At 40.6% G+C, this 70,299-nt stretch overlaps 3 protein-coding genes across 6 annotated transcripts; 2 read left to right on the forward strand and 1 right to left on the reverse strand.

Annotated features, from left to right (window-relative positions):
- Positions 1-508: 508 nt before the first annotated feature.
- Positions 509-7,264, reverse strand: DHCR7 (7-dehydrocholesterol reductase). Its single transcript, XM_059475260.1, has 8 exons — positions 7,108-7,264; positions 6,038-6,141; positions 4,961-5,183; positions 4,333-4,423; positions 3,468-3,681; positions 2,813-3,017; positions 2,440-2,571; positions 509-1,989 (listed from the first exon to the last, which is right to left on the reverse strand). Exons 2-8 carry the CDS (start codon positions 6,133-6,135, stop codon positions 1,525-1,527), a joined length of 1,428 nt encoding a protein of 475 aa, XP_059331243.1. The 5' UTR covers positions 6,136-6,141; positions 7,108-7,264; the 3' UTR covers positions 509-1,524.
- A 1,536-nt stretch (positions 7,265-8,800) lies between these two features.
- On the forward strand, positions 8,801-24,860 carry NADSYN1 (NAD synthetase 1). 4 transcript variants are annotated; one of them, XM_059474126.1, is made up of 22 exons: positions 8,801-8,891; positions 9,032-9,092; positions 9,563-9,679; positions 10,535-10,588; positions 10,945-11,034; positions 11,902-11,953; positions 12,658-12,746; positions 13,573-13,690; positions 14,192-14,323; positions 14,838-14,912; positions 15,048-15,172; positions 15,365-15,413; positions 15,992-16,094; positions 16,766-16,934; positions 17,296-17,431; positions 18,471-18,577; positions 19,340-19,471; positions 19,626-19,695; positions 20,763-20,891; positions 21,370-21,546; positions 23,666-23,741; positions 24,192-24,860. In XM_059474126.1, the coding sequence occupies exons 1-21, from the start codon at positions 8,807-8,809 to the stop codon at positions 23,717-23,719; spliced, it is 2,124 nt and encodes a 707-aa protein (XP_059330109.1). In that variant the 5' UTR covers positions 8,801-8,806; the 3' UTR covers positions 23,720-23,741; positions 24,192-24,860. The 4 variants fall into 4 exon arrangements, with proteins under 4 accessions (XP_059330109.1, XP_059330107.1, XP_059330106.1 ...); XM_059474124.1 differs by having other exon boundaries at positions 24,586-24,860; XM_059474123.1 differs by having other exon boundaries at positions 23,666-24,860.
- Positions 24,861-27,667: 2,807 nt separating this feature from the next.
- On the forward strand, positions 27,668-53,090 carry TPCN2 (two pore segment channel 2). Its single transcript, XM_059475109.1, has 25 exons — positions 27,668-27,819; positions 29,833-29,897; positions 31,490-31,566; positions 32,203-32,380; positions 33,001-33,117; positions 34,446-34,552; positions 35,027-35,099; positions 36,774-36,873; positions 37,180-37,245; positions 37,588-37,652; positions 38,763-38,860; positions 39,191-39,272; positions 39,679-39,765; positions 40,570-40,689; positions 41,007-41,066; positions 41,154-41,282; positions 41,937-41,986; positions 44,164-44,263; positions 44,541-44,612; positions 46,895-46,968; positions 47,330-47,420; positions 47,543-47,625; positions 48,134-48,215; positions 49,727-49,812; positions 50,501-53,090. The coding sequence occupies exons 1-25, from the start codon at positions 27,714-27,716 to the stop codon at positions 50,577-50,579; spliced, it is 2,247 nt and encodes a 748-aa protein (XP_059331092.1). The 5' UTR covers positions 27,668-27,713; the 3' UTR covers positions 50,580-53,090.
- Positions 53,091-70,299: the final 17,209 nt, after the last annotated feature.

Raw genomic sequence — 70,299 nt, forward strand, 5'->3', positions numbered from 1 at the left:
CACTCAAACTGCCACTATTGCATTTGTGCTGCTCCCAGATGAAAGCAGGAATGATGAGTCTGACTCCATGTTCTCAGGCAGTTAATTTGTTATTTTAAGACACTATATTATATTAATGGATACTACACTAAACTATACTAAATAATGTGGAAAGGATATTTACAGAAGGCTAAAAAGGTAATAATGAAAAGTCGTGACTCTCTCCAATCTCAACACAGCTTTGCACTGATTGGCCACTGAGTGAAAACACTCACACCAGAAACCAATGAAACAATCACCTATGGGTAAACAATCTCAAACACATTCCACATGATCTAAAGACAGGAGAAACAAATGAGATAATTATTGTTTTCCTATTTCTCTGAGGGTTCTCATCTTCCTTGGAGAAAATCCTGGGCGAAGGGATTTTTCAGAGAATGTGAATGCCACACATCCCCATAAAGCTCCTTGCTCCCTCCTTCACAGTGGCATGGGGGAGGGAATCAGGAAAGGGAAAGAACTCACAGGCTGAGATAAACATGGTTTAATAGGTTAAGGAAAAACTGCGCACAAAAAAAGCAAAATAGGGGATTTATTCCACGCTTGCCCCCTGCAGGTAGATGTTCAGCCATCTTCAAGAAAGCACGGCTCCATGACGTGTAATGGTGACTTGAAATGACAAATACCATCACTCCTGACATCCCCCACTCCTTCTTCCTCCAGCTTTATGTGCTGAGCACGATACCATATGGCCTGGCATATTCCTTGGGTCAGCTGTCCTGCCTGCGTCCCCTCCCAGCTCCTTGTACTCACCCAGACCACTCCCTGGTGGGTGGGGGTGAGATGCAAAAAAAGCCTTGATGCTGTGTAAACACTGCTCAGGATAACACCCCTGTGTTATCAACATTGTCTCAGCTCAAATCCAAAACTATGCCCATAGCAGCTACTAGGAAAAAAAAGTAACTCTACTCCAGCCCAAGGACGCTCAGCTCAGTAGTTTCACTGGTTTCAGTAGCAAAATAAAATTCAGTTGGTCATGTTCTATATTGTCAGGTGCTGAAAATTGCACTAATTTAGCACAGTTTTCACTTTTGTTTTAGATTATAACAGTTATTTCAGAACAGCTGCTTCAGTATTTCCACTGTTCATGTGTTGACAAGCAATCAACAATCAAACCGCCTTTGCAGCTGTTCTCAATTGTAGGTTCTGATGGCCACAAGCAGCTGCATCAGAAAACCTCTTTCCTAAAGAGGTGACAGAACTCTTTTCTTCTCTCCTGAATCACTGCAAACTGCTTCCAGAACCCTGCTACCACCAAGGGTAAGGCTACCTCCCAGCTTTGGGATTTCTCAGGAGTCTCAATACACAGCATTTTTTCTTAAACTCCAAGTTAATTTGGGAATGGGGTGATTCAGAGGGGTATTCCAATTACAAGAGTCTTCTAAAAAAATGGTGCAGTTCAGTGCCTCACTTCAGTTACTTTAAACATGGTATGCCTGCACGTTTCTTCTTTTTTCTTTCCCCTGCATCCTGCATATTTTAGCCTTAAAACACCCCGGGTAGGAGCCGGTAGCGCACTACAGCGGTGTAGCACTTCCAGTCCTTCCCATACTTGCTGCTACAGCGGTGCTCGTCCCTGATGCAGCGGTGGGTGAGCAGGATGGTCATGTAAATGATGTAGAAGTAAGGCAGCAGGTGCTCAAAGCCACAAGCCAGGCAATAGGCTAGCGAGCCCATCAGGTCTCCTGTGTAGTTGAAATGACGTGCCCAGCCCCAGAATCCCGAGGTCATCAGCTTGCTGTAGTACTTGGTGCCATCCACAGACATGTAGGAGCACTCAATGTACTCTGGCTTCTTCCCCCAGATCCTGCAGTTGCCATTGGTGCGACGGAACAGGTCCTTCTGGTGGTTGGTCATTCTGAAGATGTAATAACCCAGCAAGCCCAACATCAAGACCCCCATGGCATAATCTGTGCGTAGCTGGACGGGATGGTAAACCAAGTACAGACCCTGGGGAGCACAAAAAACAATCAGCTATTTACTTCCAAGGGAGGCTCAGCATGCCAGATCAATTCCTTGAAACAAGAAGAGAGAAGTTGCAAGGATGCAAACTGGACAGAAGGAAAAATCCAAGGAACAAAACACAAACAAACCACCACTAACCATAAGACCCTCAACAAGGAGTAAAAAGAAAGGAGACTGAAACGATTTAGAAAAGTATGCAGACACAATTGTCAATGACAGAAACGAGCAAAAAAGAAGGGAAGGAGAGGACAAGATGTCAAAGCCATGCCGGGACAGGAAGCCTTCCTACGGGAGAATTGTTACAAAGAATGTTGCAATAATTTCTCAACAGTGGGACTACACAGAAACATTTCAGGTACAATTAAACTTCTAGAAAGAATGTTTCTGGAAAGTTTCACTCCTGTTAGCCCAAATACACAGTGTACACATTTTTACCTGCAAAGTATAGAGGTAAGGCAACCAAACACAGTCTCCCCAGCCCAAATACCATCCAAAATGGTCATGGCAGATATCAATGGTTTTCAAGTACCAGGCTTCATTCCAAAAGAAGTCCAGAACATAAATACCCTGCAAATAATAATTTCACATTAATAACAGAGCACTGTCACCAGTTACCCTGTTTAACAGCATCAGCTTAATGTCTGTTCTGCCTTGCGATATGATCTCAAACTTGAAGTCCCATTGCTGAATGAGCTTGTTTCAGGCCAGGAAAAATGCCTCAGTTTCATTTCCGTGGAAGGAGTTTTTTTCTTACTTTCATACTAGCTTATTTCCCAACTTGTTTCTTAATTTCCTCCTCAGAATTTACCTGGAGGACATTGACAAGGATCATGGAGTTTGTCACTTCACCGTGCAGCTCCTGTTGTTTGGCAGCAAAGGAGAGGTTGATAAGAGTCCAGGCCACAATCCCAGGGCGCCCATTGAAGAACAGCTTGAAATCAAACCACTTCCCTATTCGAGGGTTAAATTCAATCCCCATCATGTAGTCATAAAAGAAGTTGCCAGTGATTTTGCTGTAAAAAAAAATTAAGTTATATACAAATACAGCTAACTGCTACTCTGCCTACACAACTCAGATCAAGAATGTAGTGATAATAAAAATCATAAAACCATGTAATGTTGTGCAAGGTAACACAAACTGGCCCGATCAAAGTATTACATTAATAGACCTAAATTGTAGAATTGCAGAGGTGCCTGAGTTTACTCTTGGTAACACTTCTGAACAGTCTAAGTATAACTATTTTTAGGATGGGTGTATATGTTACATTGAGGCTGCCAGATCCATGGTGTGGAGCAAGAAACATAGGGGATGGTGCTAGTGAAGGAATGAATCACTGCCATACACTGGCCTAGTTCTCTGTGCCAGTGAAATATACTCTGTCATACAATTTATATATCTTATTTCTATTTAACAATTTTAATCTCTGATACCTAGTATTCTCTCACTACTAAAATCCACATACCAGTCTTTTGCATTAGTAGGGAAAAAGTAGCCTTTGATTATTGCAAAGGTGGACACTACATATCCCAAGATATTGGCACACCACAGGAGAGGAATCCAGTTGTCAAAAATGATGGTAGGTGAGAAGAAGTGGAAGCAATAAGCATTTGCAAACCAAAGCACATGGCTAATGATCCAGGCCTGAAGTCCATTTATTTCATATTTATTCACAACACCTAAAATATGAAGAAAAAATGGAGTGTTAGTGACCCTACATTAATGCAGGTTTTAATTAATATGCACAGAATACACAGAAGCTCAATCAAGTGCTCATTAAATAACCTCTCTCTCCTCATTGCCCAGTTAAATACCTTGAAAGGTATTTAATTTTCTGAAAGTTCCATTAGACTCTGCTGCACCCATCAGGCTTTGTTCTACTGAGTTTTTCTCCTCACAAAACTGAATTTAGACTTTCCCCACAACTGACTAGAATAACAAGCCACCAGTAACAGTTCACATCACACATTTTGTCCAAGTCCCTTGGGTTAAGGGAGCTTGAGCAGGTAAAACTATCTTGTCAAATACCAGCAATAGTCCACTGACAATATTAAGTACCAAAACTATCAACCAGTACTTTTCCATTGCTGGTGTGGTGCCTACCAGATCAAGAGTTTTACTAATTATAAGAGATAGAAATGCTATAACTTATTCTAAAAGATGACCTAGATTGCTTTCTAGTTTTGTTTGAACTGAACATGTGAGGAAGGTGAGAGCATTTATGTCTATGTTTCCTCTGGTTACACATGGGTTATTAAAGATTCTAAGAACAGAAATACTTTAATTTCAGAAGATTACATGGTGTGCATGTATTCCAAGGAAGACCTTACCAGCAGGGGTGACAGCACCTTCTTGTACACCTCCCACATATCCAGGCAGAAATTTATGGCAGAAATCAGGAATGGACACATACAAAAACACCTAAAAGAGAGAGAATGCCTTCACACTAAGTACAGACAAGACAAAATCCCTCAAAACACTATCCCTCACATATTAATACCAAATATAACATTTCTCCTAAGTTTCTAGTAAGTATTGGGTAAGACAAAATGGCAATATTTAGGTGTTGTGCTTTTAGGCTAGTAATACATCTAAGCTACTCTACAGCTCTAAAGATGTATTTCATGTAAGGCTGTCATCTTTTTTTGGTGGGGAGGGAGGACAGTTGGTAACTACATTCAGATCCTTGTCCTTTGATTTATTTCTTGTGTATTAATTTAAAACAAATGGATATTGTTGTTATATATTGTGCTTTTTCTTAAAAACCTCATTAAGGAATATGTCACGCAAGGAATATTTTTGTATATTCCCATTATACTTATTTTCCAAGTACATAACACCTTGGAAATTGTGAAACACCAAAGAGTAAATGCCAGTGCAACCGTTGTGTAAAAGGATTCATCCAACACCTGTGGGAGAAAGCAGACACTGCATCCAGATCATAGCTCGGTAATGTACCTGGAAAGTGACCCAAAGGGAATAAATGGCAGCAGCCCTGTAGGTCAGCATGGGAGTCCTGTTCCAAATGTCAGACAGATGCTTATTCCCAGTCAGCAAGTCCACGAGTGGATCTGTCAGAGAGCACTGGTACTGGTCACAGGACATGATGAAGTAATACACAATCAGTGGTGCAAACATCAGCAGGAAAAGGATGCTTGCCAAGGAAAACCAGTCCACCTCCCTGTAATCCAAAACAGAGCATTTTGTCTCCCCAGGTTTCAGACAGATGAATTACAGACAATTTTTTCAGTGCACCTTCTAGACTTAACTGGATGAAAACTGGAAATGTGTGCTCAAGGCACAGACATGTCTGGGGGTCAAACAGCCATAAAAAGCTCAGCAAGGAACATACTTTGCCACAAACTGCTCTAAAACTATGCTAGTTGACCAGAGCAAGAGATTAGACAAAAACTCCCCCCCCAAAACCAGACTTTTACTACAGACTTCATGTTTTTTGATGGCAATCATGGCTTTAACTGGTGGAGTATTCAGTTGGAAGTGATAATGGAATCCCAAGAACATTATGCAAAGCTTGGAAACTTGGAAAAGACAGACCTTGGACAGCCATACGTTGGATTTCCTGTGCCGCTGCTGCTGCTCCCAGCTGCAGTACAATGCCCTACTAATACCTGCCCAACTCTTTGACAGCTGGGACATGAGTCAAAAAACTTGCTGCAGCAGGACTTGTCAGCAGGGAAAGCCACAGATGCCAGAATGCCTGTTTTCCAAACCTCAGGAAATATTTATTTCCTTGAAAGAACCAGAAATTTGACCAATTTTTATGACTTGCTTTTCTTTTTTGCAAGGAGTGTGTTTTAACCCAAACCGTCTGGAAAACTCTCTGCCTTAAAAAACCTGAAGAACTTTTCTTCAGCACCTGTTGCTACAGCAAATTACCCATGAGCTTTCTGGAGCAGAGCAACACAAAAAGCTGTTACTAACAGAGGGAAGTTTAAAAGGAATACAGCATCTCTAAGAGTAAGAATGAAGCAATTGGAAATACAAGGACTACTTGGGGTCATTGGCCTCTCTCACCATGCTCTCCCCCATTGGCCTTGAGATGTTTGAGTATCATTTTGCATGTTTTGGTGTTTTCTTTCTTCAGCAAGTTTTTTCTCCTGATGGGCTGCCATGATGTCCTGTAGGAATGAAAATATGAATCCCATTACTCCAGCTGGTTCTCAATAATTCTTATACCTCTACAAGAGAATCACAAATAAATGTTACTAAAATCTATTACATAGACTGCAGACCACACAAAATTTAGGGGTGGAGGACAGGAAGCAAAAATCTTTCACCAATTAATTCCCTATGAACTTACATTCAGAAAAACCTAATCAAAACACTGATACCCAAGTAATCCATTAAACTTCTCACTAACTGGAAATTTCTTTTAAGATGTACAGATAATAAATCACTTACTACTTACATGTAGACGTAAAAGGAGAAAAAAATGTTGCACCACATTGTCCTAAACCTTTGTAACTTAACTGCCTTTTTAAATTTGAGAAATTGTTACTGTTGTAACATTATTGGTAAGGGACCCCGTCAATTAGATACAGAGTCCTTGCTCCATATATGTCATTTACACCATAGAAAACAAGACATAATCCCATCTAAGTAAAAAAATCAGTGGGAATGGAGAATTATTTACTCGGCACCACTCAGCTATCTCTGTGGAACATGCACTGTAGCTTTCTTTCATTCTGATCCAACACTTGTTATGCTAAAGATCATCATCCTATAACTGGCACTATGGACTGACCTCCCAGCTCTACGTGTCTCATCACGGCGAACCCGATCCACTATCTGACGGATAATTATTCCATTAATCCATTACCCAATTAGTCCATTATCTATGGACTGAGCCCGGCCCTACCCTGTGCATCCACCTTCCCCTGGGCAACCCGTTCCCACGACTGACCACAAAAAACTCTCTCGCATCAAACCCCAATCTCCACTACGTCGCCTTTAGGCCATTTCCTTCAGTCCTCCTCCCGCAGGTTCTTTTCAGAAGCGATGTGAGGCTCGCCGCTTCCCTTTGCCCACACGGCTGCTCCCTTCCAGGCCGGATCCCAGACATGGTAAGGAAGGAACGCACTCACCTGCCGGGGCCGGAGCCGCTCTCTCACCGAGGATCACTGGCAGGAGATCACTGATCAGGGATCACTGACCGGGCACCACTTTCACTCCGCTCCCCACGGCCACCCCGGCTCCGCCTCCGTCCCACCTGCGGCCCCTTCGGGCGCAATCGGCCCCTCCGGGCCCCGCCCCCGCCCCACGGCCTCAGCCAATCCCCGGCGCGGCCCGCCCATTCAGCGGCTCCCCATTGGTGGCGCGCGCTCGTCCCATGGGCCGAGGAGCGCGAGGGTCGCGGGCCCCGCCCCCTGCCCAGGGACCTGCGCTCCGCCGGGAGCGAGCGCGGATAAACCCCAGCGCACCGAATAAACTCCAGCGCGCCGATAAACCCCGGCGCACCGGCTAAACCCCGGCGCGCCGATAAAGGGAAAATGGTGTCCAGGGAAATAGGTTACATCTGCACTTGGGTCACAGCATGGATCCCCTAAGCCAGACTGAGCCGCCTTGAGGCGTTACTAAGTTCTCCACATTGCGCTGACCGCTCTGTGCGATTTCCAGAAAAAGACCTGGGGGTGGTGGCCGAGAGCTGCTGAACACGAGCCCAGGTGGCCAAGAAAGACAATGGCATCCTGTCATTGTCAGCAGTAGCGTGGCCAGCAGGACCAGGGCAGTGACCATCCCTGTGTTCTGGGCACCGCTGAGGCCCCACCTTGAATTGTGGGGTCAGTTTTGGGCACCGTAATTCAAGACTTTGAGCTGCTGGAGTGTGTCCAGAGAAGGGAATGGACCTGGGGGAGGAAGGGGGGATGCAGTCTCAGCCTGGAGAAAAGGAGGCTCAAGGAAGGGACCTTTCATTCTACAACTCCCTGAAGAGAAGCTGTAGCCTGTACCCACTTCTCCCAATTGACAAGCAACAAGTGAAGAGGAAATGGCCTCAAGTTGTGCCAAGGCCTGTTTAGATCAGAGATTAAAAAGTTTCTTCATGGAAAGTGTTGGCAGGCATTGGAACAGACTGCCCAGGGTGGTGGTGGAGTCACCATTGCTGGAGGTAAAAGCCGTGTGTATGTGGTGCTTGGGGACATGCTTTAGTCCTAAGCTTTAGTGGTGTGCTCGGCAGTGCTGGATTAGTGGTTGGACTCAGTGATCTTACAGGTCTTTTCCAACCTAAATAATTCTGATTCTAGTACAGAAAGAAGGCCGCCCACGTGTAAGGCGGCTCACAGCAGCAAAATATGTCATGAGGGACATAAGAGAGGAGATTGGCTTTTGAAGGCACCCTGACAGCTGCTGGGATCATGCTGAAATGAGAACAACACCCTGTTTCAGTTACCTTCAGCACCCGAACTCTGAACTCGGTTTGAGGGACACTTCTTAAAAGAAGCTGCAGGCTAAAGAAACGGGCTACGGCTGCATTCCCGTTATCCGGGGCTCTGTGGAGATAAAACTGCGGAAAGTGCGGAACGGCGTGCAGCAGCGCACGGCGTCGGAGGCGCCACAGCGCGGGTGGGCAGCGGCTCTGCATAGAGCCCGTGCTTGGAGCACTGACGGTGCAGGGGCTGCTGCGGGTGCCGGAGCAGGAATCGGGAGAAGGGACTGTGAGAAGGGACCGGGAGGAGTGGCCGGGAGGAGGGACCGCAGCAGGCCCGGGAGGAGGGACCGGAGCCGGGACCGGCAGCCCCAGCCCGGCACCGCCCCGGAAGCAGCGCGGAAGGCGGCGGGGCCGTCATGGGCCGGGCGGTGACCGTGGCCACCTGCGCCCTGAACCAGTGGGCTCTAGACTTTGAGGGCAACCTGGAGAGGATTTTCAGAAGTGAGTGTCCAGATGGCTGGCTGGCTGGTTGCCCCCGGCCATTAGGAGCCTCTTCCCTCCCTCATTCCCTCCCTCCCACCGCGGGCGGCGCAGCGCAGCCCTTGTCTGTTTCACGCACTGCACTCCCAACACTTTTCCAGGTATCGACATCGCCAAGAGCAAAGGAGCCCGGTACCGGCTTGGGCCAGAGCTCGAAATCTGGTAAGGGCGCTTTGCTGGCTCTGCTTTGGTGCGATTCCAGTGAACTGTGCAAGAACAGTCGGGAAGAGCATTGGCCCCGAGGCGCTGCAGTGCCCAGAGCCGTGCTTGGAGCGTGCGGCCGTCAAAGGGGCAAAGAAAATCACTGTAGTGGTGAGCACAGGACTGGGTCTCTTGTCTTGGAAACCTGACTGGAAGCGACAATTTTTAACCTATTTCAGTGAGTTTCCCTGCAGGGGAGCTGTAGTGCTTTGATTTCTGCCTGCTGTCCTGGAGGGAATATCATGGGGTGATATAGAACGCTGCAGAGTTTTAAATGCTGTAAATAGGGATGGTGTTGACAGCACTGCTTGTTCATTTTCTATATGAATTACGTATGTGGGTGAAATGCTCCCTGTCTGAAGTAGTGTTCGTTCTTTGGTTCTGGTGCTCATCTTGCTGAATTTTTGGTTTCTCCTTTTTTCTATACACAGTGGGTATGGCTGCTCAGATCACTTTTATGAGTCTGACACACTCTTGCATTCGTTTCAAGTTCTGGAAAAGCTCTTGGAGTCTCCAGCTACTCAAGATATTATCTGTGATGTGGGAATGTAAGTTTATTTTGTTGTTGTAAACCTGTGATAAAGGTATAAGTCCTTAGGGAATGCTGCTTGTGCCATGCTCTGGATAGTGAGGGCTCTGCACCAAACTCTCAAACATATCTTAGGAACTGCACTGCTTTTCCTCTTTTAATTACCATGACCAGGACTGCAACATGCAGACACTTTCTAAAAGATAATCTTTCCAAAGATTGCTGGTGGCTCATCCCTTCAAGAGAGAAATAGGATAATTGCAGTTATATATTACAGTTATATATTGGATAATTACAGTAATATATTGGAAATCTTAATGTCTCATACTTATTGTCACAGGTCAGACTTTGTGTGAGGTGTGACTCAAAGGGTTTTATAAATTGACTGTCTTGTGGGAATGTGGGGGCTGTTTTCACTGACAGACAACGTAAGTATATGTGAAACTCACTGAAGCCATTGTAAGCCTTGTGCTGACACACAAGGAAGGGTGATAAATTATATCTGTAAAATTAATGTGTTAGTATTGATATAATTGTGTAAAGCTGGTTTGATTTTGAACTGGGTTGGCAGTGTCACGGGAGGTCACATTTGATTAAATAACCTGGCCCAGCCATGGGGAATCTTCTGGTGTGCTGCTCATGTTCCTAAGGCTCAGGTAGTAGTTGATATATCTGAGATTGACACCACAGTCAGTAACTCAGATTTTTTCTACTGTAATTAAAAAATTAGAAGCTAAAACGTCACATATTGTTTTGCTTGATTCCCTCCAGTGAGGTCTTCTGAATAGTTTTTGCAGTAAAGTAGATTCTGTAGCTTTTTATAATTTCATTTAATGAGTGTAGTCATTGCTGATTTTGGTTCTTATTTTCACAGGCCTGTTATGCACAGAAATGTTCGCTATAATTGTCGAGTGATCTTTTTAAATAAGTGAGTAGTTCTTGATATGTTTTGTGAGGTAACACATTATATTTTCACGCACCAGTTTGGCCTTCAAGCAAGATTCTTCAGTGCTACTTAGAGGGATGGATTTATCTTCATATTTGCTAAATTCTGAGAGACAACTAAGGTTTCTCATGATCTATTTTTTCTTTTCTGATTTGTGGAAACTGAATTCCCACTGCTTTCTGGAAAAGTTCAGAAAAACCCCTTGAGTCTGCAAGAAACTTTAAAAATGTTACATTATAAAAGAAGAAAAGAAGTTGTTCTTAATCAGTGTTCATATATAGGCTTGTTTGGCTGTACATCCTGTGTTAACCCAGTTTTTCTGTTTTGTTTTATTTAAGGAAGATTCTTCTGATCAGACCAAAAATATCACTGGCAAATTCAGGAAACTACAGGGAACTTAGATGGTTCACCCCATGGAGCAAAGCAAGGTATTCTGGCAACTCTAGGAATTGTGTTAAAAAACACAGCTTGCTGTTTGCAGCCACAGCAACAGGGTTGAAATATCTACAGCAAATACTCACTGGCTGCTACGGGGAGAGCAGCAGGACAGAGTCAGCCAAGCCACATGGTTGCAGCTTGGTTAGGAAGCTTATTGAGCAGTCAAACTCTGAGTTGCTGAGCTGGAGGGAAAAAAAGTGGGGCTGCTTGATCCTGCAGCCAGTGTAGAGTGTCATTTTCCTGGTGTGTGCTTTCTAAGAACAGCCAGCTCAGGACTCTCAGGACTGGAGGGGCTCTGTTTGTCTCCTGAGTGCTGCATCCCAGTCCTGAGCTGGCAAACACTGAAATGGATGAGCTCTGTCAGAACTTCTGCAGTGAATGAAAGCTGCCTACCTTATGATGCTGCAGAACACACCTGGCACTCATCTCTGATGCTGTGCACTCCTCTTGTTGTCAGGGAATGTTTCCAGCTCCAGGGTCTCAGCAAAGCACTTCTGATCCTCCTCTGAGCCCCAGCTGGTTCTGCACTGCTTGTGTAGTAACCCTGCAAAAAGAGAAACTTGCACCTGGCGTTTGCCTTGTTTGGTGTGTTCTTTGTTAGCTCTGCTTTCTAGCCAGGATGGGGCATTCCTTACATTGCCTTTCTGAAGCACAGATGTTGCTATCTTAAAATGTTAGCATTTCTGATTAATTCCACAGAAAATATGAAGTTTTTTTTTTTTTTTCATTTTTTAAACACACACAGCCCTGTGCAACTTCAATAGTTTCTTTAACCAATGTTAGAAGGTGAGATGAGAACCAGGTTTTATGCTGTGATTTATGTAATGATGTATTCACAATCTCTTAACTTGATTTAGACATGTGGAGGAATATTTTCTGCCCAGGATAATTCAGGAAGTGACTGGACAGGTAAGCTGTAGTTTTTTTTTTTTTAATTTTGCATCTTCCAGATTCAGCAATTAACAACTATAGTCTCCAAAATTCTGCTGCCAGTCATGATTTAGATTCATATATTTCAGTGGTGGTTCTAAGTTGCATTAAATGACAGCATAATTTAACATTATTTATGTTAGTGTGTGGCAGCAAAGCAAGTAAATTTTAAATCTGCCTCAGTTATTTGTACATACAGAACCTTGATTGCCATATTTTGCACAATTTTGGTACTGTTTATCTGTGCTTGAGACTAGAATTGAGTATGTATTTTTAGGTTAAAAAATTAAATTAAAAATCATTTAAACCTTATTTGCTCAGAAGGATCTAAAATTTATGCTAGTTCCCACTAAAGCATGAGTGTGATTTCTAGCAACAGACAGTCTCTGTTTTGTAGATTGTTTAATACCTGTCCTGAAGCAAAGCACTGCATCTGTATACTACTGAAATAAAAACATGAAATCTCAATCAGTCCAGAAATTTGCATTTCAGAATTTTTTAAATTTTTTTTTAATCCGACTTGGTATAAAATGAAAGAAGGTATAATGTGATTGATATTGTGTCACTAATTTCACATAAGTAAGCACTCAAATTTATGTTTTCTTAAGGTTTGTAGTTCAAGTTTTTGAATTGAACAGCTTATTCTACTGCATGTGTGTAAGAATGTTCTTGTTTTTCCTCAGGAAAGTGTTCCTTTTGGGGATGCAGTGCTAGCAACCAAAGATACCTGCCTAGGAACAGAAATATGTGAAGAACTCTGGGCACCAAACAGGTAAAGGAGAAGAGGAAATAAAAATAATCTAAAACATACCCTGGAGCTGCCTGAATCAAATGTTTGTAGAGATCTGCCTATTATCCTTCTGTGTAATTTATCTTTCAGAAACAGCCAGTAAGATAAAATATAATTAGGAGCAATACATACATCATGGGAAAGACCTCATTAGGCTAGGTGCAGGATGGCAAAGAAATGTTGGTTGTTAAACTAAATCAGCTTGAAACAAGAAGGTAGGGAAGAAATACCAAAAACAAGCAGAATGAAAAGAGTGACCTAAGGAGATAAATGACAGGTAACTCTTGTGCTCACATTCCTGATACTTTTCCAAATCTCCCAGTTACATTGATTTCCTTGTAACTGCAGATGTGGTGTGTTGAAGGTGTGATTTTTGTTTTTTAGTATTTCTTTCTTATGACATTGGAAAAAGAAAAAAAAGCAGTAAAAATCTTCTCCTTGTAGTTCTGTTTTTGGATTTACTAAAAGACAAGGAAAATGGGACAAGCAGTGTATATCCATGTTACCCTTTCAGACCAAGATTATTCTCTCTTTCTTTGAGATCTGGCCTTCTATAGAGTAGAAGGCATTTTGTTTAGAACAGAGTGAGCAAAAGCCCTCCTGACCTCTGCAGCCACTGCTGGTCTTTGACACAGGAGCTGGGCAATGCAAGAAAACAGGTATTTTTGAAAGCCCTATCATTGTTTGAGCTAAGACATGCAGAAAACTGACAGTGACATAAATGTTTCTGTTTGTCAGTGATTTTTAATGACATTTGCAGTTTTCACAACACAGTAGTGATTTATTTTTGTGCCTTTTGCTTTGACAGCCCTCACATTGAGATGGGACTTGATGGAGTGGAAATTTTCACCAACTCTTCTGGGAGTCACCACGTGCTGCGGAAGGCTCATGCCCGGGTGGATTTGGTGAATTCTGCCACAGCCAAGGTGTGTGCTTTTCTATTGGAAAGTTCTGTGTGTTTGAAAAATTATGAGAAGACACTTATTATTTGGTCTGTAATCCTATCTAACAGTGGTAGGCACAAAAATAAAGCAATGAGTGTACATTACACTGTGAAAAAGCTGCTTTGTCATTGTAGTTTAGTGTGCTTTGCTTATATTTAACAGTATCAGCTCTCTCCTCTGATATCCAAACACAGCTTCTGTCATCGCCTTCCTGCTTTTTCCAACCTCAGTTTGAACTCAGAATTTTAATTTAGAAGTGCAACTCTCTCTGTTTGGGTTGAGGGAATGACTCTTGCTACTAAGAGACTCCTGTCAAGAGAGAATCCCAGCCATAAATCATTCACAATGTAAAGGGAGAGGAAATTTGTAAGGAGAGCAGGAGCAGAGAAACAACATTTTGATTTTAAGCATCCTGTCAGGTGCTACATTCTGAACAGCTTTTTTTTTTTTTTTCTCTTCCCTGCATGTTTGTTTCTCTGGCAGAATGGTGGAATATATATTTTAGCAAACCAGAAAGGCTGTGATGGTGATCGTCTGTATTATGATGGCTGTGCAATGATTTCCATGAATGGAGAAACAGTTGCACAAGGATCCCAGTTCTCTCTGGATGATGTGGTAATGTATTCACCCCATAGCTGCTGGGACATTTATGCTCAACACTTCCAAACATTCCAGATGTAGGTCCATATCTCTAGACTAAGAAGGGTGTATTTTAATTATGCTATTCAACTACATCTGATTACCTACAGTAGCTCTCCTGCTTTTGTGATGAAGGAAGAACTCTCACAGTGGAAGAACTTCATGAAAACATTTTTGTATGCAATCACCATGAGGAGGAGAAATTCTGTTAATTGAGATTGCAGCCTTTGCCCTTTCTTCCTTTAAATAAGGCAATGTTCTAATTATGACCCAGTCTTGTGGGCACAAGGTTTCACTTTGATTTCAGAAAGTAGATTTGTCATCTAGCTTTCCTCACATTATGTGCAAGCTCCATCTCTTTCCCCAGTAACGTTTCTTGCCTTTTCCTTTGCCACAGCTGATGCTGTGGCATTTCTTGATGACACTTCTTTTGCCCAACACTGTTTATCTGTTTGTGTAGTGTGATCTAATGTTAAAAGCCTTTCCACAGGAGGTGCTGGTTGCCACTCTGGACCTGGAGGATGTTCGAAGTTACAGAGCAGAGATTTCCTCTCGTAACTTGGCGGTAAGAATAAGTTTGAATGGGTATTGGATGTAAGAAGTATTTGCATGTCTTGATTTTCACAGTATCTTAGAGAGCTGTTTTTTTTAAACTATGTTAAAATTGGTGTCTTCTGAATTCTTCTGTACTATTGCTTAGGCAAGTAAAGTGAATCCTTATCCCAGAGTAAAAGTGAACTTTGCTCTGTCGTGTCCTGATGATTTAGCTGTTCCTACTTGTATGCCAATCCAGTGGAGGCACCACAGTCCTGAGGAGGAGATCAGGTAATCAAATGCTGAATCTGTTGCTTGAAAATTATTTTGGTTTAAAAAAAAAACAAAACTCAAAGAAAGAGATAAGATGTTGTTCAGACATAAGTAAAGGAAATCTCTCATTGGAAGACCACAGTAAATATGTTGACTTGCTTAGGTGTTATTCCCTAACCTTCTTAGAATAATCATGTTCTGTAATTTCAGCCTTGGACCTGCATGTTGGCTCTGGGACTATTTAAGGCGCAGCAAACAGGTAAGAACAACTGGGTTTGTTTTTCCCTTGCAATGCACAACTTCTTTTGTGCCACAGGCACAATCCAAATTGTTTTCCTGTGCTGCTGGTAACCCAAACTGATGTTAGTCCAAGGTGCAAATTTTGAGTTTTTCACTGGTAGCTCAGTCAGACTTAAAAATTGTATTCCAAGTGTGATTTCAGTATGCTCTGTGCACCTTTCCCTTAGGAATTGTGCTTTCCTGAGTGCAGCAGAGTGACATGAAGTTGTCATTCAGTGTAATAGTAAAGTATATATGAAAAATATTATCCTTTTTTATTAGCATTTCTGTCTTACTAGAGGGTAAAGTAAAACTGGAATTTTTTCTAGGCAAAGGGTTTTACACTGACTGCTTATTTGATTACCCAGTTGATGAGAGTTTAGAGGATTTCCTCTGGGTGGTTTGTTCTGTTTTTCCTCAATAACACATAAGCCTTGAACAATATGAAGTCTTGAAAATGCTTGTCATTCTTCTACAGGAGTGTGTTTCTGAGTGGTACAGTACATATTTTTTTCCTTATTTTGTTATGTGGAACCTCTTCCTTGCTCTGTTTTGAAGGCAGGATTTCTCCTACCTCTGAGTGGTGGAATTGACAGCTCTGCTACAGCTTGCATAGTTTATTCCATGTGCCACCAGGTTTGCCTGGCAGTCAAGAATGGCAGTAAGTAAATCTGTGTGTCTGGCCAGCTGTGTTTATTAATGGTTATGGATAAGTTAATATTAGCTGGGTGCTGTAGCTGCTAGAGCTTATTAATTGCAGACCCTTTTTTTGTCGTTCTAATGGCGTCCTTTGTATCTCTTCAGAAATTCCAGTAAAAATGTGTGTCCAAATTCAGATTGTCTGAATTGGCATAATAGTTTCTGGTTTGGGTTTAAGAACTGGATGTGGAACTCAGACTAGTTTCTGTCTAAACTATTGTTCAAATGTTGGCTGATGTAGTCTTCAGTTTATTCTGAGAATTTTCCCCTTCTGTTAAAAGCAGCACTACAAAGCATGGTTAGGAATGGTTTAAGTTCTTTAAGTTCTGGCTTTAAGCAGACTTCATGCTTTTAGCTAAGTCTTTGTGCATACTGGATCGTGTTTTCTATGAAAATTCTTCAGTAGATCTAAAGGATTTAACCCTTCTGTGCTCAAAATCAGAAGAAAAATCAGCAATTCTTTAATTTGATAGATGAAGTTTTTCTGGGAAGATAGATGTAGTAGTCTTATTTGTCATGGGCACTGTAAAGCTTGATTGGAATACAAGGGGCATACAAGATATTTGCACATTTTGCAGAGGCAGGAGCACAATAATTTCCACTCTGGTTCTGTTTCTTCTGCTCTGTCCTCAGATGCAGATGTGCTGGCTGATGCACGCAGGATTGTGAACGATGGGACCTACATCCCTGAGGATCCTCGGGAGTTCTGCAAGCGTGTCCTCACCACGTGCTACATGGCTAGTGAGAACTCCTCCCAGGATACCTGCAACAGGGCCAAGCTGCTGGCTGAGCAAATAGGCAGGTACAAGCTCAGAAGTGGTGGGAAAAAACCATCCCGTTCTGGCAAAGACTTACATCTAAAATGTTCAAACTCAAAAAGGTGAAAAAAATAAGAGAGGAGTAGGAGGTGGGTTAAGTAGGAATGCTACAGATGTTATTACTAAAGTGTTAAAATGATGCCAACTTAGAAGCATTTGGCAAAGGACATGCAATTTTGGAAACAGACTCTGAGAAGTGTTATTCTTTCCCAAGTTTCTTCCTACCAGATCTGAGATTTTAGCACCTTAAAACCTCATTTGATGGGTGGATTTTTGGTGGGTTTTTTTCTATTTTATCTAGTCAGATTGTGCTGGCTGAGTCACTTGTGCTTGAATTCTTCTCAGCTACCACATCAGCCTAAACATCGATGCAGCTGTGACAGTTGTTGTGAAGATCTTCAGTGTGGTGACAGGTCGAACTCCCAAGTTTTTTGTCTATGGAGGGAGCAGCAGAGAGAGCCTGGCACTCCAGAATGTGCAGGTGTGTGTCCTCTAGGCTGAATCACATCACACTCTTTTGGTTCTGTGGGCTTTAGGTTGATTTTTTTTATTTTCTAAACTGACCAACAACTCTGCTTTAGTTTCCGAGTGTCAGTTATCCTGTTTGATAGTTTTTGTTAATTTGAGGACTTGATCTTTCTCTGTTACTGGAGAAATCCAGCTGTTTGCTCTGGAAGCAAACATTGAATTCTTTGTCAGCTTTTTGGCAACAGGAGAGGTTTAGGTCACAGAGGAGTGTGGATATTTGCTTAACATTACCAACAGTTCTGCTGGAGCTGGATCCTAGGTTGGTTTGGCATTGCTGCCATCCTTAGAAAAAGCTGAGTTTCAGAATGGGGACAAAAGCAATATAAACTTTTTAGAAATGTTGTCTATTAGACTGGAGAGATTTATTTACTCTATAAAAGGATATGGTTTATCTGCATGCTTCATCCATCATGGATCCTTGTTAGTGCTATCAGAGGTAGCAAATGGCAACTACTCCCCAGTTTGCAGCTGGCCAGGAGAAACTTCCTCAGTCTGTGGCAGTAGCAGGTACTGAACCTGGATTTCCTGACTGTGTTCAGCAATTTCTCCACAAGACTATCCTTCTTGCAGTCATGCTTGGTCACCCTAATTCTTTAAGATTTTCTAATCTTTCTGATATTTACATTCTTGTAACTAACTTTCTCACACATTTTCTGTAAATAACTCATTGTTTTGCATTCTTTGATAAGAGAAATGTGATAGACTGTTAGTTTGTCCAGTGTCATTGGAGAGGTGACACTGTCACCCTCCAATCCACTGTCACTTTTAGAACACTATGAATGTTAAAGTCAGAAAATAATCTTCCTTTTTTCATCACCTTGAGAGCAGCAGTGTGCGCTTGTGTTCTTTCATGTCCTATAGTGACAAAAAATGCTTACCCTGCCCAAATTTTATTCTTCTTGAGCTTGTTTAGACAATTGATTAATAAAAGTGTCTGGGGAGAAATCACTCTGCTATGTAAATTTTGCTTTCCTTTTCATTTTTCTCTGCAGGCTAGAATAAGAATGGTCCTTGCCTACCTGTTTGCTCAGCTGACACTGTGGGCTCGTGGGATGCCAGGGGGACTGCTGGTGCTGGGAACAGCCAATGTGGATGAAAGGTTGGTGAAAATTGGGAATCCAAACCCACGTGTAACAGGTCACTGTCATTTCCTGCCACTCTACCAAATACCTCTGTAGATTATGCTCAGAAGAGGTAACAACCTAAGAATGCACTGGTAACAGTGAAATTAATGAAAATAGGTAAATCAGCTTGAATGGGAAATTGTGTATTTTTTAGAGGTTTAGCCAAAGTATTGCTATAGCATTTCCCATAAAATGCTGTTTTCAGTAGAGCTTACCTGTGCATTCACTAGGCTAACTTCCCAATTTGTTGAATTTTCAATTACTGTATTAGGAATGAAGATGTGAACTTTTAGCTGAAAAAGCAGACCTTAAAATCTGGAGTACTGTTAGTAGAGCTGGTATCTGAAGATTAAAGCAATCCCTGTAAGATTGTGGGAGTGGTAACCTCTAAAGCTGTGGGAGTACTGTGTGCTGGTTGTGTGGGTGTTTTGAGATCTGAGATTGTTTTAATTAGTCATCACAGTATTTTAATTGTTTTGAACATATTGCCTCAACATGGATAGTTTTGCAGTGCTTTATGATTGTTTAAAGTATCATCTGGAAATTTCATGGCTTTAGGATAGCCCTGCTGCAGTTAAATGTGTTGCCCTTTAGGTGTAAATATGTTACTAATCTGCAGTTTGTTTCTCCCTTTCTTTATGCTACATATAAATTCTCTATAGTGTCAAGGGTTATATATTATGCTGCAGTTACATTATTATTAACTGTTGCTGTATAAAATTTCCTGTTTTGCTCAGTCTCCGTGGTTACTTGACCAAGTACGACTGCTCCAGTGCTGATATCAACCCCATTGGTGGCATCAGCAAGACTGATTTGAAGAGCTTCATTCAGTACTGCATTGAAAACTTCCAGCTCACAGCCCTCAGAAGGTGAGCAATGATTCAGTGACTGTGTTTGTTCATTCCACTGGAGGAACTGTCTGAGCCAGGTGCTTCATTTTTTGGGATGAAGTGCTGTTTTAACAAACCAACACTGATAAGACTGCATGGAATCCATGTTTTTCCTTTTCCCTCTCCCTTTCAGTATAATGTCAGCTCCACCCACTGCAGAGTTGGAGCCCCTGGTGGATGGACAAGTGGCTCAAACTGATGAGGTAATGCGGTATTGTTGGGTCTGCAGGATGAGGTGAGAGATGAGAATTTGGCCCCATGTTCTCAGAAGGCTGATTTATTATATTATGATATTATATTCAAAAAATTATATACTAAAACTATATTAAATATAGAGAAAGGATACAAACAGAGGGCTGGAAAAGAATGGTAATAAAAACCCATGACAGACTTGGTGAGTCTGACACAGCTGGCTGGGATTGGTCATTAATTAAAAACAATTCACATGGAACCAATCAAAGATGCACCTGTTGGTAAGCAACTTCAAGACCACATTCCAAGCAATCAGATAATTATTGTTGACATTTCTTTTCTGAGGCTTCTCAGCTTCTCAAGAGAAAAATCCTGGCAAAGGGATTTTTCAGAAAATATTATGGTAACAAGGTAATAGTGAGCAGTGCCATTAAAATGCTTTAAGCCTTACCCCAAAATCTGGGGTTTGTCCCATAGCTCTTGTTTACTCCTGTATGTAACCATGCTTACTGACAGGTGGGTTATAACCAGTTTTAAAGCTGCCAACAAGGCATTAGTTCCCCACACCTGCCCTATCAGTGTTGACAATAGTTTCCAAAACAGCAAATTAGTATTTTTGAATTATTTTAGATTTTTGGACACTTAGAACCCTATCTGTGTTGACAATAATTTCCAAAACAGCAAATTAACATTTTTGAATTATTTTAAAAGAATGGGTGTTGTAAAATGCAATTTATTTTGTTTTTTTTTTTTTTTTTAATATTACTAGAAAGTCAGGGCCTTACTGCTATGAAAATGACTGGTGGCAAAGCACTCTTCTTCCCACATGCTTTTCTTTTCTATCACTTTGAAAAGGAGAGGACTGATAAAATGGCCTCTGTGGCCTCCAATCTCCCAATTCAGAGAAATACCAGTGTTTTTTTTATTTCTGCTCATAGTATTACTATGTATTTTTGATATTGACAATATCATTTTGGTGTTTCTTTTATTTAACTGGATTATTTTAATTGCTCCATGAAAGTATTCATTAAAATTTGCATATTTAAGATTTTCTTTGACTTTCTGTGTGCATTTTCAGGCAGATATGGGGATGACATATGCAGAGCTCTCAATCTATGGGAAATTAAGGAAAATTGGAAAGGCTGGACCATACAGTATGTTCTGTAAGCTGATTGATATATGGAAGGAAATTTTTACTCCAAGAGAGGTAATAACAAAACCAAAGAGAAAAAAAAAATCAAGTAGTTTAATGCTTTTGCCAAAATAGAGCATGTTTGGAGAAAGGTCAGGTTCCTTTTAACTGAAAGTAATAGTTTCATTATTTTGTGTTTAGAGATTATTCTGCAGTTGCAGCAGAGTATGCTGGAAAAGCTGGCCTGCATCTCTTAAATGGAGCTTGTTGTCTCATGCTGCAAATTGCTAAAACATTTGTTAATTGAGTAATTTGAAAACAATTACTTCAGAATTATACCTTGGGGAAAATTGTTCTCTAAAATACAGATGACCAACTACTCTTGAAGCCTTTGGTTATGTGTTCTGAGACAAAAAATGTCTCTTGTTTTGAAAGAATATCTAGACCGTGTAAAAGTAGAAAACAGTCTCCAAAACACTGTGCTCCTCTCAGTTTTTAAATTAAAATACTAAGAAACTTCATCTGGTTAAAAGCTACATTCTTTGTACACCAGGTGGCATCCAAGGTTAAGCATTTCTTCAGGATGTATTCAGTCAACAGGCACAAAATGACCACCCTCACTCCTTCCTACCACGCTGAAAACTACAGTCCAGAGGACAACCGCTTCGACCTGAGGCCTTTCCTCTACAACATCTCGTGGTCCTGGCAGTTCAGGTGTATAGACAAGCAGGTAAATGCCTTCTGCTTCTGGAATGATTTTGCATTTCAATTATTCAAAGTGGGTCAAGCCCAGTTCCAGTGAATCTCAGGAAAAGACAACTAGCACATAGGGTAGCAGTTATTACAGAAATAACTGTGATTGTTCTTTTCACATAACTGTGAGGTGAAATCCCCTGATTTCAGTGTAGGCTGTTTAGGTTCTTTTTTGTCATACTGCTATGAAAACAAGAACAAGAAAAAGTAAAAGAATACATGTACTGAGGACTGAAAGTAATAGGTGTACCCAGACTCATGAAGTCCTGTGCTAATGGGAGAAACAAGTTGTGGGTTTTGGTTTCAGTTCAGGACCTGTCTGAAGGGATCTGCTTAATTGCAGAATTAAGACTTGACCCACGTCAGTGTGAGGAGAGCAAGTGTAAGAGGCAGCAATTCACTGTGAGTGCTTCTCCCAGCTGCTTCTGCAACAATTCCTTTTTTGAATCTCAAGTTAGCTGACTCACAAATTCATGTTTGCTCAAACACAGCAGTAGTAATGGTACCATGCTCAGTTTGAGCACTGAGATGTGGAGGGGCCCAGGCAATTATTGAAACCATGCTTTACTTTTTATAGTTTTTAGCCACCCCTTCAAATTGATTTTTAATGTCTCTTTTGTGGCACAAATGCTGGGGTGAAGAATTTTAGCACCTTGAAGTTTTTCTGGCAGAGATTTTACGCCCCAGTTGCTTTTAAGAATATGTTTATACATGTAATAAAATACTAATTCCTTCATCTGTGAAATGCCAGACATGTTGTAATAGTATTTTACTACCTTGAAACCTGGGATAAATGCTACCATGTGCAGTACTTAATTGTAAAGTAGTATAGTGGGGGATTTTTACATCACATTGGACTTTTTCCCACTGAAGTCCAGGACAAAAGTTATTTTGGTCTCAGTGGGAGTCTGGGAAAATGTTTTTGTAGGGTCTGGACCAAAATGTAATTATTTTATGCTTATAGTAATTAAGATCTTTTAATGGTGCAGATATTCTTACATTCTCTAACTAGATTTGTATGTAATAGCAGTTGTGCTCTGTAAGGGTAGTGGTCATTGCAACTTATTCCTGGGAACCAGGAGTCAAGTTTAGGGAAGATTTTATTGTGTAGATTAGAATAACCTGAACTGATAGCTCCTGCAGCTCTTTGCAAGATTGGAAAATGATAACTTGCAGTGGTTTGAGTCAAATCTGCCCTATTCAAGAAAAGGAATATAGGAAGAGTTTCTTCTTACTGAAGGCGTTCAGCACAATTGTAATTCTGAAGAGAATCACTCTTTGGGACAGTGTGCCACTGATGATTCTGCTCCTGGGACTCAATCTGCACTTAAAATTTTTCTAGCATAGTAACAGGACGGTGAAAATATGGCATAAACTTGACATAAAACCCACCTTTAGTTAGGTAATGCCAGGTTTTCCTGTAGGAGAGTCATGTTACAGCTCAAGCTCATTTGTGAATGGAAACAAGTTGGAGTGCTAATGATAGAGAAATCTGTTGGATTTGTAGAAAGTACTTTTCTGCTTTGGATATAGTCAAGCCAATTTAGTTATCCACTCATTTTTAGTGCAAAATGCCCTTTGCATTTGCTGTAGAAGGAACAGGGGTAAAAGGAATTTAAGATCATAATTTAAGATCATTTGCTGGGAATTACGAGATTTGCTCTTGGAATCTTCGTGTCATTCTGCTCTACCTGGCTGAGGGGGTTTAGAACAACCCTAGGAACTCTGTAGCTTCTGCCTTGGAGCTGTGTCTGAACTAAAGGATTTATGGTCAGAGCAAAAATGGTGCACTTCCAGGTGCCAAAATATTCACTGGGACTTTAATAGCTGCCACAATTTGAAGGAACTGTGATGCAGCTCCTTCAGACTTGCCAGAAGAAAGCTGGCAAATCTGCCTGCAAGGACAAGATATCTGCAGGCCATCCTCTGCTTTTTCCAGTGTTACACCACAAGATTAGCTGCATTTGGTCAAACCAAAAGATTTATTAGCTTCATAAAAACCTGATCTTTGTGTGTCTCTTTTACAACCAGTAGGAGATGTTGATGGAAGAAGCAGCTTATTTTTGCTACTGAATTGGTTTCTTTTTTACATGCAGGTGTCCAAGCTAGAAAAAAAGGAAGGAATTTCTGTAGCTGAAGATGTGGACTGACTTCCTATCTTGTTTAACCATGGTAATTAATTTGCCAAACAGAATGTTCAAAACTGGATTATATTGTGATAATGAGCAGGGATAACCTGCTTAACAGTTCTTGAGCTGACTGTTGTAATCAATTCTTTTAATTGACTCCCTGTTTTACTCCAAATATACTTAAACTGTAGTTTGGCTAAGGGATCATTAAGGATCTCCTTCAACTTTTTGAGTTAATTGCCTTTAATTTAAGAACTCACCTTACTTTGCAACAAACTTGTCATTTTGTCATGCTAATTGACTCAGTCCTTATTCTACATGTTTTGTTATTTACCTGGCACTGCCTTTGTAGACTGGTCCAGTGTTTTGAGTGGCCACAAAGTCAAACTCTGTAAGGTGTTGGAGGCATGTCTGTCTTGAAGCAGATGGATAATCTTCATGTTAGTGAGGTCGAATTTAGAGTTTAACTTCTTGTTTCCTTTGAATATTGCAGAGTGAAGTATAAAACCAGCGTCCTCTGAGCTCAATTAGAGTGTTACCCACATCCATTTTTAACTTCATGTCTTCAAACTGATCTTTTAAATTTGTTCAGTGCTGTGGAGCAATAAAAAAGGATGGGTTTGTTCCTTTGTCTGAGGCCCTTTTCTGCGTTTCCATTTAATGTTTAGCTGTTCCCATTTCTTTTTTAAACTTTGATTTGAAAGGTGCACTTCTCATAGGGAAAACAAGAAATGCATTTCTGCAGTTCTGGGCAAACAATATTCTTAACTGCAGCAACAGGAGAGCTCAGGCCCAGTGAGACTTCTGTTAAAATAGTCTTATATTGTGCTAGCATAAAATGTCTGCTAAAAAGGGCACATTCTCCACATTTGTTTTCCACAACTCAGGAGTTGATTCACTTGGAGTTAAAGATGCTGCAGGAAGAATGGAAAACCCCCAGCTGTGATTTGCCTTCCTTCACAGTTAGTTGGACACTTCCAATTCCAGCTATAGGGAGTGGATGAATTCTGAAGAGAAGTTCAAAAATTTGTTGTGTATTTGAAGACTTCTTATTTCTTTGTTTCCTTTGGAAGTTACTGGTTTCTCTTTCTGGACAATCACAGAAGAGGAAACATTTGCTTTCATTCAAATAAAAAATAAGAGCACAAACCCACAATATTTACATATGTCTCCTGTGTTGTTACAGTTAGCGTTGTTACCCAATCTATTTCAGACACTTTTCTTTTTTAGCAATTGCATTTACAGCACATGTACAAATTGCATTTTATTTCTTACCTGCTAATGCTGTACCAGGTCCCTCCAATTTGCCTTTTACTATCCAGAAATTTTCACTGCTGCCTCTAGTTTGACTGTTATCAATACTTAGCTCCAATGTTACCAGTGCATTGTTGCCTACTGAGAATGGGAAATAATTCTAACATCTAGCTGATGATGTTCACTTTTTACTAGAGACTACTTGTATTTGGTTTGTGTGGCCAGGTTTTAGTGGCAGGGGGGGTTACAGAAGTGGCTTCTTTGAGAAGCTCCTGGAAGCTTCCTGCAGCAGAGGCAGAGCTAATCCCAGCTGGCTCCAGGATGGACCAAGGCCAAGCCAACCAGTGATGGGAGTAATGCCTCTGATAACAGAATTTAAGAAGGAAAAAAGGTGTTGTGCAGAAGTAATTGCAGCCAGGGAAGAGCAGGGGGAGAAGATGTGAGGGGAACAGCGCTGCAGACACCCAGGTCAGGGCAGAAGGAGGAGCTGGAGCTGAGATTCCCTTGCAGCCCCTGGTGAGCCAGCTGTGATCCTGCAGCCCAGGGAGGGCACAGGGATGCACAGACCCACCTGCAGCCCAGGGAGGGCACAGGGATGCACAGACCCACCTGCAGCCAGGGAGGGCACAGGGATGCACAGACCCACCTGCAGCCCATGCAGGGCACAGGGATGCACAGACCCACCTGCAGCCCAGGGAGGGTACAGGGATGCACAGAGCCACCTGCAGCCCATGCAGGGAGGGCACAGGGATGCACAGAGCCACCTGCAGCCCATGCAGGGAGGGCACAGGGATGCACAGACCCACCTGCAGCCCATGCAGGGAGGGCACAGGGATGCACAGACCCACCTGCAGCCATGGAGGGCACAGGGATGCACAGACCCACCTGCAGCCCAGGGAGGGCACAGGGATGCACAGACCCACCTGCAGCCCATTGAGGAGCCCACACCAGAGCAGGGGGATGCCCAAAGGAGTGTGTGAACTTGTTGCAAGCCCATGCTGGAGCAGGGTCCTGGCAGGGACCTGTGGCGAGCGGAGCCCATGCTGGAGCAGGATCCTGGCAGGACTTGTGGCACTGCAGCAAACCCACAACAGGCTGTTCCTGAAGAACTGCAGCCGGTGGGAAGGACTCGCATTGGAAAAGTTTGTGGAGGACTGTTCTCTGTGGGAGGGAAACCCCCAGGCTGAAGGAGGGGAAGGACTCATTGCCCTGAGGAGGAAGCAGTGGCAGAAGCAATGAGAGCTGACCATAACCCCATACTCTACCTTGCTACACCAGTGAGGGAGAGGGATAGAAAATCAGGAATAAGTTTAAGCCCAGGAAGGAGGGAGAGCTGGTTTGTCTTTAGGATTAGCTTTATTTCTCATTATCCTGTTTTGTTATGATTGGTTATAAATTAAAATACTTTTGTTATGAAAATTCTGTTTTGCCTATGATGATATTCAGTGAGTGACCTCTCCCTGCCCTTAATTCATATTTTCTCTCCATGTCCAACTGAGGAAGGGAGTGATGGAGCAGCCCAGGTCAATCCATTGCACAACAATATAAAGATAACATCAAAGAGTTTTTGTTTTTATCTTCAGCTGGGTCTTACCCTGACTTATTTGGAAGTCAGTGTTAAACTTATTTTTTGACTAAACAGTGGTGCAGGTGAAAGCAAAGGCTACCCCATTGCTCTTTATCAAACATATATCAAATTATATGGGTTCCTCTCAGAGTTAAATAAAGGTGGCCCTTAGAGACCAATCAATTTTTCATCATTTGGCTGAATTTGACTATGAGCTTGTTGATTTCCCTACATACCACCAGCTACCACCAGAAAGAGAGCTGGCCTATCACACACCATTGTCCACAGTGAACACTGCTCCCTGGTCCATGATTTTATTTGCAATTCAACTAGTTCTTACAACTAAGAGTCACCTTATAACAGTCTTGACTAGTAAACGTGTAAAATATTCACTGAAGTAAAGAGCTCTCCGTTTGATAAACTAAATGTAGCTTTCAATTAAAGAGCAAAGGATGTGTCTACTTTTACTTGCCAGGCTAGAATACTAAAATGAGGGATTGATACGCTCTCGTGTTCATCATTATGCTGCCACAGATCCCAGTATGCGGCAGAAAAGCGCTGGCAAATTGGCCTGACGCTTCTTTTGAAATTGCAGCTTTATGAAATTGACCAGGGGAAGGGCGTGTGAATGGGAGCGTGAGAAAAGAGGGCGAGTAGCAAAAGTGAAGCATCTTTAACAGTGAAAGCAACGTGAGTGACATTCACGGCTGCTCATGGAATGCCAAGGTGATTAAATACAAATTAAGTACTTTCTGCAACCAGGGATGTGGACGGTTTTTTAGGACTGTGATTTATGCGGGAAGCGGCCCCTCAGCTGCCCTGAGGCACCCAGCCAGGAGCCTGCAACCAGCCTGAGGCAAAAATGTGCAACACCTTATCGGGGATGTATTTTTTTAAGCCCATGATTGACGTGTGGGATGTGAAAACGCGACACTTTCCCCCTGACACCCCGCCTGCTCCAGTACCCCAGGGACGGGCGGGAAATGGCGCGCAGGGGGCGAACGCCGGGGCAGCGCCGGGCCCGGCGGGAGGAGCCCTGCGGGCCGCGGCTCCCGCTCTCCCTCGCAGCCGGTCACATGCGGCGGGCGGAGCCGCCCGGGGCGGGCCGAGCCCCGCTCCCCTCCCCTCCCGCCCCGTCCTGCCCCATCGCAAGCTGGCTGTGGTGCGGTGGCGGCGGCGCGGTCGGTGGTGCGGATGGAGGCCGGTGCTGAGGCGGAGCCGCTGCTGCCTCCGCGGCGCTGGCGGGCGGGCCGCGGGCTGTGGCGGGAGCGCGGCGGTGCCCGCTCGGCCGCCGAGGACGGTGAGTGCCCGGGGCGCTGGAGCAGGCGGAGCTCTTTCTTTCCCGCAGAGCTGGGGCGCTCCTGGGAGCGCCAGGAAGCCCAGGGTTCCTCCCACGGTACTGCGGGGCTCGGCCGCCCTGCTCGGGCTGCTCCCGGCAGCTCCGGCGGGGACGGCTCTGAGGGAGCCGTCAGCGCTGGGTTCAGGTGCGAGACGTGCGCTGCTGCTGCAGCCCCAGGCTTCTTTAGTTGCTTATGTGATTTTAGGGTTTTCCTCTAAGTTGCTGACAAGGTTTTCTCGAACCCAGTGGCTGTCCTAGGTGTGACATCTCAATTCTCCCAGGATGGAATCATTTGGAGACCTCAGGTTCTCTTTTTTCAGGATGTTGCATCACCTAAGGGAACCTTCACACTTGATTGCTCTTTTGTGCAGTTCCAGAAGTGCAGCGCGGTCTGGGATGGATTCTGCGTGCCCAAACCGAGACGCTAGCGCTGAGTTCAGGGTCTGGGATGGATTCTGTGTGCCCAAAGCGAGCCACTAACGCTTTAATCATCACTTGTGACTAAGTGTCACTTGCTGTGACTAAGAGTTGCAGAATAAGTTGGATATCCATGGTAGAATGTATGGAGAAATTGCTATAGTAAACATTTTTGGCTAATTTCCCTGTTTTATTTTTATACTGTAAGCAGCCACTTAGATTCTGCCCTTCCAAAATCCTTGGCATCAACACTAGTGGCTTGCGGTGTGCTTCAAGTACCTAAAGCTTTTTCTGTCCTTGCAATCCTTTTAGCTAATGGTTCCTTTAAGCAACTTTTGGTTTTATCTCACTAGTGTGAGATGTCATTAAAAAAAATAATGTCTTTACTGCCTGAGCCTGGCTTGTCTGCTGTTTGTGCTCAAATCTTTCTCGTGCCATGGTTCATATCAGGATCAGTACAAAACTGTTGTTGCTGATGCTCAGATAAAGGATGACATTTGAAAACCGTTTGCAGTCTTTGTAGGAAATTGATGCTGCTGAATCATGTGGAACATAAAACTGTCTGTGGCTCTCATGAATGGTGTTTCTGGCATTGCTTGGTGTGTGTGGTAGGGCATTGTGTTACTGCTGGGATCAACTCCTTCGTGTATCCCGGGTTGTCATTGCTGTCTCCTGGGTGGAGATGGTGTGAAGTGCTCCTTGGGACTCTTCTCCTCTGTGGGAAGGTTACACTAGCATATGTTTTTCATATCTGGAATCCCCCTCAATTTCTTATCTCTTTTTATATATCTCTTTTTTTTCCCCTTCTTTATTTTGACATTAACAGCCTTTATTTCTCTTTTTTGCTTAATTGCCAGCTAAGTTCCCGAAAGATCTTACTTCAAGTAAACACAAATGGCTGCCCTTTATTTTTTATGTGTCTGTTTTCACATAGACTTCTTAATTATGGGTTTTTAAAAGTGTCATAGTAACTAATTTAGTGGTATTTTATTTCAAATTGTGTTCTTTCACCCCTTGCTGTGTCTTGAGCTCTGATCTGTTTGGTATGGTAATAGTAACTCTCAGAACAAATTTAAAAAGCACTTAATTTAGTTCTCATACGACTGGAGATTCCTGCTGGTTTTGGAAGAACAAATACCACAGTATCTTTATTAAACAAAAATAAAAATTGCCATAGTAATAGTTCCTGATTTTCCTGGCTTTGCTTGACTGCATACCCTGTCAAAGAACAATTTGAATTTCCATTATTTTGTCTGTTAGGACTTGTCTCTGTGTAGTTTTGTGGTACTTAACCACCAGTGTAATCTGGCTACTTAAACCTAAAAGAGAACCTTTTAACAAAACACAGAAAAGTGCATGATGTGTTTGATATTATTATTACATATTTAATGTAATGCACAGTGCTGCTGACAGAGCAGATGTGGCAGGAACTCTCTTTTTTTTGTGTGTGTACAGTGCCCTTGGTCATGAGAACTGTGATTGTGCACCTTCTCTTAACTGATAAGCAGTTTTATCCAAAATACAGCAAGTGATTCTTATTTCTTTTTTACTTCATAGGTGCTGGAGCTGATAATGACCTTTATATAAACCAAGCCATAGTATTTATTGAAGATGCAATACAAGTAAGTAACAATTTTTTTGTTAGCCTTTATGCTTCCCGTGCTGGGTGTTTGTCACACACTCTGCCAGTTTTTAAGTTCTTCTGTGTTCAGGCAATGTTTGTAAACCACCATCTCAATTCACAAAGCAAAATAAGAATTCCAAATTCCTGTGGTATGCAAGTCTCAGTGAACTTCTGCCTAGGAGAAATATATTTTTCCCCACAATGAAGTAATCTCTTTCAGGGTTTCAGAAGACATGCTGGTTTGTGGAGTGATTTTCATGGTGTTATTTTGTTTGTTTATTTGTTTGGGTTGGTTTGATTGTGGATGTTTTGCTAGTGACTAACCTACTGCTAAGAGAAACGATTTTAGCAAACCCTGTAATTTGCCTCTCCATCTGACTACTTGCACATCTTAAGAGCTGGTAAAAGCTCAAGAGTTTAAGACTGGCTTCAAGTGTGAAGCTGGAACTCCTCAGCTGAACTCGATGCCTTTTGAAGTCTTGATTCCCTCTTTGTTGCTCCTTTACTGACCACTACTGCAGGTTCCTAGATCCTGTTTTCTTCTAGGCAGTGGGAATGCTGAAGGGCATTCCTTGAGCTCTCTTGCTGCTTGGTTGGGAGATTTCTGGGGGTCAGATGTATTTAAGGTGTGGCCACCTTTCTGGAAGCATCTGCTCAACAGGGGCAGAGTAAGAACAGCCCAGGATCTGTCACAGAGGAGGGACAAATTTTGTGGATTCCTTAAGAATCACAGGCACTTCCTGATCTGGAAGCATATTTTATTCAAAGACATTGGTTGAGGTATCTTCTGTTCACAATTAATTTGTTTGCATTTTATGGCCTGTTGGAGGAGAAAGACAAAAGAAGAGCCATGAGTGGAATGAATGTTGGAGAGGGGAATTAAGTGGGTGGACCATTTTGGCGAGTACATAGAATAGTCAGTTGTGATGGTGGTCACAAGGGTTGCAGGTGAAGAGAGAGGCGAGAATGTTGATTCCATGTTCAGAAGGCTTGATTTATTATTTTATGATATATATTACATTATGATTATACTAAAAAGAAATAGAAGGAAAAGTTCTCAGAAGGCTAGCTAAGCTAAGAATAGAAAAGAATGAATAACAAAGATCTGTCTCCCGGCAAAGAGCAAGACCCAGCTCTGCCGTGAGCGGTCAGTAAATCCAAACATCCACAGGAGACCAATCACAGATCCACCTGTTGTGTTCCACAGCAGCAGATAACCATTGTTTACATCTTGTTGCTGAGGCCACAGCTTCTCAGAAGGGAGAAAAATCCCAAGAAAGGATTTTTCACAAAAGATGTCTGTGACAGTCACTGAATTATTACAAATGCTGTTATTTGGAATGATGACAATGCTTGCTTGAGATGACCGGCACACAGTTTATTTGAGCAGCTCTGTGGTCTTTAGATAGCAGAAATTCTTTACAATCTTTCCCTTTTCGCACATGTAGAGCACCTTTGTGATCATGGGTGACCTGATACTTTAATAATTAATAACATGTACTAATTTGGTTTGCTTTGGTCACTTGATGTTTGTTTTTGAGCTAGACTGAATGTAATGTTTGAATGATCCTTTTTGCTTCCTGCCTTCAGTACCGATCTATAAATCACCGTGTGGACTCCAAATCCCTGTGGCTTTATCGATGGTACTATTCCAGGACTTGCCAGTGGTAAGAACTTGGTTATTCTCTTTGCTTTTTTGTTTAGGAGTTAGTCTTCCTGAAAAACTACTCTTCCTCTTTCTAATTTGTTAGATAATTAGTTAATTGTGTTTTTATCTTTATAAGAACTTACTCTAGGAAGCAAGTAAGTTCTTATGACCACATGTGAGCATAATAGAAGTGGAAAACATAAAATTTTATAGAAGTTTGATGACAGAGATAGCTCTTTGGAAACAGCCACAGCATTGTTGCACGAGTGGAGTAATTAGCATGATTTAAAGCACTGTGCCTCAAGAGTTTTCAAAGTGTATGTTTCTAAACATGTTGGATTACCAGCAAGATTGTTTGCTGCTGTCAGTTTCAAAAGGACACCGCCTCATGTTATTTGGTGGTCAGCCATTACATCTCCAGTGCAGGCAACAACATGCTAGTCAAGTGCTGCCTTGTCGTCTAACCCATTTGATTGAAATATGGTATCATAAAGCTTGGTTTTCTTCAAAGAAAATTGCTTTACTCTTAAGTATTTTGTTATTATTTTGACTCATTTTGTGGCTGGATTATGTGGTTTGTTTTGGGGTGGTGTTTTTTGATACTTTTTTTATGGTTTTGTTGGTTTTATTTTTGATTTAATCTCTGTCCAAACAGGATTTTGAGCTTAACCATTACTGTAATCTTGGCTTTGGCTTTCATTGAAGAGCCTTCCTCACTCACCATCACGTCCGATGTGCGCTACCGCCTTCCCGCCTGGAATCCTCCCTGCGGCCTCACGGAGAGCATGGAGCTGCTCTGCTTCCTGGTGTTCGTGGTTGATGTGTCTGTCAAGGTGAGCATCTCCTTCATCTGGTACTGAATGAAGCAGTAGGTGTGTGATAGAATTGTTTTTTAAATCTTGAGTTTGCAGGATAAAATTGCCTTGCTTTATTAGAGCATCATTTCAGGAGAAATTAGCAAGTGAATATTTACTTAATTAAGACACTTATTCCCTTTCTTTTTAACCTGATTTTCCTAATTGAATTAAATGAAATAAGTTTTGCTCAGAGTGCAAGTGTTTTGGCTTAGCTGCTTGTATTAGGCTACAAAATCAGGGAATATAATAAATATATGTCGGTTCATTTACACAAAATAAAAGTTGTCAGAAACTCACCTTTCTTAGGATAGTTATTTCTGGAAAATCCCTTTTTTATGTTTATTAAGTGGAGAATTTTCTTGCATTCAGAGAATTTCTTTCTCGTGACCTTTGTGCAACTTTTGCTGACCTTTATTTAGTTCTTGTAGGAGAAAAATACCTCAACAATGTATTTTTGTTTGGATCTTGGAGAGCTTTTTAAGAGCACTAATGTAAAATTGCGGACACTTGGAAAAAAAATTGGTGCTGACTTATTAGGGTATTGGATTTTATTATTAAAGTAAGTTATGGTTGTTCCTTCTATTTCCCTTGTCCAGAGTTACTTAATTGGATGGAAAGAATTTTGGAAAAATAAATGGCTAATGGCTTATATACTGACATTAATTGTTTCCCTCGCTGATTGGATTGTGTCACTGAGTTTTTTCTGCAAAGAGGTAAGAACAGCTTTACTTTGATCTTTCATAGCTGGATAATTCACTGAAGCACAGAAAAAGTTTGGTGTAATTTTGCTTAGTAAAGAATTCTGTTTTATTCTTAATGTAAGTTTTGTGTTTGTTGATAAAATTAAATAGCACTCATTGCTTTAGTCTATCAGCAGTTGAAGGGTGCAGGGAAGACTCATTGCCTGGCACCGATTTTGAAATGCAATTGGAGAATTATGTGCTTAACTTGAGTGAATGGCAAAGCCTCTGTAGTGAAGTGTAAGAAAAAGTTAATTAAAAAGGTAATTAGGTAGCTTACCATCAGCTTTCTAACCTGAAGCTGTACTGTGTTCAAAACAGTTGTGTTTTGAGAGCAACATCAAGTTTGGAAATGGTTCTAGAAGTGCCCTCCTTGATGCAATACTGCACTATCCCAGTTGGTTTTGCCTGCCACAGATTTACATTAAATGAGTTGTTGTGCACTTGCAATCCTTGTTAAGAGAACACTAATGTGGTAAAAATGCTGGGAAATGAATGAGAGAGACATGATCTTAAAATGTGGAATCTTGAGGTGAGATAGTGGACAGGGAGTTTGAACAGGAGTCTCCCAACACAGAGCGGTGGCAGAAGGAGCAGTTGAACTGCTGGGATGGATGAACAAGAGAATAGAAATAAAGTAATTTCTATGGGTTTTTTTTGCTGCTAAGTGTGGCCCACAGAAGACTGATCATAAAGTGCAAGATGCTGAAACGCTTGACGTAGCAAATAAGTGACAGGAATAACTTGAAGGCTTGCAAATGTCTTGACTGCAAGAATCAAAAAGATAATTTGCTGCAGTGTTGTGGGGGAAAAAAGCCCTGACAGCTTGAGTCTTGTCAGAGACAGAAATTGCTAAGTAATTACCACGCCATTTAGTTATAAAACAGTCTGAAAAATTGAAGTTAAGGACTTATTTTTAGAATATATATTTGTTTTTATGGAAAGTAGCTCTCTATTAGTCCCTTTCTTGAGATGGACCTTGGCAAAAAATACAAAAATGCCATCTCTTGCCAGATTGTTATGTCTACTGAGCAGTGAAGTTAGACTGTTTCCAATTAGTGGCCTGATGAAACTATTGAAATGTCAATATGTGTTTTTAAAGCAATCTCTCCTCACTTTAATGAGGTGTGGAATCTTTTTTCGTCTTTTGTGAGCTCAGAAGAGCAGAGTTCAGTTCTTTTTCTGTTCTGCTGTTTGCTTAGTCAATGTGTGTGTCCAGGGCTTACTGGCGAACTTGCATTCAAAATATTTGAGCTGCCAGTCTTGCAGGAACTCAGTGTCTGATCCTTTGTTTTTTGCAGAGTGTGAGAATAAGGAGAATCCTTCGCCCCTTCTTTCTCCTCCAGAATTCCTCTATGATGAAGAAAACATTAAAAAGTATCAACAGCACATTGCCTGAAATGGCCAGGTGGGTTATAGCACAGAAGACATCCTTTCACAGGATGGCTGGGAGTAGAGGGTTGTTAGCCTTGGAGTTCCAGTTTGGGGCATCTGAGCAGCTTCCTCCTGGATTGGGTAGCTAAGTGCTCAGTGAGGTCAGGTCGCAGAGGGTGAAGGTTGTGGTAACTTTTTGATTCCCGTTAGTCTCTACAGGATCTCTAGATTTTGACCTGACTGTGTGTTTGACATAGGTTTTTTATTGCTAGTCAAGTGGGAGGTTTTGATTCTGCTTTTCTAAACCCTTTTGTAAGGGAAGAATTGAGGCACATAAGTGTGATTTTTATTTTGTATCAAAACTCACATCCCCTCCTGTTATCTCCATATAACTTCTTAAAAACATGCCTGGTTTTCTTTATATGGCATAATTTTGCATTTTTAGAAGAGGATATTAAGAATAAGACAAAGATACTGTTAATACTTTGATATATTTGCTTTCCAACAGTGTTCTTCTACTACTGGCTGTTCACCTGTCTCTCTTCACCATGTTTGCCATGCTGCTCTTTGCTCGAACAAAGGTAAGCAATTCTCTGCCTACTCTGGTAGATCTGGGTGCCTTTTTCCTGTACTTGCACAGCAGCTTCTTGTCTAGTTTTATAGTCAAACAAGTGAAACTCTTTTTCCCTGAGAAAGGTCACGTTGTCAGATGTACTGAGATGAGTTTGAAGTCCACTTGGAGAGCTTTAACATGTGCATGGTATTGTGTATGCAGGAGATTTCCTTATACATTTACCCAGTTTGATCCCTTGAGTTACTTTCTCTGCTTTTTTTGAAACCCTCTGTGCTGTTCTGTCTCCAAAGCTCTTGTCACTCTTTCATTTATATTATCACTCATTTATTTTTTTCTCTTCCCTATCTAGCTTTTTGCTAACTTTAGTTTCTTCTGTGTTTTCTCACTCTTCAGTACTGGTATTTCTACCGGGCCATGCCCTGGTAGGTTTTTGCCTGTACTAGTTTGGGTTTCTGATCCGTTTGGGTTTTCCTCTTGTTTCTCTCTTCCTGCTTCTGAAAATCAAAATTGAAATTTTGTGGTTAAAATTATTTTTGTGTTCCGGTAATCTTGATATGTTCCTTCTGTTCTAGACTTCCTGTATCTTAGTGTATCACACTCAGATTATATAGGGTTTTTTTTCATTCTTATTTTTTAAGGCCTTCCATAAATATGTTACTGTAAACACAACAATTTCTTGCCTACTTCTCCTATTAATTTTGTCCCATCCTTAATCTCAATTTTGCACCTTCATTTCTGCTGTAATTTGCTCTTAAACCAGCTTCTAGTCTTCCTCACAATCAGAAAATTCCCTGAATTCCCATGTTACAGAATCTTTGGAATTAGAAGCAGAGGTCTGTTTTCCCACTGTTAGTTGCCTTCTGGACCTTTGTATTACCTCTGTTTGTCATATCTAATTTCAGCTATGAGCTTCCCCAGCAGATGTATATTTATAACTTCATACCTAAACCAATCACTTGTGTATACATTGAGGTAAAATATAAAATTTAGAGAGTGGACTTTCCTATTTTGGTGTGCTGCTCTGACATCCATACGAACTAATTTTATCTAACATGGCAAAATACTGCAGGCAAATTCTAAAAGTAGGTTTATTAATGAAATTCATGACTCTGCATTTTTTTGTGTATGTCCTTTAGAGTTACGTATTCCAGCCTTTGCAGCAGATTCAGAGCTGTTTGTCCTGTGGTGCCTGACTCATGTTTGTGTTGTTCGCACTCCGCTTTTTTTTTTTTTTTATCTGTCTCTTTTGACCTTCAGAAAAAAAAAAAATATATGTGGAGGATCCAAGGATCTGAGATCAGCCTCCCAGTGTGTTTTTGATGAAGGTTCTGAGTCCCATACTGTCCGTTTGTGGCGTGATTGTTCTTCCTGGGTCTGAGGTGCTAGCTAGACATAATTTCATGTGGGGCTTCCTGCTCTTACTTGTGCTTTTTTATTAGTATTAGTAAGTGATGTGATTGCTCTGTATTCTTACACATTCTCTTAATTTTTATTAAGAGAATGTATAATTATTAACTTTCTGGCTTTTGCTTTTTCCACAGGGTAGATTTGATCAGGTGTGTAAGAAATTGATTGTTGACTGACATTAATTGTTTAAAAAAATGTAAACTTTTTTTCCCCTTCCTTGCTGAGACAGTGGTTTCTTGGTATTTTTCTTAACAATGAACACATCTTTGCCCAGGATAACCAGCAGGATAAGGAGTGGGTGGTGTATTTCCGGAATTTGCCGGATTCCCTGACGTCACTGCTGGTCCTGCTGACTACTGCAAATAATCCTGATGGTGAGCAGTCTTTCAGAAATAACACTTGTCTCTCCTTTTGAAGAACAACAGAGTAAGACTGCTCTGTTAAGAATACTGTAACCATTCTTTCAGCTGCTGGTTCTTAGTACAGCCACAGGAAGGTTGTGTAAAGGTTTTTCATGCCTTTAGTAACTTGATTTTTGCCTTTCTGTGGTGCAATTATATATGCCACTCTAAAATCCAGCCTATGAGAGCTTTTACCAATTACCAAAAGTTCTTAGAGGTCTCTATTGTGCATCTCAAGCATTAAAATATTACTTCCTATTTTTGTTAAATTTGATTCAGTGATGATACCTGCGTATTCTAAGAATCGAGCATATTCCATCTTCTTCATCCTCTTCACTGTGTTAGGTAAGTTACCTCTTGTCTTTAATGCACTTTCAACTTGTGCATACCATCTACACTGTTTTATTTTTCTAGGAAAGTTTAATCATGAATTTCTCACTTTTGTGATCCTTCCAGTTATTGCAAAGTGTCTGTGAGATCATTTTCATGGAAGGTGCTTATGGTTTGGAGTTTCTTGGTAACATGAATATACATTACAGTATATTCAAACATTAAATACCTTTTGGAAATCAAATGCAAGAAAAATAACCTTCTTTAAGTTTTACTTCTGATTTACTGCATATGCTGAAACTTCTTTGAGAAACAGATATTTTTCAGTAAATTTTACTGCCTCTTTTTCTCCAACAGGCAACTTGTTTTTGATGAACTTGCTTACAGCAATAATATACAACCAGTTTCGAGGGTACCTTCTGGTGAGTAAAGCATTCCTAATTTCTATGTTCTGCCATAACTTTGGACCTTTGAAGAATTAAGGTATTAAAGGAGCCTTCCCATTCTGATTGCAGATACAGTTTTAAGGTACAAAATGCTCTTTGATGCAGATATTTTTCCCTTTATGTGCTGTTACAGCTTGATCCCCTCTGGTGGCAAAACCTGCTTGCATATTTCCAAATATGCTGTGGATCTCTAATTTTGACTGTTTGTGAGGGGTGGGGGGGAAGGAACTGTTGTATGACTGACCAAGGACAAGTGGCTGAGTAACTTAAACTGTGCGAAGGAAATCTGCTGTGGTGTTTATATAACTGCTGTTGCAGATCATAGAATATTAAGGGATTGGAAGGTACCTTAGAGATCATTCATGGGCAGGGGCACCTCCCACTAGACCAGGCCTTACCCAGACTGGCCCAGTAGCTTTTCTAGTAGAGTTTCAGAGAGAAGGTGAAGTTTGTTGGATAATAAGCCCAAGGCAATACTAGTCATAATGAATGGCCCCCACACTCTTGTGGCAGAGGAGTGAGTAAACAGAATATGTGCAGAAAGGATTTTTGGTAATCCTTTCCTCCTCTTCTGTTTCATCCCATTTTTCTCAATTTTCTTCTTTCTTACATGACAGCATGACATAATCTGACTATTAATAAAGTAACTAAGTTTGAAAGTGATTCCTGTAATTAAAAAAACCTTGAAAAAACATAGCTCTGGATTTGTGCTTTTAGGCAAGAAGCTGGAGTGGGACAAGCTCTCTAACTCTTCTCTCTGCATGCTAGTGTGAATTTCTGTGAATGCTTGAGCTTTGCTGTTGCCAGTGCCTCTGGAAGAGGCGTATGCCTATGCACTTCAGAATAGAAAATAAACCATAACCTGCATGCTTACTTGAATTCCAGGGACTTGTTTGCTTACTTGCTTCCTTCCTCCTTGTACACGGAGTTCTTGCAAGGAGTGTGGTCTAGGGCAGTCTCCTGTTCTGATCTCTAATCACAAATCTGGGATGTGTGCCCGAGGATCAGTGTATTATTTGGCCATAGGACACAGTAGTGCCTGAAGTGTGAGTAAATTGTTTCCTCTGTGGTGTTTTTACTGCTCAGAAATCAGTTCAGTCCTCGCTCTTCAGGAGGCGGCTGGGAATCCGGGCTGCGTTTGAGGTGCTGTCTTCCCTGAAAGAGACTCCTGCTAGTGCGCAACAGTAAGTGAAGGACCTTGGATTAGATTATCTAGAGAAAAAAAGAAAAAAAAAAAGTAGATTTTTTGGTAATTTTGTTTTGTTTTCATATATTTACTTGAGGGTGTAGTCTCGAAAATGGCAGCTTGTTGCTCATCTAATTTATTTATTTTTTCTGCAACTGGACGTTCATACCACACTGTTCGTGACTTGTATGGGGTCTGTTTCCTTTTTTACTACTTGTAGTTTCGTTTGCTTTTCAAAACAAAGAGGTAGGAATACATTTAGAACAGGTAATTTTGCCATGTATGAACTTAATCTGTAGCAGGGCCCATTCTGTTTTCTTTTAAATAGGTCCTGTGTCAGTGTTGGGTCCTTACTACAGGTGCTGCAGAAAGCTGAGATGGATTCTCGCTGCAAGCAAGCCATCATGAGAGTAAGAACTTTATTTTAAAATATTTTAAAATATTATTTAAATAAATTTTTAAATATTTTCGTAGCCTTTACGTTGGTGACTATCAATCCTGACTAGCAAATCCAAAGATCTCCTCTCTGTTGCAGCATTCCTTGGATCATAACAGAATAGTGGCACTACTTCATGGTACTAAAATTTTAGTGAGTCAAAAGAGCGTGTGATCCCAGAGAGGGAAAACAGAAAAGGCCAGACATGTCCTCCAGTCACTTGGAGTGTTGTGTTAAAGCAGAGCAATACTGAACCTCACTCAAACAGCTTGAATTACATCTTTATTCCTAGATTTCCAAGGTAGTCTGAGGGGTTTTGGCAAACTTTGCAGATGTTCCTATTGCAGATGTTGATCTGAATGTTTCTCTTTCATGTGAAGTCACTCAAAATGTGCTCCTGTGACCAGCTGTCAGCTGCCCAGTTCCAGAAGCTCTTTGAAGAACTAGACAAAGATGCCATTAAGCAAGTATGTATGTGATCATCATTTATAAAGCATCAGAAGTAGTCTGACCTTGTGCAAAAATAAGTGAGAGTACTCTCGTATAAATTGTATAAACAAAGTTTGCAACATGTGAACACAAGGTGTGGTCACATTGATTTTTAAGCTTTTTGTGAGCAGCTTTTATAGCCACAGACAAAATTGCTCTGGGGGCTTTTATAGCATTAGTTTGGGATTGTTAGGTGGTGCTAAATGTACAAAATACATCTTTGTTTATTCTGTCAGCATTTGAAAGTGAGTTGTTCAGGCAAAATGGTTCAGTCTTTTCCCCCAGTCCCTGAATGAAGAACAAAATGTGGATTCTCTCAGTGTTCAGATGAAGATGGGCAGAAAGCAGTTTTCTCCACTTGGAGAGAGAGAGAGAAAGAAAAAAACAAAACACTAAATTATTTCAGGGTTAAGAAATGTTCTCTTCTATGTTTGCATGTATCTAAGACTTCTGAATAAAATGTTGGGAAATGGGGAAGGGATGTATACAAATAGTAGCTTGGTGTTTAGTTTATCTGCTTGGGGCATTGGAGAGAGGTTGGATTATCTTCCCTTGCCATTACCTTGTGCTGTGCCATAATCACAATGGTCTCTTGCTGTTAGTAGCCACAGCTGGAAAACATTTTCCTGATGAAATGTCAAAATTAGTCTGTGGCCCTGAAGATTTGCTTTGAAACTGTCTGGGGTTTTTAAATCTGAGACGGGGTGTGTTTTTAAAATTATTGTATTATTTTTAAAATGCTTATGCTTTGTGACTCAGCAAATTCTTTATGTTCTTTTCAGCACCCTCCCAGTCCAGAGTACCAATCCTATTTTATGCAGAAAGTGCTGTTTGCCTTTGGCCATCCCTACTTTGGCTACTTGGGAAATGTGGTAGCCCTGGCAAACATTATTTCTATTTGTGTAAGTAAAGGGGTTTTTTTCTTGTGGGGCAGTGGTTTTCTTTCTTTTTCTTTTTGTCATTGTTTTTTGGTTTTTCTCTGCTAAAAATGTAATTTCTGCTTTTGTTCTTTAATTTTCATTAAATAACTGCTTTTTCTAGCAGTTGGGTTTTTGGCATGCTTTAGTCATGCAAAGTGTTAAGAGGGAATACTTGCAGTTAAAAATGTGATTTAAGCTGCTTGAAAAGGTCTATGCAAAACATGAAAGACTTCTTGTGCTTAAAAATCTGTTTAATGTAGCAGTAAAGCAGCAGATTCATAAAATATTTTTTGTTTAAGGTGGTTTTGGTGATGGATGCAGATAAGCAGCCATCTGAAAGAGATGACTTCTTCCTGGGGGTAAGATGCAACAATATTCCATGCAGTTATTGCTGTTCCCTGAGATGTCAGGAATTGTAATGGTTGTTTTTCTTTTGGGGGGTGAAGGCTATCAACTGCTTCTTCATCCTGTACTATCTGCTGGAAATGCTGCTAAAAATCTTAGCAATGGGCTTGAAAAGATACTTGTCTTACCCAAGCAATAGATTTGATGGACTTCTGACTGTAATTTTGCTGGTGAGTGTTGTGTTTGCTTACACATTCTTGGATTTGTTGGCTCGGGAGGTTTAGGGAGCTACAAGAGTTGGTGGGATTGCTTTTTTTTTTAGCACTGATCTGCTGAGCTGAACTACATGAGCCAGTGTTGAGGGTTTCTGTGGCTGGAAAGTTTGCATGGTAATACATGGTTCTCTTAATGTCTGTGTTCTGAAGATAGGCTTATTTAAATCCATGGAAAAGGTGCTTTTCCTGATAAGAAGACTTTTAAATTTTATTTGGAAAAATTCAGCTCCTGGAATAATTGCATGAGGTATTCTGTTCCATAGTTTAAAACCACTTTTCTCTTTAAATTTAAAAACAATTGTCAGACTATTATAACAATTATTTGGTCAAAGCCTGACACCCCTGTGGCAGATGAGGTCAAGTTAATGGTTAATGGTATTCACTGTATATCCTTTTGTGAGTCACTGTTGGATGCTCTATGTACATTTGGTTTGTTTGGAGAATAACTAGGCAAATACAACAATTCAGAGCTTTAAAGTGAGTCCAATTAGTTGCTTAAAGGTCTTGAAAATGTTTCTTGTCAAGAAGCTTACATAATTCCTGCAACTCAGATTTATAAAATAAAGTTTTGACTTTTGTTTTGTTTTGGTTTTTCTTTCCTAACTGAAGATTTTGGAGATTGCAACTTTTGCTGTGTATGGATTTCCTCACCCTGGCTGGTGAGTAACATCTGTGACCTGCTGCCCTTTGCTCAGTGGCTGTGGTGGGTCAGGGAAGCACACACATGTCATATATACATGTCATGATGCTGTGATCATCAGCCCAGTCTTCAATTCACCAAATTTGGTAGAATTTTGCACCCTTGTAGTCACTAGATGCCATGCAATATGGATAAGTGAAAAAATCTTTCTTTTTTCCTAGTGCTTTAGAGTTATGTATCGCTTTTCTGAGTAGGATGCATTTGTTTTAATTGTAATGTGATTTAAAATAATATCTTGGCAGGTCTGTGCTTATCAGGGGTGCAGGAGTGGGAATAAGGTTGTGTATGTGGTACCAAATATGTTTCAGTATCAGCTTGTCCATTAATCCAGTTAGATGAACTCCCAAACAGCTGATGAGAGCTCTTCAACCCTGTGTGTAGATTGAAGGCTGTAAAATGCAGTAAGAAAGTGTAGTAAGAAAATCCCATGGACTAAACACTATTTGTTGATATTGTAATAGCAAACAGTTGTTTTTTTATTTTCTTAAGTTCAAACAGCTTTTGGATAACTATCCTGATTTCTTTTTTGTTGTAAAAAACATAAATATCATTGCTTCATCTTAACATTTGAAAACCATCTCCACAAGAAGAGAGGAAGGCAAAGGAATTCTGGAAGGTTTCCTGAATCTTCACAAGTGATTCATAACACATTCTGTTACTTTGTGTCTTCATGCAAGCTCACACTTAAGACACTGACACTCCCTGATTTTTCAGGATTTTTGTTGTATCCCCGATTTTTCAGAATATTTGTTATGTTGCCATCAAGTGTCAGGGATGGAGAGAGACAGAGAGACTGATTTGGTGATCAGAATCTGATTTTATTCTGGGATACAAACACTTATATACTATTTCAGGGAGACTAGTAATGTGTACTGCAATGATTAGGTGAAAATCACATACACAAACTTCTGCATATAACAGCATCTCTTGTTTGCAGAGTTTAATGGGATTTTCTTTTTCTGGTAAACCACTTTGATTTAATCTTCTTGCAATCCAGGTCTAATTTTCAAAGTTCCATTTGCTTTTGCCAAGGCATCCTGTTATCAAATCTCTTATGTTAACCGGGTACAAAGTCCGTCATCTGTCTTGTGTCCCTCAACATTCCAACAATCAAGAAGTTCTCTTAATTTCACTAGAATCTCTGAACAGGGTTAGACAAGTCAGACCTTATGGTTTTAGAAGGGTTTATATTTGAATACTACTTGTATTCTTATCACCTAGAAGTGATAGTTGCCAGAAGAGTAATTGCTACAGACTATTAACTAATTATGTTAATTATTGATGTTATCATTATATTTGTGTTTGATTCTGCCCTTTGATTCTTAAACGTAAGCAATTGCTTGCTCTGTCGTCTTGGAGCACCAGTAATTCTTGTTAGGTCTTTGTGTCAGTCACTGCAAGCAGGTTACAATCCAGATCATTCCCTCTGAGTCCTGATGTGTGCTGCTGTCACATCCACAGACCAAGCCATTGCCACCTTCAGGGCAGGACAGTGATATTGCTGCTATCTAGACTATGCCTTCTATGCAGTGTTATCTTAAATTATTTCATTCATTATTGGGGTTGAATATATTGGAGGTACAAATCATGACTTAGTATGTGTTACCAAGCCATTGGCAGCTTTAGATCCCCACCACCTGCCCTCCTTTCCAGCCAAGAAGCATTCAGCATGCTCATGTAAAAGCCAAAATTCAGGGCTGGGTTTTAAAGTGTATGCCCATCTCCTATGGAATGTTAACACATAAGGAAGAAGGTTGACAAGACAGTCCTTTGACCTAGTGCTGCTTTCAAAGCCCTTCTTCGGCCAGGCATGCCCTGAAGGATTAATGCCCTTCTTTGTGCAAGTTCCTGAACTATCTCAATCTAGCAGTCTTTTTGATACACTTTGTTTTCTGAAAGGACCCTCTTTGGTGCCTCCTCCCCAGCACAAGGCACAAACATGCTCTTCAGAGAGCTGTCTGTACATATTTAAGAGCCCAGGCTAAAGGGGATACCTTCCTTCATCAGTTATTAGTTTAGTGTAGCTGAGATTCCTGCTAAGTAAGTCAATGTATTTACCTGTAGCCCAGTAGATTTAACTGTGTTGTTCTGTCATGGGCTGTTCCTCTGATTTGTTCCTTTTTCTGCCCTTCCTAGGAGGCCTGAGTTCATGGGCTTGTTGTCCCTGTGGGATATGGTGCGTCTGGTGAACATGTTAATTGTCTTCAGGTTCCTGCGGATTATCCCCAACATGAAGGTGATCGCTCTTCCCTCTACAACCTGGGTTTCCTTGGTGGTCAAGCTATAAATTTTGTTAGAGTCTTTCAGGTTCTAACATGTGAGTGGAATAGCTCAGCTCTAGCTGTCCTGACTTTTGCACAGTCCTTCAGAAAATCACTGACTCTTGCCTGTTTCCTCACCAAAGAAAACCAGCTCAAGTTCTCTTGACATGATTTTTTGTCCTTGTAGTAAAAATTTTATATGGATTGGAAGTGTGATGAATGTCATAGGTTCAAAATTCTGCTCTGTTTTAGTTCATGGCTTTGGTTGTTACTACACTACTGGATCTGGTGAAAAACTTAAGAGCCTTTGCAGGAATCCTTGTGGTAAGTCATGATGCAAGATTGTAATTTCCTTTGTTATAGTTTAATAAGGATATGACACCAACATAGTTAACAAGGTTCTTGTACAATCCCCATGAGCAGTAACATTTCACCTTAACCAGCCAGTTCTTTTCCAGGGCATGTCTTGGAAAGCCACAATAAACTGGTTTGTGATAGCCAGCACACAGTGGCAGTGCCTCCTTTAGGAGGAGTATCTTTAAAAGATTAATTAAAGCTTCCTTTGAGTGTTTGCCTTAGCTTGGGTAGTGTGGATTCAAAGTAAAAATTAATCCATGCTAAAAGTAGATCAGTTTTCCTTACATGGTTTGCATATATTAAATTAAATAGCAAAACAACTTTAAAATTGTTTTTGGCTGAGAGGGTCTTGAGATGGCATGTTTGGACATGATTTTTTAAGAGCCTCTGCCATCCTGTTTTAGGTGTGTCTGTGTAGAACATAGACTCAACAAATATGATTAAAGGGTGGATCACAATGTGTGATGTCCATTACATAAATTCTCCCAACTCTTGAGTTTCTGGTTTTGCAACCGTGTCTTCCTGGTACGGCAAAGAAGTGCCTGGCTAGGTTTGGTTCTGCTATTGTTCTTGGGTTTTTCTAGGGTAGCTTAATTTGAATGGTTAAAGATTATGATTTGTTGTTCTAGTCTATATACCTAGTATGCAATTTAACCAGAATGTAGGGGGATAGAATATAAGAAAATAAAGATAGTGTAGAAAGTAATCTCACCCCTAAGGAGTTGCAGCTGGGCCAATTATCAAAGATTAGGAGCAGGCCTGACTTTACCAGGCCACGGCTGTACCCAGTGAGAAGAAGATGCTATAAAAGAGTGGGGTGGCTGGGTGAGAGGGGAACTGGAGTCAGTTGGCTGCTTTGTGAAGAAGGTGGAGTCAGTGCTCTGAGGAGCTGCCCATGAGAAACACCAAGGTGTGAAACTTTTGTGCTAAGGAGACGACAGTATGGAACCCCTGCAATAAGATGACAATACCAGAATATCTATTTTTGTCACTAATAATTTCTCCTTTTATATGTAGAGGATAGAGCTTAAATTGGTTTATGTTGCATTTTGAATTAAAGATATTGGTAGGGGCAAATCTAAGGTGGTAAAAACCTTGTTGTGCTGTACAACTCACACTTCTGAGACAAGTCTGCCGTAGTGTTTGCCTCTTCCATCAATTAATTTGCTTTTACTTGAGGCTACATGGAAGTTCTCACTGAGCTTCTGTTGTAGTCAAATCTGACTTCATTGCCAGCTGATGCAAAATATCTTTCCTAATGTTAGCATGGAACACACATGCAGATAAAATAATATAACTGATTAGCTAATTTCTCAGGCAGTGAGTGATTTAAATACTTATTTTTTCAAAGAATAAAATAAATCAATTTTAGTGCCAGGTCTGTTACCCCATCTAATGGCAGGCTATGAAATGTCAGCTTCAGCTTATTCCAGTGGCGTTCAAAGTTTGTAGGCCAGGTCATCTCTCTTCTGTTTACTCCAGACTTCCCATTCTTGGGTTTGTTTTGTAACAAAATACCAAAAAAAACCAAAACCAACCAAACAAAAAAGCCTCACACCAGATTTTTGTTTGAAGACTCAGCTTGCTTCAAGCTTTCCTGGAATAAATGGTTCCTTCTCAGAGAAGCAAAGCAAAACTGTAGGTTATTTCTAGAACAATCTTTTTAGGATAAAAATTGCAATATCACCTAGGCAACTGCTATAGACTGAAAGGTGTCTCTTTAAAAAGAAACTTGCATTTCTAACAATTAGAAGACACGAGTTTCCAAATCCTTTGTCTTATTCAAAACCTTATTTTTAGACTAATTAGCATTTTTTAGGGAAGTGCTGATGGAATATAAAATAATGACATCATTTTGTCTTTCAGGTAAACTCACTAAAAGTTTATTTTCATTGACTCTAGCAGAAAACTCAGATATTTAGGTTGTTCTTTGTAAATACTGATACTGAGCTTTGATTTTAAGTTGCTATTCTGCAATGTTTGTAGTTAAATATCAGCATTCTGAGACACAGAGAAGTAAAATAGATGATAAAATTATTCTATGCATTTTCATAACTGAAAATTAGGTAGAATATTAAAAAGTAAGAACAAGTAGTTGAGAACTATTTTCAGTTTAAAAGCTACAGGCACTGTTCTTGATGCTATTACCTCAACTGTGGTACTAATATAAATTCTGTGTTAATTGCATTTTGCTTTCTTACTTTGTGACAGAAATATTCAAAGCTAATAGTTGGTTGTGTTCCTTCCAGGTGGTTTTCTATGCATTTGCTATAACTGGAATAATGCTGTTTAAAGGTGCTGTTGTTCCCTTGGGAAATACCAGGTAAGATTCTAAACATCACTGCTCAGAATGAATCTGTTTTTCCAAAGCATCTGCATCTTTTTACCTCTGAGCTGTTTGTGGTTGGCATTGTTCAGGTTTTTTTGCTCTCATTCTCGCAGCCACCCTACTTTTAATGTTAAATCACACAGCTTCACTATCTGTTACTCCTTCTGTTTCTTTTTGCTGCATTGAAATGCTTATCTGTAGTTTAACCCTACTTTATCTGAAATACATTTTTTTGAACTGTTTCCCTTGTTTTCTGCCTGTATGAGATAATCTAACTTTCTCCAAGGGGCACAGAAGAATTCTAAAGCAGAGTTCACAGGGAGCTGTGTTCACATCAGCCTGTAATCTCTTGCAGTGCTGCCAACACCACACATGATAATGGCACTCTGCAGTGTGGGACCTATGAACAGCTGGAATATTGGCCCAACAACTTTGATGACTTTGCTGTGAGTGTAATCATGGATGAAATCCCTTGTTCTTCTACTCTCTGCTTGTCTTTCCTCCTCATTTTCTGAGGCTTAGATCTGTGATACAGCCCCTTAAACACTGTTCTGCTCCTGTTCTTTAGGCAGCAGTGGTGACCCTCTGGGATGTGATGGTGGTGAACAACTGGCAAGTCTTTTTGGATGCATTTTCAAGATATTCAAGTCCGTAAGTAGCTGTAGTAATACTGAAGTCCCATATAAATCCAGCTTATAATGTGCCTGTACAATAAGTGTACACATAGCACAGCTCCTACCATCTGCTCAGAGGGGTGCTGCTTACCTTTTTTTTGAACCAGTTTTGATATATAGGAAATAAGTCTAATGCTTCTGTGTTGTCTATGTGGGTGAACAATTTTTTCTAGACTTGAAACCTTGGACGTACCTTTCATTTGTATTTACTGACTTCATGGGGAATATTTGAGTGAACGGGATAGTGCCTGGGTTGAGCTGTTCCAGTGACCCTTGGCTGGTTAACTTAGGAGAGTGAGTCTGTTTAGCTAACTTAATGAAAAGCAAACATTTTTTATTTTGAATTTTTTGATTCAGACCCCCTTTTCCATTAAAAAAGTAGTAGTATTATAGTTCAAGGAAAAAAATACGATTTCATGGTGCTTTGCTCATGCTGAGCTTATTTACTGCCTCCTTTATATATTGTCTGTTCATCTGATCTGCAGGTGGGCCAAGATCTATTTTGTGGCCTGGTGGTTGATCTCCTCTGTCATCTGGGTTAATCTCTTTGTGGCTTTACTTCTGGAGGTAAGGAAGTGTGTTTATTTGGTGTGAGATCCTGAAAATGGCTTCCAATTTGTGCAGGAAATGAAAAGAAGCCAGACAACTTTGTGTTGGGTTTGTGTGTGTGCTTACTTTACTTTTCTTGCTGCCCTGCGCCCGAGGAGCTGAGGAATTGTTTTCTTTTTCCTGGGGAATTGTATGTTTTATTTGCAATTTTGTCACAAAACTGGTTGTCTTACTGGGTATGTACAATTTCATTGTAACACTCTCCTTATTAGAAAAATGAGAAGTATTTACAGTATTATAAAGTTACTCGTCTCTTATATGTTGCCATTTAAATTCAGCATTAATTATTCAAGCTGATGGCTTTTTTGCATTTTAATTTATCAGCAAATGAAGTGAGCAATTTAAATTTAAAATTTTTATTTTATTTGGTTCTCCTGTGTTTCTTCCCACCCCATTTGAATTACTACCATTGCTCAGTGCTACTCTAGAGAAGTGGAACTGATCAGTTATTTTCAAGAGATCATATTCTAGAGTTTTTCAGAGAAACTGTGGGAGTGCAGTTGCCTGAGCAATGCCATGAAGAATGTGTGGTTCTGCTAGTTCCTCATGGCATACTTTCCTGCAAATCCAAATTTCTGATGGAGAAGGGAATGCTAATCATAAGTCTCCTCCAAGTTCACCATTGTAGACTTCTCTTATAGGTAGTGGAAGGAACTGAGAGCCTGTAGAGGGCACTTCACCCGATCTCAAACCCTATGAAAGTTTGTTGGAGATGTTCTTGAAATTGCTGAGTGTACTGAGGATAAAAATTTACTACAATAGGAAGAAGGGCAAACTTTCAGTCTAGGACATCTTCTGCCTACTTGTTTCTGCAGGGCTGTGGCCCAGTGTTGTTGTCAGAGCCAAGATGCAGCATTCCATTGCAGGAGAGCAGGATGTCGCTATTTTTGTGTTGTTGGTGGGTTTTTTTTTGGTTGGTTTTGTTTGTTTGGTTTTTTGATTGTTGTTTTTTGGGGTGTTTTGGTTTTTGTTTGTTTGTTTTTTTGTTTTTGTTGGTTTTGTTTTTGCCTGAGCTGTGTGTATACTCCCTAGGTATTCATCTGTCAGAGTTATTCAAAATGGGTAAGGGAACATGGCAAAACCTGGACTAGCAGTATATTTATATGTTGTTGGGTTTTTAAAGGGGAAGAAATTCCTATCAGGTGAATTCATATCAGGGTAGTTCACACAGTTGTCTTGGGGAGGCAGTCCTTGCTAGGAGCTGAAGGCAGCAGGGCTGTCTTCTGCTCTGCTCTTCTTTCAGTTTGTGATGAGAAACTTATTTCATTGCTGACCAAAGGCCTGAGTAGGTCACAGTAATGACCTGCACCAAGTAAATAAGCTGATGCCTAAATAAATCAGTGTTCACCATGTAAAATCAAACCTCACCTGCCTCCCAAATCTTATCTGCAAACATAGTGACCAGATATAACCTATTTTCTGGTGCCATCAGAAGAAGCTTTTCTATCTTTTGCTGTTTTACATTTCAGAACTTTATTCACAAGTGGGACCGTCGCTGCCAGCGAGAGTCTCTTTCAGATATTGAATACCAGAGGACAGTTGAACTCATGTTCAGGTGAGTTGGGCTGGATTTGATAATCAATGTTGCTTTTTTTTTCTTTGTCTGTTTTAAGAAATGTGTGCTGGCTGCAAGATGTCTTCTGTTTCCTCCCTCTGAAGCAAACTGTTTAATCTGTTTGTTTGGAGAAATCCAGCAAGTGCTGTAGTTAGGCCTGCTTTAAACTGACTTGGTAGCCTAACCTTTATATGCTTTGTGCTCATTGTACGATGGGAGAGGAGGTGCTGGGGGTGAGGGGAGCAACTGCAGAGGGAGGAAAAAACAAGTGATGCATGTTCTTGGCTTATTATGAAATTGTGGGTGGTGAGTTAATACTTGATGATCGTGCATTAGTGGAACTTGTGGTGCATGTTGGATACTCAATAGTAGCATTGGGAGCATGTTCTCATTTGGGAGTTTTTTTCAGGAAAACAAATCTACTGACCTTCAGTTGTATTGTACTGTGTGCAGGAAATTGCTTCCCTGCTTCTTGTGGGAAAACAGCTGCTGGTTTCCATGACACATCTGTAGAGGATGGATCACTTGCAACTAGATGCATCTTTAGGGAGAATCAGCTTATTGTAATTTTAATTCCTTGTTTCATTCCTGAAACAAGTACATGTTACATCTCAGTATAAGCATTGCAAAAACAATTGCTGGGAAGCTCCCTTTGCTGCCCCTAACAACTCATGCTTTTTCTTTGTAGAGATGTTTTGGAAGAACCTACAGAGGAGGAGTTGATGGAAAAGCTGCACCAGCACCCACACCTGCACTTATGTAGGTGACTGGTGGGAAGGACTGATTTATTTAGACCTCTGTTTTCTTGAGGTTGTCAGCTGGAAGAAACTGAATGGATTTTCTGTGAGATGCTGTTAGGAGAGGGGCTTGTAGGACACTATGTGAGATTTTGCTTGGGAATTCTCTGCAGAAAGGTTTTTTATTTTGGGTTCATATCTTTTTTTGAAAAAGATTTGAATCCTGCTAACTTGATTTTGAGTTGCAATTTCAGAAGGAGTATTGCAGCTGTTATTTTTATAGGGTATTGATATCAGAAGGTTTTATTTACTTTTTTAATAGGGAAAGTCTCTTTAAAATGACAGTGCACTTTAAAACATGAACTTTATAACCACTAAGCCTGCTACTTTTTTTAGCACAAGAAAATGGAAAATGGACTGCCTGTTTTTGCTGCCGAGTGTGGGCTGCACTCTGCAATTCATGAACAGATTAGGCAGGACCAGAACAAAATCCTTAATCTTCTTCTAGTGAGAGCTGAGACACTATTTTTATTGTAATGTGACACCAGCATATCTTACCAAATTTTTGGGAGTTAATCGCGTCAGAGCACAATCAATTCCAGCTTGGTAACAGGGACTGCCTGCTTTGCACATCCTCTGTTTTTCTTTGCTTTCCATGGGGGGTTCATGCTGGTTGTGCCATTTAGGTCACTGAGAGCTGTTAGAGCCTGGACTGGAGCAGTTGCGTTCGTGGTTTTCAGTGTGGTAAAGCTAAGCTCTCTTTCAGAGTCAGTATTCTCATGTTACTCTTTACTGAACCTCTTCCTTTCACTTTCTTCCAAGTCCTGTTCCACACTGTGTTGTATTTCATGAAAAAGCTAAGGGGAATCAGCTTTGGCTGGAATGTTGTACCATGATCACTGGAGTTGCCCACTCAAAGGGGGAAGAGGGAAAAAAAAAGGTTGAATGGGATAATCAAAGTGCTTAACTGTTGAAATTTTAATTTGAGCCTGTGGGAATTGAAGGTGCTCAACCAGTATTTCAGGATCACATTCCTTTATGGCTTAATAACCACATGCTGTGCACCATTAAGTTTCTCAACAAATCCAAAGTGGAAGATTCGCCGTAAGCTGTGCCCACATGCTTTTTGTTATCCCCTAGTGTTCCTCTGTAAAGGGGTTTTTGCTTGAATCTCTTGCCACATAACTAGTAAACTGCTATGAAGAATAGAATCAACCACAAACACTGGTTTTATATGTACAAATGAAATTGCCCTTTGGGGCACTGCCTTCTCCACGAGACACTTGTCACCAAAATAGACATTATTGTGGTCATCTCTGTATTGACTTGGGGGGAGGTAATTGGCTTCTATATATAAGTCCCTCGATTCTTTTTCTAGTTAAAAAAGGTTTTTTCAGAAGTACCAAGCAGTCATCCTCTGTACCTTTCCTCATCTTTTTTCATCATTTGCCATTTCTCTCTGCATGAAAGAGAGCAAAATATCCAGGATGATGGTGCCGATGTTTTTTTTTGAGGTCAAAACCATATTTTTGCCTTGTTGTCTTACTGCTCAGAAATTACTTAATGATCCTTTTCTGTTTCTTTACCTTTCTGCTTGTATTTTCTTTGTGCTGCAGAGCAAAATATGTTGTAGATTTCATATGTGTGGGACAAATGTGCGCTGAGTTCTGAGCTACTCCTGCAGTTTTTCTTGCTTCTGTAATCCTGCCTCTTAAGCCATGCCCTTGTCTGCATGCGGTCTCTCGTCTCTGCTCCAGACTAAGCCCCCCAGTAACTCACTTGCACTGGTTTCAGTGGCATCATCATGCTTATTTTCAGTCATGCACTTAAAGCACTCATCATGGCAAGCTGATCAAGGCATCAGCACACAGTTTTCTGAGTTTTGAGTTTGTTCTGTTCAGTATGGCTTCATGTCAGGATGGTTTCTGTTCCTTCTAGTGGGATATATAATCACTGCCACCAGTGTATTGGGACTTATTACACAGTGGTTAAACACACATATTTTACTTTTCTACTGAAAAAAAAAAAAAGTTTTGTTTTCTACTTTTCTGAATACTTGAAATAGCTTTGCCTTGCCAAAATGAAGTGTCTAGTTCTTATCAGCTTACCAGTTTGATTATTTTTTCTGGCCTCTTAAGGTTCTTTGGGGTTTTGTGGTTGATTTTATTTTTTTTTCTTTTTTGCCATTACTTTACAACATTACACTACAATCTACCAAAGCAAGACAAATTGCTGTGGGATTACCATAAACATCACAACTGTTTCCATTATGCCATCTTTACATCTGGATAAATGTGGAGAAGGTGTTCTAAAGGGAATAGTCTGTCTTGTTCTTGTTTCACACTTGTGTAATCAACTGAAAGTGTAACTATAATTTAATACAAAATTGTGCTACCTAATGTCACTTGAACTGGAAGATGTAAATGACCACAAATCTTATGCAATAATTGTATAAATCATGGAAATGAATGTACGTCATTAGGTAAAATTTGAGGTTTGAATTATTAAAAAATTTTTTTTCTTCTTGAACCATGAAAATAATTGGGGTGTTGAAATGATTCCTGTGGTTTGTTTTTGCCTTTCCCTTGTTACTGATTTCTGCAGTGCCAGGCATTTCTGTTCCCATTGTTTTTGCCAGTTAAAGGCTGGGCCCATGGAGGAGGTTGCGTGCAAGTGAGATATAAGTGCTTGGTTTCAAAATGCAGAGCTAAAGATCACTGCTTTGTTATTTTCCAGTTCTGGAGGCACATAGCATCCTCTGTGCCAAGTTTTAAGGTGAAACCAGGCACACCCAGTTTTAAGGTGAAACCTCATTGGAACTGAGCATTGATGGTTTTGAGAAGGTTGATTTTCATTTGCATTTCCATCTCTACAAACCAGGTATTCCTTCATCTCTCTTTTCCTCAAGAGACTGGTGGAAAAGCATTCTCAGAGCATTTCAGCTGGGGCAGATTGTACACATAATTTAGCAGAGTCCATGGTATTCTCTGGTAGCATATAGTGGTTTGGAAGGTGGGGTTTTACTAAGGGTAGAACAAAATCAATTCTGGAACAGGTGCCTCTGGCAGTGGTTGTTGTAGATGCTTAGGTGGAGCATGTGAAAGCCAGAGCATAGAGAAGATCACCTTGTGTTATTAAATCAGGATCAGATTTTTCTAGCTTCTGAAGGAAGACCTTAATTACCTAATTAAGGCTAATTTGAGATTCCTCATGTATTTTTTTTTCCTTCCTGGTTTGCCATTAATTTTTATTGCTTAAAGATTTAGGAGTGGAGGGAGAGGAAGGATTCAACTGAAGTGTTTTTGATTCTTTTGGTAAAAATACAGAAATATAGTGATGGACCTCACAGGCACATTCAGCTATGAACTTGACACATTTTGGGGAATATTGGTTTGCGTCCCTCCAGCACTTCCTAAAGTGCAGAAAAAAAAATTTAAATGGACATATAAAAGAAAAAAAGAGAGTCTGTAGGAAAATGGTGCAGGGTATAGATAGTTACCTTTACCTTGCATTTCGGAGCTGTCTCTTATCTTGCTAGATAGTTTATCTTTTCACCTGCCTGTATAACAGGAATAATATAGGGTGTTACCCCAGCTTCTGTAGTTTAACATGGTGCTTTCATCAGATCCAATCATTCCAGCACTCTGTCTTGGGGTTTTTATGGAAAACAAAATAAAAATAGCTGTTTGCCTATATTGTCCATGTAGGTGTTAATGATTTTTTTTTTCTTCCACTAGATTTTTTGTCTAATTAAAAATGTATATAACTCTTGTGAGCTTTCCAGGAATCAGCTGGTTTTGACTTAATCTGAAGTTGTTACAAATATGCAGAACCACTTGTTTTCTGAATTCCAGGTAGGAATAATTTGAGGTTCAAGGGTGGAGGAGTAAAATTGGCTTTGTAGTCTGTCTCTAAGCAATACACTCTATTTGATGCTGTTTCAAAATGACCTTGATAAACTGGGGCAAATCACCAAAATTAGTAAAGTAAAATTTGAGATAAATATGCACTGTTAAAATTCACCAATATATGGCAGGGAAAAAGTAATATTAGGCGACAAATATTATGGGGCTGGTAGTGTACTGAGAATTGAATGAGCTAACAGCATCTGAAAGAGATCAAAAGATAATTGCTTTGCTGTAACTTGTAATAGTACTTCCCTTTGTATCTCTCTCTGTCCGTTTTGGACATTTTAAAAGAAATAGTTGGGGGAAGGTGTTCATTACAGGACAAGAACAGGGAAAGTTGTGAGTTTAGAAGAACTTTAGAGTAAGCCCTTTGTTCAGATCAACAAGAGACAGACAAATACTTTTAAAACCAATACTCAAATATGTGAATGGCTGAGAGGAGCGAAGTGTTGATGCTGTGTAATTGCTGTGTGCTACTTGTAGGAGAAGCTGTAGTTTGGACTTGGGGCTGCTCCCTAGCTCTGAGCACTGTATCTGGGAGGGAGCAGGCTCCTCTTTGCTGGAGAGCTGTTTCAGGAGGGATTTGACAGTCACCTACTTTGTCTGGATGTTTGTGAAGCTGCCCCAGCGTGGTGGTGGCTCAGCTGCTCCCGAGATCCTGTTCCGCCCACCTCTCTGTGCTTCGCCGGGAAGAATTCCCGTGCCTGTAACAAACCTAGCTTTTGTAGTTACAGCATGTGCTGTGCTGCTGGGTCTGATGGCTTACAAATATTTACAGTGTGCAAGTGCTGTACAAGCAGGGATAGCAAAAACAACATTATGCTCCTTCAGCTTCCCATTATACCCAGGAAGATGAGCTTGAGCTGTGTGTGCTGTGTTGCTGATACTTGACCTTGCACTAGCTCCCTGTAGTTCTCCGTGCAATTCACTCTGCTGGGTTCCCTTTAATCTCATTTCTAAAGCCTTTAGCTTTTTGGGCAAGAAGAAGGCATGTGTTGCCCTTCTCCCAGTTTGTGTTGGCTCACTGACAAGCCAAGTAGGTCGGATAACTTGATTTTTCCCTTGATGAGGACACTTAGTTCAGGCACTCTGCTCTGCCTGCTACCGATGTCACAAAATGACTTTCATACCTCTCACACTTCAGCTCTCCTTTCAAACTTGGTTTGTGAATGAATTCAAAAGTTAATACCAGGACTGCATAATACCAGGGGACTGATGCAGCATAAATTCTAGGAACAACTAGAAAACCTTACAAAAAGCAAAGATGTAGTAACTAACCCTAATATTACAGAACCTTGCCTTTGAGTAATCATCATTACTCAAAGGTAATGATGATTAAAAATTAATTTTGTTAATTGAAATAGGTCTGATGTTTCCGTGGATCCAAGGGAATCCGAAGCCTTTCTGGATCCGAAGGATCCGAAGCCTTTCTGGATTTCTTTTCTGCAGACATATGCTATCTTTTTTAAAAGATGAAATAGATCATGAAGTATCTAAGTGATGAAGTGAAGGTCATAGGAAATCTATTGCTAATTCAGGAATAAACACCAGATCATCAGACTTCCTTAAGGTTCATATTTCATTATGAACTCAAAACCTCTTCTATATTTGTAGAGCTACAATTTTCCCAGCATAAAGTAAAAGAAGATGGTCAGAAAAAACCCCCAAACCTCAAGGCTGAGCTGGCATTTTTTAAATACTAAGTACATGGGGATAAGTCCAGCAAGCCACTGGAAGAGCCACCTATCATTATATCCCACAGGGAATATGAGAGGAATATGTATAAAATGGAATCACAAGGCATAAGAAATGCTTTTCAAAAGTGTCTTAGTTAACTACAGTTGTTGCAATCCTTGGGGAAAAACTGTGATGTCCATTTACGTCCATCATCCATGAACTTGTTTGCAAAAGGATATTTTTGTCATGAACAATGTATGTTACCCACTATAAGAGAAAACCTAAATGTTGCCTCTGATCTGGAATTCCAGCCATTGATGTAGTTTATTTGCATTTTCTTGTCTAGTCCTATACTTAAATTTTTCCACAGTAGTTGTATAAAAGAATGGCGCACTGATGCTGAATTTCTTAACTGTAAGCCAGAGGCAATTGTAGCTTGCCCTTTAATGCTAGAAATTCCTTCTAGCAGTCTCAGCCATCTTTTTCCCATTAACCAGTGGAGCAGGTGTTGTCTTTGTTCTGTGCAGAGGCTTTCATGGACCCCATCACTGCAGTGAGTGCCTCCCAAGCACTGTTCTGAAAACATCCTGTTGGGATAGGAAAATATTGTTGTCCTTATTTTGTAGATGATCAGCTGAGATATTTGGTGATCTGCCCGCAGCCGAGCTTGAAATCCGTGGGAGAGTTAAGAATAAAACCTGCAGTCCCTGCTCATTGCCTTTGCTAACACACAATGCTGCCTTCTTTTTTTTCGCACCAGCTGTGAGCTTCAGTTGCATGTTTAGGAGATGATGTTGACTTTTCCACATCAATTGGTTTATAATTTTGTTGCTGCCTATTCTTGTATATAACTTTATTTTGTTTAAAAGTTTAAAAAAATCCTGGAACCCCTGGATTTCTATATCTACTTGTTTCCTATCTTATCCAAAGAGGAGGGAGGACTACAACTGGTTTGCCATCTTATTTATAAATATTTAGTGGGGATGAGCTGAAGCTAGCACATGTGCTGGAAGTTTGGTAAGTGTAAGTAAACTGATAGATTTTAGTTATTAAGTCATTATTCAGCTGTACAAATTAGAGGGAAACTACAGGATGACCATCCTAAGCAACAGCTCCAGCCTTCTGTTGGACCTGAAACACACTTCAGAAATGCTTTTAGCCTCATCTTCCTTTGTACTTCTTGTATTTTGTTCTTGGAGGTGAGTAAACAGTCTTTTTCAGATCTGGTGAGTGCTTACATCATCATACTGAATTTGGAAAACTGCCCAGGAGGCCAGTTGCCCTGCACAATCTCACTGGCAAAGGATCATCAGCATTTAAGAGGGTGGAGATTCACGTCAAAATAGAAAACTGAGTGCATTTTTTAGACCAAGTTCTGCTGTGTAGCAGGTGTGTGTGTAAGGTGAAATACTACCTCTAATACAACCACAGGTTGCTGGGCTGGATGCAGAAATTACAATTTAATTGTAATGACTGTGTTATGCAGCCTGTCACATTAGGTAAGACCAGAAGGGACTTTTATTTTTATGCTTAAAATTCGGGTTATTGTGTAGGTTTCTGGGTAAAAGCAGACTGGATTTGTTAGTTCCCAGGAAAGAACTGCTGGTTTGTGTCTGGTGTAAAACTGTAACACTGTAGTATTGAACTGGGCGGTGGTGTAACACTGGCCTTGTACAAGGAGCATCCTTCTAGAGTGAGCTGGGAAGCCAGTCTGGCCCCTACTGTGTTATTGTGTTAGGTCTCCTTGCCTTTAGGAGTGAATTGGTTCCTCACATGATGTGCTGACCTGCTGACAGTGCTTTTTTTTTTTTTTTTTTTAGTAAGTACTGCTCTTAGAAAGCAAAACTTGAGTCTTTAATGTGTCTTCCCATACATATTTAATACCAGTGAGAGTAATCTTGTATTTCACCAAAACTACAAGTGTTCAATTCCCAGCATCCTGGATAATTGGTGGTTTCTCTGAAAAGACTTGGACAATTGCAGTAGGAAAATGCCTCCAAAGAAGTTCCCTGTGAAATCAAAGGTGAAGTTGTTAAGCCCAGACAATAAAACTTAGATCAAAGTAGCCAGCAGAAGGGACCATAGAGGAACAGGCTGTCCTTTAAGCTTCACTGCCTTGTGTGAGATGTCACCCCTCTCTTTCTGTAATCAGATTTCATGAAGGAAACAAAGCTGTTCTTTCCTGATGTAATTCAATCAGAGCTAGATGATCAGCAGGAAAAGCATCTGCCTTCCTTGCTTTAGGTTTGGTGATAGACTCCAGTTTTTTATAGCAATTGGTTAATTCATAATCCAAGTATGTGCCCACAGCAACACCTGCCACACAGGTGAGCTTTTAATCTTGTTAATATACAAATATAATATAGATTTTTGTATTAACCTCACACACATACACACCCCATAGTAAATATCATGGGTAGGAAAATTTAATAAAATGAGATTATAAATGTCTAATGGACTTTTTGTTGGGCAATAAAGTTGCCCACATGCTGTAATTGAGGTCTGAAGTTAACTTGCTTGCTGAGACCTCTCTAGGGTAAATTACACAGACTAAGAGAGCATGTGAAATAATGTTTTTCATGCTCTGCTTTTCTTCCTGTTTTGTCCACTAGCCTTTCCTCCTTAGCTCTGTCTTGGGTTGTTGCCCACTGTAATATCTACTGCCATCAAACTCAGCGCTTTAAAATTAGGCACATGTTTGAAACATCTGCTTAGTTGAGACCCTCCACAGTGACTATTAACTTTTGCCTCTGATGTTTTCCAAAGCCTTTGGTTCTCTTCTCATCTCCTGAGTGACCCTGATGCAGTCCTCTGGAGATGTGTAAAGCAGGATCCTCTACTTCCTAATTGTGTAGATGTGGAAAAGTGAGGTATGAGGAAAGCTTGGGTTCAGGCTTAAATATTCTAAGGCTCACATGTGTGGGGAGCCTGGGGAGCATCCCCTAAGTTAGAGAGACACAAGAAGCTCCCCTCAAAGCTGTTTGACCCCATTGGTTCATTTTCCTGTTCCTATGTCCTTGAGCCATCCCTCCCTATTCCCTTATTGGATCTCATCTTGGTACTGCCCCAGGACCAGGTTCAGCCCCTGGCCCCTCCATATGTGTGTGCCTTGGACCTGAATATCTTACCAGACAGCTGAATAAAACAGCTGTGGGTACCATGCAAAGGCCCTTTTTGCTTCTTTACCCTGGACTTTACCAGCTGCTACTCAGGCCACAGCACATGTGCATTGTGTAGGTGCACTTTGAAATGTAGGTCTGAGGCACCTCACCTGCAGTTCTGCACTGAATTTTCATGTGTGTTGTTTCTAATCTGCACAGAGAGGTGCTACCTGGCTTTTCACCAGACACTCATTGACCAGGTGTTTGGAGAACCACATCTAGTTCGTTAAATGAGGAAAAGCTGAGTTAAATCCCAATCTCACACAGATAACTGTCGTATCTTCTGAAAAATCCCTTTGCCAGGATTTCTTCTCCTGGGAAGCTGAGAAGCCTCAGAGAAGAATGAAAACAATTATCTGATTGCTTCTCCTGTGTTTTGCTGCTTTGGAATGTGGTTGGAGATTGTTTATCCAACAGGTGGTTGTTTGATTGGTTTCACGTGAATTGTTTTAACTTAATGACCAATCACAGCCAGCTGTGTCAGGACTCTGGAAGCAGTCACGAGTTTTCATTATCATTCGTTGTAACCTTCTATCTGTATCCTTTCTCTATTCTTTAGTATAGTTTTAGTATAGCATAATATAATATAATAGCCTTCTAACAACATGGAGTCACAGTCTCAATTCCTCCTTTGTCCTGGGGACCCAGCAAATACCACGAGATGAAGGTTTGGATTGAAAGATTTGTGACCCATCAATGCATGTCTGAATCCCACTTGTGGTGGTGTTCAGGCTTAAGTAGAATATGTGTTAAATATTAGAATATGTGTTAAATATTGCTATTTGAGCTGGGCTTACCAGTGGGGTTAATGGAGCCCTCTGACCAGCAAAGGCTGCTTTGGCATTTTTGCTTCAGGTCATTTTATAGGGTTGCTGTTACAGTCCTTCTGACTGTGCAACATCTTCTTGGCTGCTTAATTGTGATGTAGGGATGAATACTCCCATGCAAGGTGGTGGTAGGTCAGACACAATGCTCTCAAAATAATTTTGGAAGAATTAAAAAAAAAATGGATTATCTATCACAGAAGGCACAGAATCTGCTCTGTAGGTTCCTTGGGGTAGAAATCATCTCTCTGAAAATTGAGATAGATAAACAATAGGGAACTTTTCAAGGAAAAAAGTGAGCCAAAATGACTTGGAGCACAAAAAGTTCTCCTAGGACTGGGGACTGAACCCCATTTGCCACTGTTACCTCTAGTAGACTTTTCTCTTCAGTAAATTTAACCTAAAGTTATAATTTTGGTCCTTCCAAAATACATTTTAATTTGCTACTATGATGGTGTATTTTTTCCAACAGTTCTCCAACTTTTTTGTACAGACTGGTTGGTGTTTCATCACAGTTGCTGTCCACTTGGTGATCTGTTGGCAGTGCTTAAGAAGGAAATTGTGCAGGACTCATCTGCAGAGCTTCCCAGTCACAGACCAGTGTTTCATGGGAGCAACAAACAGTGGAGGTCAGGAGTTTTCCTTTCAGGTACTGCAAGATTGCTTTGAGATGCCAACAACTAAAAAGAGGAAAATCTCTGAAGAAGAGATAAAGATTATATTTATTTATTTTTAAAAAGTTTTTTAATGTACTTTTATTTTTTTGGACGTGAGAGGTTATTTTAACTCTTTAGCTGTGGTTTTAGCCAGCAGAGGGCGTTCAAGCCCCCATTTTACACTGACGGTGCCGGCTGGGCTGTGTGATCAGCACTTCTGGATGTACTTAATGGGACATTCTCAGCATAGTTAAGGGCTGGGGCCTGAATCAAGGGGGTTGGAATACAATCAAGTTTTGTTTTTTAATGGCAAAACATAAAAAGGTATGTTTTGAGACAGTGAATTATCAGTAATACGCATCTTTTTGTACCAAGATGTTTGTAGCTTTAACACTTCTGCGCTGTGCTAAGAGTCTGAAAATGTAAGGGTAAGAAAGTGGCACTTCTTATAAAGTGCCAAATCCAGGGGTTTTTTGTCTCATAGTTAAGTACCATTAACTGTTAATGAGCCTCAAAAGAATCTCTTTGAGAATCCCAGAGAGCAACAGTGGACAGAATGTTTTGGAAACAACTTCTATCTTTTAATGCAGTGATCAAATATTCCTGTAGATGCTTATTGGAAAAGAAGTTAGTTCTTCCTTCCTTTTGGTTTTTAGTGTATTATTCTACAACCTGTACATTCTGGTGAGAGGAACTTCCTACTACATGTTGTGTGCCAAAACAAGAATAGTAATGAAATAAGGTGAAAATAAACCAAGCAGTGCTGGGTTTATTCCTTCCTTTAAACCTGTAATGGTGGTTCCTCTGTGACAAATTCTCAACTGAGCATTCACCCCTGAGTAGTTGGGGTCTTTTATATCAGCTCAAGCTGATAACTGAAAATACTGAAAAAACTGAAAACTGTATACTCAGGCTGACAAATGTTAAATTACACTAATTTGAGCAGGTGCACATGTTGTTACCCTAGAATTCTGGACAGGTTCTTCAGAACTGAGCAGCTTGTTCTTGTGTGCAAATACATATTGACAAAAATAACTTGTCTAGTTTCTTAGATTTACTTTAACTGGTACTGTACAAATGTCTATTTTTACTCCAAGGAAAGCTGAAGCATTCAAACTTTTGAGGACTTAATTATAGGTGGGGTGAACCTAAAGACCCACGTTACAGCATTTCCCCTTTTTCACTTAAACCTGACAGGCTACCACTTGTGTTTATACATCATTGCAAACTAAATTTAGATGTAGTAGTAAGGACTAAAACAAACTGTGCTTTGTCAGGAGGGTGAAGAAAGGAACTGAGCAATGAAAGCAGTGCAGGGAGTCAGCGTGTCTGGCATTGACACAGCGCTGCGCAATCAACACTTTGATGGCCTATAAAGCCTAATAACAGCTGTGTGAAAGGTCTGCTGTGCTTAGCTGGAATTATCTCTTGTGCACAGGAAAGCACATTGTAAACCAGTAAAAATTAACTGCCACAGCACAATGATGGTTTTGTGGCTGGGAATTCAGGTAAAGTTTTGCCGCTGTTGGCGGAATGATGAAAAGGACTTGGGGCCATTTGCATACAGGTGAGGTGGTGATGCCCTGTGTTCCCCAGAGGCCAATGCACCACAGGTATGCAAAGTGCTCCAGCTCTAAGTGCTGCTTTAATTTAACCTGATTTTTTTTTAAACCTGGTTGTAGCGTAGGAGAAAAGGGTCTTGAGAAAGGAACAATCCCAAAAAACGTCATTGGGTGGCAGCAGAGCACTTACCACTTGCCATGGCATCCCACCAAAATAAAGCCAGAAAGAACTGCAGTTCTGCATGTTTGTGATAGAGATAACTGCAGATGAGATCTCAGAATGGTCTTTATGGTGAGATAGCCTTTTGTGTTTGAGACACAAGATTTCTATCCAAAAGTGTTTGCATGTGACTGTGTATATATGTAAAAAATAGATATTTATGTATAAACATGCATATGCATATAAACATAGAAGCTATGTGTCTGCAGGTGAGGTTTGCCCTGTGATAGTGAGTGAGGAGCTTTAATGTGATGACTGCAACTACCACCTCCCAGATTAGATCCTATATCCCCAGCAGACCAGGCTTGTCCCCAAGAGATACATCTTGGAGCTGGTGTGAATAAAAGCATGTAAAAGTTCTTAAGTAATTTTTCTGCTGGAAAGAATCAAGTGGGTCTGTGAATGTTACCAGAAAAAGTGATAGTTTTTATTAGTAATTTTTGGTTTTATTAGTAATTTTTGGTTTTCTGTCATAAAAATATTACAAACAGGACAGTATTTGTTATCCTTTTAGGAAGAAGATAACCTCTCCCTATTTATTCTTCAGTGTGTGTATTTGCCCTTTTGGATAATGTAGATAGTGCTTGAAAGGCTTCAAAAATCTGTTCTATATTTGGATCTAGCAGCTAAGTGTGTTTTGGGTGTGTTCATTTTGGTGAAGAGAGAGAGCATTTGGTTTTCTTTGTTTTGTGTTTTCCTTTAACACCTCACTATGTAGCCCTCACAAAGGGTTGTGTCATGGCCTTAAGGAGAACACAGTCTGCAGCAGGCATACATACAAACATGCCTGTTTCCTTTATGGACTTACATCTTTGTTTGCTAACTTTTTAAAAATGATTGTGAGTTGCTGCTATTGTAAGTAAATCTCTTATATTCCAACTGCCCATTCTGCTATCACCACTGTGGAAATGCCATCAATCTCCTACTTTATGGGCAATGCCACTGCAAATGTGGAAACTCAGTGACTGGAAAGAATTCAATATCTTTCTTTTGCTACTTCTCCTGGGAATAAGAAAGTTAAAACTGTCCCCATGGACTTCCTTCAGGCATCAGGGACAGGTTGGCTTTGGGAATTGTTTATCCCTGAAATAGGGAGGGACCTCTGTGGTTCACTGCTCCTACTGAGCACTGGATGTCAGGTACCAATCCTTACAGGCTGGCCTGAAGATCTTGCCTTAGTAATGCTGAGGTTTTCTGAACTACACTGATTCCTGTTGGTTCAATCCCAAGGCCCAAAATCCACAGAAACATGAACAAGATCTGAACAAGAACTGCCCTGTTTTGAAGCTCTCACTGAGCTCAGAATTCAGTGCTTCTGTATCTCCAAAAGTTATGATCTTGCATGAATAAAAGGCAGCATTTTCTGGATCCCTGGGAACATAATAGGTGCTCTGGTGATCAGTTGACTCTGTTTGCTGGTGGCATGTGGCCTCTTCAAGGAATAAAGGCTTTTGGATCCTGCAGAGCTTAATAAAGCTTATTTTTATACTGCAGTGAGTACTGTTGGGAGCTCTCTGAAGAAAGGTATCTCTAAAATTATATTGCTGTTTTGATTGTTCCAATTACTGCAAGAGGTTCTCAACTGATGTCTCAACTACTAGTGACTAAGACATCAGATGCCCCTTGTCTTGAAAAGCTTGGAAAATGAGGCAAGAATCAATGTGAGAAAAGAAACCTGTTCTGTCATAGGAAGGTTCCTTGTATTTGAACCAGATGTCATGAGATTATTTCATTAGGTCATCTTGGTTCTATCTGCAGTGATTTAGCTACAGTGAATTGACTTCATTCCTGAATTTTTCTTGTATTAGTTATACCCTTGTTAGTTGTACCCACACAGCTCTGGTATTGTCTTTATTTTCCTGTACATGGTTGAAATGTCCCCTTATGCAGTGTTCCATTATTTGCTTCCATGCTTTGTGTACCTTTTTCAGAAACTTTAAGGTGGTAGACAGGAAATGACAGGAATTGTGGTACTGAAGGGAAAATGTACAAACTCTTAGGATACCCCACTTTGTCTCTAATGTCTAACCTAGGAATGCAGTCATCAGTGATAATGTGATGGTAGAGATAACCATCTGAGCTTTTTATCTGTAGGGAATTGATTAGAAGCCACTTTGGGATTATGATGGAGGAAAACGTTGGTGACTAATAGGAATGTTCTCATTTTTTCATGTGCAGTACATGTAGCAGAATTGTCTTATTTTCTTTAGGACAAAGACACTGCTTGAGAAAAGAGGCTGATACTGGAAAAACTTATTTATTAGAGAAATCCATTTTACTTGTTCTAATACTGAAGTATCATGTTCTGTTCCAGGCTCAGTGCTGCTTCTGTCTCTTTGAGGAGTCAGCTCTCTAAATCTCAGCTTTATGACCCTTAGTTAATTAATAGTTCTTTGGAACACATTGCTTCTAGCTTTCATTTTCTTCCCATTCAAGGATTTGCCAACCTGACTGCAGAAAAATGTTGCATGTTGTCCTGTGCCTATTTTGCATGCTGACAATGGGAAAACTTGTTTTTTCCCGCAAGTTTGCAATGGCTTCCTCATCTTCTCTAGAGGTTACTTCAAGAGAATAGCCACCATTTCCTTCCAGTTCAGCTTCCCCACGTCAAAGATACTTGATGGTTTCCAGTGGGTGGAGAAGGGCAGTTGCAGGCTGATAATTCCAGGTGTACTTGTTTCAAACGATGTATCTTAGGGCAAATCTCCAATGTATCTTAGTGCAAACCTCCAAGAGGCATAAACTATCGTGTTAACAAAATAACACAAGGATCTGTAAGGTCAGCACTGACTGTAGAGCCCTTACAGCCTCAGTGACTGCAACCAAAAGCCATTCCTGTTAGTAACACTGGCAGGAATTTCAGAAGGTGTCTTTGGATCTGTAAAAGTGCATCCAAACCTCACATGTTTAAAAGGTTGAATTTTGGGCTCAATGACTTGCCCATTTTAAAGAGAGTTTGTTTTAGTTAGAAAGTTTCAGAATGTGCAATTAGGGAAGACCCTACACAAATTCTTCAGCAAACAAGGAGGAGAGAAGGTACTGCCATTGTGAAGGAGGGCACCTGAAATCATCAGAACCTTCAATGCATTTTTGGGACAATTTGTTACAAATTAGGGGTTTACCCTCTTTTCCAACATACCACAGACCTCTGGAATTTCACGTGGCCCCATATAAAAAGAAATAATGATATATTGTTCATAAAATAGTGTTTCAATAATTTTCACTGTTTCCCTCAATTCACCAGCAGAGGGCTGAAGGATTGATCACCTACCTAATTTAGCTTGAATTCACAGCTAAAGTACTCAAACTAGGCTGTTCTTGCCACAAACCAGAGTTTGTCACTCTGTGCTATCTGAAGGCATGTTAGGGGCTGCAAACTTTGCTGAGCCTGGAGGTGCATCCTCTCCAGAGCTGAGTAATGCTCACAGCAAAGTTGTCAGATTCTCAAGGAAGTGTGGCATTTTGAAGCATTACTCTTTTACTGCAGAGCTGCCAAGTGGATGCCTTTCTGGAATGTGTAGTTTTGAGCTTTTTAGATCTGCCTGAGGTTTCTTGTCTGTGTGAGGGATGATGATTAGATAAGGTGGCTGTAATGCCCATCTTGATCTGAAACTGATGTCTCCATCAGAGACAGAAGCCTGGGCTAACTGCTCAGTACACATTCAGGAAAGTTCTCCCACTCTCCTTGTTGCATGCCCTGCTGAGTTGGGTTAAAAACAGAACTTTGTATTCTGAGAACATAGCCAAAGGTGGAAACCTGAGCTTAATGGGAAAAAAAAAAAATCCTTTTGGCATGTCAGAATGGGTTAGTTCTTGCAATAACCCCACGCTTTCCCCCTAATGGAAAGACTGAGATTGTGAGTTCCCACTTCCTTAGGAATGGTAGAAATTCAGCTCCTACTCTGCAGAATTTGTGGTTAATTTGCCTTTGTGCTGTTCTGGAGAAGAGTGAATGATTTCTTCATTCTAACTCCACTTAAAGGTCTGAAAGATTTCTTCTGGTTTCAGTGGCCTTTGGTCAGGTCTGGCATGTGTTCTGTAAACAACAGGGACTGTCCATGTGGCTTTTATTGACCCTAAAGCAAATTTTCAGGTGACACCAAGCTCAGGGTGATGACACACCTGAGGGATGGGTGCTATCCAGAGGAACCTGGATAAACTCAAGCAGTGGGCCCATGGGAATCTCATGAGGTTTAACAAGACTAAGTGCAGTGCTGCACCTCTCTGGGCCAGGTTAGCGCTGGTCATCAATCCAGGCTGGGGATGAACAGATCCAGAACATCCCTGAGAGAAGGATCTGGGGGTGCTGGTGGGTGAGAGGCTGGACAGGAGCCAGGAATGTGTAACTGCAGCCCAGAAAGCCACCTGTGTGCTGGGCTGCATCGAGGCACTGTGGGGAGGGAGGGAGGGAGGGATTCTGCACCTCCCCACCTGCAGTGCTGCATCCAGTTTTTGGGTCCCAGCACAGGAAAGAGATGGAGCTGCTGGAGTGAGTCCAGAGGAGACCACCAAGGTAAAGCAGCACCTCTCCTGTGAGGAAAAGCTGAGAGAATCGGGATTGGCCAGTCTGGAAAAGAGGAGGCTTTGGGGTGACCCAACTGTGGCTTCCAGTACCTGAACAGAGCCTGCAAGAAAAATGGAGAGAGGCTTTTCCTAAGAGCATGGAGTGACAGGACAAGGGGGAATGGATTTAAACTGAGAGTAGATTTAGATTAGATATTAAAAAGAAATTATTTATTGTAGGGTGGTGAGGCCCTGGCACAGACTGTCCAGAGAAGCGCTGCTGCCCCATCCCTGGAATTGCTCAAGGCCAAGTTGGCTGGGGCTCTGAGCAACCTGGGACAGTGAAAGGTGTCCCTGCTCAGAGCAGGGAGCTTGGAATGAGATGATTTTTAAGGTGCCTTCCAACCCAAACTATTGTAGGATTCTGTGATAAACACAGATTGGCAACATACCTCTTGGATTTTCCAAGAGCTTTGCCACTGAGAAAATGAAGTACATGGTTGCTGTAAAATTATCAGTAAAAAAGTATTTAGATGCTAAACATGTTCAGAACCAATTGTTTTTGTGGGTGTTTTCCTGAGTATTTTGAAATATTTCTATATCCAATTATGGTCTTTCATAAGAAAATTTTTGCAATTTGAATGTTCTTCTAATTGTATTCAGGTAGCTCAATGAAAAGGGTAATTGTGAACACGTAAAATTTACTCCTAAGTACCCGGAAAAGATACATGAACAACACTCAAAAATAAAATTTCCACCTTGGTTTAATATTTCAGAGATGCATAGAATAAATGTAATTCCATTTCATGCTATAGAAATTGTTTAAAATACATATGTTTCAAAAGAACTGGTGATTTAGGTTCTATAATGTTTGGCAGTGCTTTCTGGGATTCCTGTTGCAAAGAGGGAAAAATATGATTGATATCACTCTGGAAAGCATTTACCTAGGGCAAAGGCAGTTTCTTTCTATTCTCAATTTCTTATGATAGTGCCTTGAGGCTGGTTAAGATCCAGCCTATGGTGTGTGAGTACACAGAATAGTAACTAATTCCTGTCATAAAAAACCCTTTAACTAAAAGGCAGCATAAGGAGAGGGGCATAGAGAGAAGTAAAGATATAACAAAATAACATTAATTCCAGTGTTTTGTTTTCCTGTTGAGGCAAGGTATGTTCTGGGGGAAACTAAGAGGATTGGTGGAGGAAAGGAGCTGCCTGAGCCTTCACAGGAGGTAAGGGATGTTGGAAGGAAACTGAGGTAAAAGACTAAGACAGAAAGGGAGAAACATGACTCTAAACTGTGCAAAGGGATGAGTCAGAGCCTCTGGATGAGCCCTGACTCAGGAACTGTTTCCTTCCTGTTGGACAAGCATAGGGTGTTTTACACATATATTTATGTGTACTCAAGAGCAGACATCTGCATGAGCTTCGCTTGTGGTGGTTTCTCAGGAAGAATGCCTGTTTGAATATTTAGCAACATTATATGCAAAGGTTATAAAGCCTCTTCAGGTTTTCTGGGTTCCATGGAGCATGGCAACACCTCTGGATTCTGAGATCTCCCAATCCTTTTTGAAGCTGTATGCATTTTGTGTCTCTTTTCACACATGAGTTATTTCCCACACAAGGTTCAGCACTCCGAAATTAATTTGAGGTGTGTGAGGATTATTGTTTTCAGTATATCAAGTGTTATCATCTAACCCCAAAATTTTGATTAATCTCCTCCTCATTTGTTGATGGGGGAAAAGAACAGGAAAGTTGCGAACTGCCTTGATTTTTAAAACTCAAAGCACACTGAGGCCTGCTCTCTTTGCAGTCGCATCTCTGCTGAAGTGCTCAGGAAAGAAGTGAGAGGTGAAACATTAGATATCTTTTCTTCCTGCAGCTTGGAGATGGTTTGGAGAAAGTGTTTTGGTTTTTTTCCATTTAGCCAGGAAAGTTGATTATAGTTAATAATGCTACCTCTAATGTTGCATTGTAATCTTATTTTAAGGAAATGTTGGGGCATTAAGCATTTTTTCCCACAGCAATGAAACAATGTACCTTTCCCTGCCAAAGATCACATTCACTTGCATCCTCTTCATTTCTGTAGCTGGAAGGTGAAGCTTGGAATTTTTCCAGTAGCCCGGCTGCCAATTTGCCATCATTGATCATTATCAGGAGCCATTTGGCTGAGGTGTCTCAGGTATAGCAAAGCATTTTCTTGCTGTGTGTGACGTATTTATTACCTAGGTCAGGTCTTGGCGTCCTGCTTGTACTGGTTTTTGGAAGGCTTTTTCACTCCATACCTGGCTGTGGTTTGCTAAGAGGTGGCTCCTATGAAATAATTAAGTCCTAGTGCAGTGATTGGTTAGGGGTGTATATGTGATGAAGCACAAAGAGTTTGCTGGCATCCACACCATAAGCAGACCTAATTCAATCCCTTGGCAGTCTGTGGAAGTTCAGCTGTTTAATTCAATGAGAGGAGGTGCCTGCCCAGTGCTCTTCTGACTTAATATTCAGTTCTGTGCCCCCAAAATGTTGCAATGTTTGTTAAGGAAGTGATGAGATTGTGTAATTCACATAGATTTGGTGTAATCCTCAGTTAAGTAGGAATGAAAAAAAAAAGGGAGGTGGAGGAAAGAAAAGCCTATCAGCAGCTATAACTTCAGTTGCAAAGAAATCAAATTTTTGTCATGTGAAAGTACCTGACAGTGTTTATTGCTTTAGGGTTTACCAGTAAGTGACACTGCAAGAGCTCATCATATCTCGATAATCCACAAAATGCTGTAAATGCTTTGCATGCTGATTTATTTCTAAACCCAAAACTTCATCCCAAATGGGATTTACTTTTTTTTTTCTATGACAGCTAAGCGCTTAGACTCAGCATCATGCTGTTCATCAGTGCCTTGTTTTAGCAGTGTAACTGTTAAGCTGAGATATAGGAACAGAAGGAGTTTTAAAAATTCAATTGATCTTAGTACTTTGTGATCCATCTAGTGATGCTTGTTGCATGCATTTTGAGGTTGTCAATTCTGTTTTATTAGCATTAGATATAACATATGAGAAAATGTGTAAAGGCCATTTTTATTCAAAGTAAAACAAAAACTGGAGATTTTCTGTTAGTCTAAGGTTTTATAACAGCTTGTTGATTCAAAGTATAAATTCAGAGACAAATTTGTCTCATACTTTAATAATAGCCTCAGAATACTGCTAATAAATGCTGGAGAACTTGTCAATGCTCAAACAAGCTTGAAGATATTTGA

Source organism: Ammospiza nelsoni, chromosome 6, assembly GCF_027579445.1.
Source record: "Ammospiza nelsoni isolate bAmmNel1 chromosome 6, bAmmNel1.pri, whole genome shotgun sequence".
Taxonomy (NCBI): Eukaryota; Metazoa; Chordata; class Aves; order Passeriformes; family Passerellidae; genus Ammospiza; species Ammospiza nelsoni.

Coding starts and splice junctions, on each gene's coding strand:
- DHCR7 (XM_059475260.1), bottom strand. CDS start 6,135: ATGGCAGCCCATCAGGAGAAAAAACTTGCTGAAGAAAGAAAACACCAA. Junction 3,682..4,332: donor AGGTGCTGTCACCCCTGCTG/GTAAGGTCTTCC, acceptor TTCATATTTTAG/GTGTTGTGAATAAATATGAA. Junction 1,990..2,439: donor CTTACCTCTATACTTTGCAG/GTAAAAATGTGT, acceptor TGTGCTCCCCAG/GGTCTGTACTTGGTTTACCA.
- TPCN2 (XM_059475109.1), top strand. CDS start 27,714: ATGGAGGCCGGTGCTGAGGCGGAGCCGCTGCTGCCTCCGCGGCGCTGG. Junction 46,969..47,329: donor GTTCCCTTGGGAAATACCAG/GTAAGATTCTAA, acceptor AATCTCTTGCAG/TGCTGCCAACACCACACATG. Junction 47,626..48,133: donor TTTTCAAGATATTCAAGTCC/GTAAGTAGCTGT, acceptor TCTGATCTGCAG/GTGGGCCAAGATCTATTTTG.
- NADSYN1 (XM_059474123.1), top strand. CDS start 8,807: ATGGGCCGGGCGGTGACCGTGGCCACCTGCGCCCTGAACCAGTGGGCT. Junction 14,324..14,837: donor AGTTCTCTCTGGATGATGTG/GTAATGTATTCA, acceptor GCCTTTCCACAG/GAGGTGCTGGTTGCCACTCT. Junction 17,432..18,470: donor TGGCACTCCAGAATGTGCAG/GTGTGTGTCCTC, acceptor TTTTCTCTGCAG/GCTAGAATAAGAATGGTCCT.